At 44.1% G+C, this 72,089-nt stretch overlaps 2 protein-coding genes across 3 annotated transcripts in view; both read right to left on the bottom strand.

The window, feature by feature from the left end:
- Positions 1-5,254: 5,254 nt before the first annotated feature.
- RAB41 (RAB41, member RAS oncogene family) lies at positions 5,255-53,738 on the bottom strand. Of its 2 annotated transcripts, none has more exons than XM_068247634.1 (8): positions 53,566-53,738; positions 40,365-40,423; positions 30,146-30,199; positions 24,600-24,708; positions 17,669-17,780; positions 14,366-14,459; positions 14,184-14,250; positions 5,255-7,836 (listed from the first exon to the last, which is right to left on the bottom strand). In XM_068247634.1, the coding sequence occupies exons 1-8, from the start codon at positions 53,639-53,641 to the stop codon at positions 7,772-7,774; spliced, it is 636 nt and encodes a 211-aa protein (XP_068103735.1). In that variant the 5' UTR covers positions 53,642-53,738; the 3' UTR covers positions 5,255-7,771. The 2 variants fall into 2 exon arrangements, with proteins under 2 accessions (XP_068103735.1, XP_068103736.1); XM_068247635.1 differs by having other exon boundaries at positions 24,600-24,705; positions 53,566-53,737.
- A 16,332-nt stretch (positions 53,739-70,070) lies between these two features.
- Positions 70,071-72,089, bottom strand: part of ARR3 (arrestin 3) — a 91,058-nt gene continuing 89,039 nt past the window's right edge. The window contains exon 16 of the mRNA XM_068247643.1: positions 70,071-70,330. Within this exon, the coding sequence (XP_068103744.1) occupies positions 70,237-70,330 (94 nt within the window). The 3' untranslated portion in view covers positions 70,071-70,236. The remainder of the gene's footprint in view (positions 70,331-72,089) is intronic.

Here is a 72,089-nt window from a genome sequence, read left to right on the forward strand (position 1 = left end):
TGCATGGAAGGCATTACGTCTATCATATTCCGAGTACCCCAGGTCAACGCATCCGAATAAAAAAACGTTGTCGTGTCTGCAGCAGTGCTAGAAGAAGGACTGACACCGTTTCTTATTGTCCCAAATGTCCTGACCAGCCTGGCCTATGCGTAGGGGAGTGTTTTGAGAGGTACCACGAGCAGGTACACTATTAGAACCTAGGGAACTCCAGACACAGGAGTAGGCACACACTCAGTGGTCTTTCGCACATTGTCGCAGGGAGAGGAGAGGTAAGCTTGAAAACCAAGCGGGTAATCATAAAAGTCGGAAGAAGGATCGGTTTCCATGCTTGATATTGCTGATCTGTCCTGGGTTGGCGATATAAGACGGCATGTTTGAATTTCCCTTGAGTGTGGACACCCCCGGTTTATATGTGATTTGGGCCTATGATGATGCTTTAATGCCACACAGAGTCATCTCTATTGGCAGGCATATTGCTGTATCCTACAGGCATAATGCTGTATACTAAAGTTCTGAGGCCCAGTCACATAAGTTGGTGGCTCACCCTGAGTGCAGGGTAGCACGGGGTGTCTCTCTCCTGAGGTCATCACTGCCATTGATGTGGAGGAAGATCTGCCATTGATGAGGAGCAAGGTGTGTTTGCCGTTCATTTTTCCTTTCAGCCCAGAGTGCATTACCCGTATAACCAATATAAGGAGAATAGCAGAAACTCTTAATACTGGCCATACATGTAATGATTGCAGAGACCCTAAAATGCCAGGACTCCACAAATGACCCCATTTTGGAAAGAGGACACCCTAAAGTATTATGTGAGGTGCATGGTGAGTTCATAGAAGATTTTAGTTTTTGTCACAAGTTAGCAGAATTTTTTTTTTTTTTTTACAAAGTGTCATTTTCCGTTAACTTGTGACAAAAAATAAAATTTTCAATGACCTCACCATTCCCCGCATGGAATACCTTGTTGTGTATTCTTTCCAAAATGGGGTCATTTGTGGGGTTTGTTAACCTGCCTGGCGTTCTATTAAGATCGCCAGGGAGGCTGCGGGGTTTTTTTTTTAATAAAAAAAAAACTATTTCATGCAGCCAACTTAAAGTTGGCTGCATGAAAGCCCACTAGAGGGCGCTCCGGAGGCGTTCTTCCGATTGCCTTCGGCGGCCAGAAGTAACACGGAAGGCCGCAATGAGCGGCCTTCCGTGTTTCGCTTACCTCGTCGCCATGGCGACGAGCGGAGTGACGTCATGACGTCAGCCGCCTCCGATTCAGCCCTCAGCACTGGCCGGAACTTTTTGTTCCGGCTACGCTGGGCTCAGGCGGCTGGGGGGACCCTCTTTCGCCGCTGCATGCGGCGGATCGCCGCACTGCAGCGGCGATCAGGCAGCACACGCAGCTAGCAAAGTGCCGGCTGCGTGTGCTTTTTATTTGAGCCAAATCGGCCCAGCAGGGCCTGAGCGGCAGGCTCCGGCTGTACTGGACGAGCTGAGCTCGTCCAGACCGCTCAGCAGGTTAACTGTCCTGGCAAGTGGGTGGGGTGCTAAATTTTGAGCAGCAATGTAAAGCCTAAAGGTACTCATTGGACTCTGGGCCCCTTAGCGCAGTTAGGGTGCAAAAAAGTGCCACACGTGGTATCGCCGTACTCGGGAGAAGTAGTACAATGTGTTTTGGGGTGTATTTTTACACATACCCATGCTGGGTGGGAGAAATCTCTCTGTAAATGGACAATTGTGTGTAAAAAAAAAAATCAAAATTGTCATTTACAGAGGTATTTCTCCCACCCAGCATGGGTATGTGTAAAAATACACCCCAAAACACATTGTACTACTTCTCCCGAGTACGGCAATACCACGTGTGGCACTTTTTTGCCCCCTAACTGCGCTAAGGGGCCCAAAGTCCAATGAGTACCTTTAGGATTTCACAGGTCATTTTGAGAAATTTCGTTTCAAGACTACTCCTCATGGTTTAGGGCCCCTAAAATACCAGGGCAGTATAGGAACCCCACAAATGACCCCATTTTAGAAAGAAGACACCCTAAGGTATTCCGTTAGTAGTACGGTGAGTTCATAGAAGATTTTATTTTTTGTCATAAGTTAGCGGAAATTGATTTTTATAGGTTTTTTTCACAAAGTGTCATTTTCCGCTAACTTGTGACAAAAAATAAAATCTTCTATGAACTCACTGTACTTCTAACGGAATACCTTGGGGTGTCTTCTTTCTAAAATGGGGTCATTTGTGGGGTTCCTATACTGCCCTGGCATTTTAGGGGCCCTAAACCGTGAGGAGTAGTCTCGAAAATTTCTCAAACGAAATTTCTCAAAATGACCTGTGAAATCCTAATGGTGCTCATTGGACTTTGGGCCCCTTAGCGCAGTTAGGGTGCAAAAAAGTGCCACACGTGGTATTGCAGTACTCGGGAGAAGTAGTATAATGTGTTTTGGGATGTATTTTTACACATACCCATGCTGAGCGGGAGAAAGATCTCTGTAAATGGACAATTGTGTATAAAAAAAATTAAAAAATTGTCATTTACAGAGATATTTCTCCCACCCAGCATGGGTATGTGTAAAAATACACCCCAAAACACATTATACTACTTCTCCCGAGTACGGCAATACCACGTGTGGCACTTTTTTGCAGCCTAACTGCGCTAAGGGGTCCAAAGTCCAATGAGCACCTTTAGGCTTTACAGGGGTGCTTACAATTAGGCACCCCCCAAAATGCCAGGACAGTAAACACACCCCACAAATGACCCCATTTTGGAAAGCAGACACTTCAAGGTATTCAGAGAGGGGCATGGTGAGTCCGTGGCAGATTTCATTTTTTTTTGTCGCAAGTTAGAAGAAATGGAAACTTTTTTTTTTTTTTTTTCTCTCACAAAGTGTAATTTTCCGCTTACTTGTGACAAAAAATAATATCTTCTATGAACTCACTATGCCTCTCAGTGAATACTTTGGGATGTCTTCTTTCCAAAATGGGGTCAGTTGGGGGGTATTTATACTATCCTGGAATTCTAGCCCCTCATGAAACATGACAGGGGGTCAGAAAAGTCATAGATGCTTGAAAATGGGAAAATTCACTTTTTGCACCATAGTTTGTAAATGCTATAACTTTTACCCAAACCAATAAATATACACTGAATGGGTTTTTTTTTTAATCAAAAACATGTTTGTCCACATTTTTCGCATGTATACAGAAATTTTACTTTATTTGAAAAATGTCAGCACAGAAAGTTAAAAAAATCATTTTTTTGCCAAAATTCATGTCTTTTTTTTGATGAATATAATAAAAAGTAAAAATCGCAGCAGCCATCAAATAGCACCAAAAGAAAGCTTTATTAGTGAGAAGAAAAGGAGCCAAAATTCATTTAGGTGGTAGGTTGTATGAGCGAGCAATAAACCGTGAAAGCTGCAGTGGTCTGAATGGGAAAAAGTGGCCGGTCCTTAAAGAGACCCGTAACAAAAATTGCATCCTGTTTTTTATCATCCTACAAGTTCCAAAAGCTATTCTAATGTGTTCTGGCTTACTGCAGCACTTTGTACTATCACAGTCTCTGTAATAAATCAACTTATCTCTCTCTTGTCAGACTTGTCAGCCTGTGTCTGGAAGGCTGCCAAGTTCTTCAGTGTTGTGGCTCCCCCTTCCAGGCCCCTCTATGCACACTGCCTGTGTGTTATTTAGATTAGAGCAGCTTCTCTCTTCTCTCTTATCTTTTACAAGCTGGATAAATCGTCCACTGAGCTGGCTGGGCTTTCACATAGTGAGGAATTACAGACAACGGCAAAGCTGTTTGCAGGAAGAAAAGAGCAGCCTGAAACTTCTGTGCATTAAAGATGCAGGGGGAAAGAAACACACAAATGATCTCTTGAGATTCAAAAGGAAGGCTGTATACAGCCTGCTTGTGTATGGATGTATTTTCTATGTGTGGACATACTGTACATCAACCTACTTCCTGTTTTGGTGGCCATTTTGTTTGTTTATAAACAAACTTTTAAAAACTGTTTTTAACCACTTTTAATGCGGCGGGGAGCGGCAAAATTGTGACAGAGGGTAATAGGAGATGTCCCCTAACGCACTGGTATGTTTACTTTTGTGTGATTTTAACAATACAGATTCTCTTTAAGGGGGGTAAAGCCCTAGGTCCTCAAGTAGTTAAAGTGCTGAAATTCAGCATTTGAACTTTGCTCTAAAAGATTCCTTACAGCTTTAAAGCTACAATCCCAGAAAAAAAGGGTAGCAGAACAATATTGAAACAGTTAAACAGGACCTTGAACTGCCATGGAAAGGCTATTTAGCTTGAAATCCGCATCTATACTGGAGAAAACAGTATCTTTGTTTACATTCCAATGTTACATTTGTGTGAGAACCACTCTGTGCTTCAAGCATACAGAGTTCAGAACAGCTCACTAGAATATTTTAATATATAATAAAAAGCAGCTGGAATAAAATGCAATGGCAGCTTTCAGGACAGTTAAACTACACTTTGGAAACTTGTAATTTGTAGACAATATTACTTGTGCACTAAAGCAAATATGGTAACTGTATAAGTAATAGCAAGTAGGAAAACACATTTTTATTGAATGTCATGTCAGAGTTTCAGACCACTAACATTTCTACAGGACTGGTTCTCAGCATGTGATATATAGGTGTATGTACAATATATGTACTTCTTTAGAGAGGCTGGATATTAATATTTCTGGTTTGGTTTTATCAGATCATATTCACATTACATTGAGGCGGTTTCAGACTTTAAATTGGCAGCAACGACGTCCATCACACCGCCAAAAACAGGCCTTCAGGGAACACCGCATTAGTACCACAGCGTTTCCTGTTTGCCAATCGTCCAAGCAGGAAGTGCCGTGTGCTTGTGGTGACTTCCTGCTTCGGGTATGCGGAAGTGCACAGAAGCGTATTTAAAAATACGCTTCCGCGCATGTGCACCACCGCGTTGTGACCTTTTTATAAAAACCTGCATCGCCATAGAGTAACATGACTTCCAGGCCGACGCAGATCGATGCAGTTCTGTGCTAACGGCAGGTTGGGCACCTCCGACGCAGCGTACCGCAATGTAGGAAGTATGAACTTCCCCATAGGGTTTCATTAGGCTGTGGTAGCAGTGCAGCAATTCCATTGTGAAAGGGCCCTAACGTGTCTAAATTGATACAGTGCTGCAAGAAAGACAAATTCCACAGCTGGGACGACAGTTTCTTAGACTCCTACTACAAAAAATGTTATTGAGACAAAGAAAAAAAAAAGCACAAATAGATAGGTGAAGATTTTATTCAGTGACACAGCTGTGTTCATATAGTAGATACTCAGTAATATCACACCTACTCATAGTACAGCTATGAAGTAGTAATATGGGGCAGATACGCAATATAAGACATGTAAGGAAGTATTCAAGTGAAGAGGACAGTTTCACTATATAATTTATCCATTATCAATATTTTATTTCTAAGCATTTATTCATTTATTTTGTACAATCCAGAGATTTGCAAGAACGATACAACTGACAGACTAGAGGCTCTAGCCCAGGCAGCTGGACCAGCCCTGTACACAAAGCAACGGCAAGGTGACGTGACCAGGATGCAGCACAAGCAAGTAACAGAGAAGAGCCAGCATTGCACACAGTTCAAAGGTTTGCATTGTAATGGAACCTGAAGTAAAAGACGTACAAATATTGCCACCACATTTAAAAAAATGCTTTTTCTCTGGTAGTCATGTTGATCTTTTGGTTGCAATCTAGTCTGAAAGTGTGAAGTACCTGCATCAAGCTTGCTACTGATTGATTCAAAATACCTGATCAGCAATATAGAAGGTATTAGAGACAAGCTTCAAATGTAACTTTGCCTGCAAATTCCCACAGGTCTGAAACTGAGCTAGCAAAACCCAATGGCTGCTGGTTAATTAACCCACTGCCAGCTAAGCGATTTGATTAGCAGTCATTCAATTTGATTAGCTCATTTTCAAATCAAATTAAATTTGCATGTAAAACCAAATTTAAAGCACCTCTAAACAGAGTATCAGCATAATACCTAGGTAAGTAGCATTTCATAGAGAAAAATCAGTAATGGCATCTTCCGTACTGTTCTTACTTCAGGTTCCTTGTGTAGGAACTCAAGTTATAGCTCTGATACAGAAACATTGTTTAAGCTTGTATCTCGAAGAACTATCAAAAACGGAAAAAAGTAATGACGACAAAATAAAAGAGCAACAAGAAGAAACCGACTAGTGTGGACCTGTATTTTTGTCATAATGCACTCATTCACTATTCCCTACACCTGCCTACAGTACAGTTCCACTTTAAGTTGTTGGGTGCTCACACTATAGCATGTTCCTCAAAATATCTCTATCCCAACAATACTTTTAATTACAATGCATTGCTTCTCTCAAAGTCGATGCAAAATCAGCACACAAAAAATTAATAAGGCTGTATTAACTGATTGCAACTTTGCAGATCAACCCGACCAGATGCTTACTGAAATAAGCCAGTTGTGTGGCCCAGTAGGCCTGAATCTCACTCACACATCTGGGTAGAGGATGGATTGGCACATGGTCCTCTGCTCTCCTGCTTTTCAGCAACAGACTATTATTGCTACAACAAAAGACTAGGGAGCTTCAGGTTGCCACAGGCCTGACATAGCAGCAGTTCCACTGTATGTCAGCAGCAGCTGTCCTAGAGATTTCAGAAACATACAGTAGTTATCCCTGTACATGTGACTAGGTCTTTTCTGTTTTACAGGTCCACTTTCAGCTTGTTGGTAATAGTTTATGTACAAGCATAAAGTCTTAATTTCTGTATTTATATGTGCTAACCTAAACTCATTTTTGTATCTATCTTTTCCTCGCCATTTGTCTCATCAGGCTGAATTTTAACGACCGTACTATTTCTGCACATGCAGTTTCTAAACAGTGACACATTAAACTACTAAAAAAAAAAGGAAAACCCTAATTCAAACTTCATCTTTTCTCACCAGTAGCCATAAATGAGCCTTAACACTAGCCGTAATAAATGAGCCTTAACAAAACCATTACTGTGAATATATTCTTATGATTCAGTCAAGTCAAAAAGGACTTGCAAATAGTACAGTGTGCAATGAACTGGTTCTTCCTTGGTAAAGCAGACTTTTATACTGGAGTAACTTGAACAGCATTTATAGTGCAAACAATGACTAAAGGACAGCTGTATACAAAAAAAGAGAATAAAAGTTAGATATAAGATATAAAAATAATTCTGAAAAATGTCAACCAAGAAAAAAAATTAAATCAAATGCCATTTGTAACAAAAGAAAGAATTGGAAAAACATGAAATCAAACTTCTTTCACTGTGATATTTTACACAATGTAAAATCCCTTAAATAGAATGTGACCTCTAGTAGTGATATATCTATGTGGACAAGGTGCATTGTGCTTCCTGTCGCACGACTGCATCCTGGCTCACTTACCATAACAAACAAGAACATGTCAGCACAAGTTTCCATTAAAGTTTGTCACATTGAGAGAATTGAGAGGGCCCCATTTTGGAGCCCAAAGTGCAAGAAATAAAACTATACATACATAAAATTCTCATTCTCCAACCGTACACGACACCATGCAGTTTGAGTGAGATGAGGCGGGCTGTGGCTTGTTCCCAGGAGTCCCACTCCCTTTAGGATGACGGAGCACACACTGCATCCACACACTGGGAATCTAAGAGATAAACAGATACTTTGATTTCCTTTTTGATGCATTTGGACAGCAGCGGGATCTCCAGTACAGACTATGGTAAATCCGGAGACGTTAGCAGGAGCAGCCGCTCTCAGTAACTGGCTGCTCAGGGGGCTTCTCCAATTTGATGTCAATCACTGAAGATTTTAGGTTAATGGAAATGCACACCAAGAAGAAAAAGTGGCATTGGTTACCACCATCTGCATAGTAATCTCTGTCCTCTACCCTAATACACATTTTAAAAAGAGTACTTGAGTTCAAAATGGCAGAGCCTTTCAATTACAATAGAATGAATGGGAGTGGTTGCGGGGTTAAATAAATGCTAGCCCTGAAATCTCTCTCTCTCTCTCTGCCTCCCTCCTTGGCAGTGCGGTGGCGGCCATGTTTCTGAAGCTCTTCGGAAACCTCCGCCTTGCAAAGAAGCTGGTGGCGGGCAGCAGCCATGCAGATCGGGTGGCCAGAGCTTCAGCAGGATAGAGGTGGGGGGCAAAGAGTGATCATGCGCCTGGAGGGAAGACATCAAGTCAAGTGAGTGTTTAACTCTGCACCCTCCCCCCCAGTTAGATGCTCTGTCATTTTGACCTAAAGTACTCGGTCAAGTAGGTCAGATTTAAACAAACCAAAAAAAAAAAAAACCATAAGTTTTGCACTCACCCAAAATGTTTAACCCCCTTGCCGTTCCAATTCTGACGGCAAGGGGGCGGCGCAGCACTTTTTAAAAACATTTTTTTTTTTAAATCATGTAACGAGCCCTGTAGTGAGCCCAGGGCTCGCTACATGATAGCCGCTGACAAGTGGCATCCCTCTTACCTAGTTCGATCGCCGCCGGCGATCTTTGCTAGCAGGAAATCCCGTTCAGGACGGGATTTTCTGCAGGGCTTTCCCCGTCATGGATGTCAGAGGGAATCTCGATCCACCCCTAAGCGCTGCCTGGCACTGATTGGCCAGGCTGCGCAAGGAGTCTGGAGAGGGGGGGGGGGGGGGTAGCGGCGAATCGGCGGTGATTGGGATATGCACGCAGCTAGCAAAGTGCTAGCTGCGTGCAGTAAAAAAATAAATAAAAATAAAAAAAAAAAAAAAAAATTGTGAAAAATCGGCCCAGCGGGGCCGGAGAAATCCTTCTGCGCAGGTTACCCCGAGCTGAGCTCGGGATAACCGGCAAGAAGATTAATTGTACTAAACTACCCATTTCTATTGTGCTGTGCAAAAGGTGGATCAGCGCAACACCAGGCCGCCTCCGAATGGCCTCCATCAGAGATGCGCTGAGCCCCCCCCAGGAACTACAAACGCACCTTGAACCCAAACAGAAGCTCTGCATATACACCAAAAGCATGGCTGTTAAGTGGGAGCAGCTGACCATAAACGAATTACATTAGTACATAGCAAGGAAATGAGCAGCGCTACTTAAAAACAGACTAGTGCCTACCTGCAAAAGAGTGCAAGCCCCACTTGTGGGGTCGAATACACACCGAGCATACACATGACCTGTCTACCACTAGAGGAGGATGTTGGTTTCCATTAACAGCTTGCATGCAACCTATTAAGTACTCGTCCCTCCCACTGCGAAGAAGTCAATCCTCCATGGGAGGGGCCTAACACTAACTAAATCCTAACCTATGTATATGCATAGCCTGGGTGCGGCTAATCAAATAAAATCGAAAATTGAAAATTGCGCAAAAGGTGGATCAGCGCAACACCAGGCCGCCTCCGAATGGCCTCCATCAGAGATGCGCTGAGCCCCCCCCAGGAACTACAAACGCACCTTGAACCCAAACAGAAGCTCTGCATATACACCAAAAGCATGGCTGTTAAGTGGGAGCAGCTGACCAAAAACGAATTACATTAGTACATAGCAAGGAAATGAGCAGCGCTACTTAAAAACAGACTAGTGGTGGCCTGCTTCCTGCCTTACTTACAGCTGCGTAGCAATCCCTGCAATCTCAGATCCACAGGTTCTAATCTAGTCATACCCAGAGTCCACCTGAAAACTTTTGGTCCCAGAGCCTTCTGTCATGCTGCTCCTATGTTCTGGAACTCCTTACCTCAGCAGATCAGGACAGCTCCATCTCTGGACGTGTTTTAATCCAGGCAAAAAACGACCTTTTCAGTTTGGCATTTGCAGAATTATAATTTTGGTTGTGCTAATACTTCATCCTACTACCAACTAATGAATCTGAGAGGGCCTAATCACTTTGAGTCCTATAGGATAAAAGCGCTATAGAAATGTTATTGTATTGTATACTTCCTCTCCTCCTAGTTCAGACTATAGTTTTTGTTATTGCAGTCTGAGCTCTTCATACACTGACGCAATGACACCAGACGGAACGCCATCATGATGATGGTGATCGGTTCGCTAACAAGACTCAAGAAACTATGTAGTATAATGCCACTTTAATGGACATAATTGGAATAGACTGTTTATGCAAAATCTGCCTCAATGTCTGGGGTGGGAAAACTACAGTACCTGGTCAGTTTAGCATCTTCATCCAGCCCACCATTACAGGGCAGTATTCTGCTTCCCTCCCTCCCTCCTCTCCAGCTATATGCAGAGTTCTGAGCAGAGCTTAAAGAGACACTGAAGCGAAAAAAAAATTATGATATTATGCTTTGTATGTGTAGTACAGCGAAGGAATAAAACATTAAAATCAGATACATCAGTCTGTTTCCAGTACAGGAAGAGTTACGAAACTCCAGTTATCTATGCAAAAAAGCCATTAAGCTCTTCGACTTTCAAAGTCGTGGAGAGGGCTGTCTTCTGACTTATTATCTCAACTGTTAGTGAACAAATTTCTTTTTCTCTGCCAGAGGAGAGGACATTAGTTCACAGACTGCTCTGAAAGAATCATTTTGAATGCTGAGTGTTGTGTAATCTGCACATATTATAGAATGATGCAATGTTAGAAAAAAACACTATATACCTGAGAATAAAAATATGAGATTTTCTTTGCTGCTAATCTTCTAGCAATTATTCATAGTACACAATCAATTCATCATATTTTTTTTCGCTTTAGTGTCTCTTTAAATGTACTTACTCAGCCGCTCGCAGCTACAGCACATATCTCCCAGCAGCCGTGCAACCACCGTCCTATCTCCATGGTAATAGCGGTGTCATTTGTCATGCTGCCTGTATGTGCTAGCAGGTCACATGACGTCTCTGTGGTGATAGAGTGGAAGCTGATTGTGCAGCTGAAGTATGCTTGAGAGCCAGTATAGTAAGAGCATTTAAACTCCGCTTGCAACTTTGTAACAGTTTGGGAGGGAGATGCTTAATATTGGTGGCACACATGGCTACCTATAATGGAGGGGTAGCCCAATACCAGGGGCACATGTGGCAAACTACAATAGAGGGCTGCATAATACTGCGGGACATGTGCCTAATACCGGAGGCTCACCCGGCCACTTTTCTCCACGCACAGTAAGGAGCCTGGGGGTAAGTTTATCTGTTAGACTTTTTTCCACTTAAGTACAATTTAAAAGACCACTATCGCGAAAAAAGAAGGCAGTTAAAATCTGACAGAACCGACAGGTTTTAGACCAGTCCATCTCTTCATAGGGGATTATCGGGGTTTTCTTTGTATTCAACAACATTTCCTCAACAGCAGTTGCAAAGTCTAACTGACAAAATAGTGTGCAAATGAGTAGGGAGGCCGGCTGGTATCTTACTATTTTGACAGTTAAATTGCTGTTCAGGAAATGCTTTTGAAAACAAAAAAAACCCTGAGAATTCCCTTTAAAGAGAAACTCCGACCAAGAATTGAACTTTATCCCAATCAGTAGCTGATACCCACTTTTACATGAAAAATATAATGATTTTCACAAACAGACCATCAGGGGGCGCTGTATGACTGATTTTGTGCTGAAACCCCTCCCACAAGAGGCTCTGGTACCGTAAGGTACTCTGGGCAAACTGCCACAATGTAACAATGACACACACAGGAAATGGCTGTTTATAGCTGTCTGTTAAAGCCAGAACAGCTACATAATCTGCCCACAGTAACAATGTCACCATGTAATACATGTCAGAATGTGAATCTGGGAGAGGAAAGATTTTACAATGAGCAAACTCTGACTAAATCATGTATGCATAATTATTGTAAAAATTAAGCACCTTTTTATATTAAATTATTTTCACTGGAGTTCCTCTTTAAGGAGATGGGCTGGCCCAAAACATGTCGGCTCTGTCAGATTTTAACTGCCTACTTTATTCACAATAGTGGTCCTTTAAAGAGACTCCGTAACAAAAATTGCATCCTGTTTTTTATCATCCTACAAGTTCCAAAAGCTATTCTAATGTGTTCTGGCTTACTGCAGCACTTTGTACTATCACAGTCTCTGTAATAAATCAACTTATCTCTCTCTTGTCAGACTTGTCAGCCTGTGTCTGGAAGGCTGCCAAGTTCTTCAGTGTTGTGGTTCTGCTATGAACTCCCCCTTCCAGGCCCCTCTATGCACACTGCCTGTGTGTTATTTAGATTAGAGCAGCTTCTCTCTTCTCTCTTATCTTTTACAAGCTGGATAAATCGTCCTCTGAGCTGGCTGGGCTTTCACATAGTGAGGAATTACAGACAAGGGCAAAGCTGTTTGCAGGAAGAAAAGAGCAGCCTGAAACTTCAGTGCATGAGAGATGCAGGGGGAAAGAAACACACAAATGATCTCTTGAGATTCAAAAGGAAGGCTGTATACAGCCTGCTTGTGTATGGATGTATTTTCTATGTGTGGACATACTGTACATCAACCTACTTCCTGTTTTGGTGGCCATTTTGTTTGTTTATAAACAAACTTTTTAAAACTGTTTTTAACCACTTTTAATGCGGTGGGGAGCAGCGAAATTGTGACAGAGGGTAATAGGAGATGCCCCCTAACGCACTGGTATGTTTACTTTTGTGTAATTTTAACAATACAGATTCTCTTTAAATGGACCCATGCATGGTAGATTCAATATAAAAATCAAATGTAAAGAACATTTATTGAAACTATAGGTTTTTCTATAGATACTGCAAATGAAATATTTGTGTGTATAGATCAGAAATGCAAGTTCTTCCCAGAGATACCATTAAGTGTGGAAGCAGGAGTCAATGCAAAATCAATGTTTTCTATAGTAAAGTCCAGATTTAATGAAAAGTACAAATGTTTTTCTAGTTGAAATAAATGTTGAAATTAATGCAGTATACTTAATGGTTAAGATACACAAGTTATCGTTTCTCATTGAAAATGTACAGCCCCTTTACAATCTTTATGGAACCTAAATAAATTGTGCCATAATCTGAAAGTATACGGGCAACTAAAGGATACATGTATTTAGATCTTCAAAAATAAGACAACACTAAAAAGGCATAATTATGTAGGGGCATTCTGGGTTGATTTATAAATTAACTTACCATTTAAAGCAAACCTATGCTGTATTAAGAAAACGTTCCTTCTCGACTAATTTCAGGGCTAGGTTTACTCCCAATGTGCTGAATCAGCATATCCATTGCTGCACAGATGTTGCACCTTTTTCAATGGAATGGCAATGCATCTGTTGTGGGCTAAACATGCAAACAGTACATTGAGCGCTGTAACTAAAGCATTGCCATAACAGAATGACAACATCTGGGCAGCAATGGTTACGCTGATGCAGCAGATTTGGCACAAACCAGTATAAAAATGACCCCCACTTACTAACATCGAAGGAGTCATTTTGGTTTTGCTGTTAGGCCCTTTGCCAGCAGGGAACACAGATCTCGTGTCTCCTGTGCAGCTCCCCCTAGTGACAGCTTCTGCTGATGACACAATCAGCAGGTCAAGAAATCCCTGCTGCAGCCATTAAGAAAGACACGCTGCTGCGGGTGGGGGGAGCCTACACAGAGAAGCAGGAGACACACGGCGGGTTGGCGGTTCATATCGGTGGCTGTTCCTAAGCCAGGGACTCCCTGTATTCAGCATATAAGATGCAGGGACTTTTTCTTTCCATTTTTGGGAAGAAAAATTGCGTCTTGGGCCTCATTCACACTAGCACACTTCTGTCTGCTTTTCAACAACCTGTATAAATCTGTAACATTGATGTGCTGATAAAAAGCAGACAGAAGTGTACTAAGTGTGGATGAGGCCTTAGGCGGCGGAAAACAGGGCTGTGGAATCAGTACAAAATCATCAGACTCCAACTCCGCAGTTTATGAAACCACTGACTCAAGGTACCCAAAATTTCTCCGACTTAGACTCCTTTGTCGAATTCTTATCAGAACTGCGGAGTTCGTACAAAAGTCATCCAACTCAGTTTGAGACCACAGACTCCAGGTACCCAAAATTGCTCCACAGCCCTGGCGGCAATATCTTACCCGACATGCTCCTTGGAGTTTATATTGAGCCATGCTGTTTCTTGAACAAAGAATATTATAATGATATAATATAGGTTCCCCTGTAAGTATTAACACATGTAATAGCAGAATTTTAAATAAAACTGAAAAGCACTATATGATCATCTTTTTTATCAGGCAAAGGATACTGTCCTCTTTACTCTTCTCAGGTGTGCTGTCCATTCCAGGCAAAGCAGCAGCTACACGGCGGAAAAGCTGCAACCAAAAATACAGCTAGATCAAAGGTTAGTTCAGCACCATCTATGCATCCACAGTTGTATTTACTGAAGCATGACTATACTCATAAGTGGTTCTTAATGAAACAGCTTACCTGCTTGACATTGTATCCTGTCTTGGCACTAGTTTCAATGAACATAACACTGAGCTCCTTGGCTCTTTGTTCCCCCTCCTCAGTGGTGATTTGTCTATTTATAACAAGGTGAAACATAGGCAAGTTAAATATCTGTATAGTCATTCCCAGCTTCTTATGCACTCAGCTCTGAGTCTAAAGCAATGTGATAACGGAAGACACCTGGCATCACCTTTTGAAGTGAGAGGTTTCTGGAGGAATATGAAGGGAGAGGTTTCTGGAGGCTGCCATATTTATTTTATTCTAAACAATACCAGTTGCCCTGGCAGTCCTGCTGATCTCTTTAGCTGCAGTAGCATCTGAATCACACCAGAAATCACACCAGCACCTGATCTGCATGCTTGTACAGGGTCTGTGACTAAAAGTATTAGAGGTAGAGGATCAGCGGGATTGCAAGGCAACTGGTATGATTTAAAAATGATGTCAGCCCTCCATATCCTTTTCACTTCAGGTTCCCTTTAATGAGCTATATTAGGCTTTATGTGAAGTAAAAAGCAAAAGGATCTTACAGTTTCCAGTTTCCTAACAGATAAGGAAATGCAATGGGAAATGGTTAACTGCACTGCATTTGACAACTTTCGTGCCATATTAGCAGTTAGTCACTCTAAGCAGTCACCTTCTTTACAATGCAATTAAAACGCAGCGAGGAGGGTGACGTAGCCCAGACTATACTGTGCTGTTCACAGCTTGTGACAGCAAGAAACGTACCTGTGTGACAACACATCCTGCTTTAGCACTTGTCTCAATATACAAGATATTCAGTCCCCCGTGTTGCCTCTCGCCCTCTGTACAGAAATCTGTCTACAGCAATGGAACAAAACCAAAATGAACAGAAATAAAAGTATAGCAAACCAAAAGAAACATGGAGAAATAACTTGCAAAGAAAATAAAAAGCAACACAAAATAACCAAGTGGTTTGTGCAGGCAATAAACACGTTATACAAGCACACTGCATGTCAGTTATATTTGTTTCAAAATAATAAATGGGTAAATCGAGGCCAGTTGTATCAGCTTGCATAGACTAAAACTGGAGTTATATCCCTCAGCAACCAAATTCAAATGCACCCTCAAAACCTAAACTTATTTTGCAGCCATGAGAAGTTTAACGCCAGTTTTTAAAGGCCCACTAATCACAAAAATTGTAACATTTAAAAAACAAATGCAAAAACATACTAAGTAGTACATTTCTTCCAGAGTAAAATGAGCTTTAAATTACTACTGTCCTTTGTTGCTGTTACTTACAGTAGGTAGTAGAAATCAACAGAACTGAAAGGTTTTGGACTAACCCATCTCCTCTTGGGGGGGGGATTCTCAGGATTTTGTTTAGTATCAAAAGCACTTGGTGAATGGCAGTTGCTCTGTCCAACTGCCAAAAACATATGCAGCGAGCAGGGAGGCTGGTCAGCATCATTGTATACATAGTTTTCAAGGAATGTCTTTATAAAGAATAAAAGCCTTGCTGAGAATCCCCCATGAAGAAATGAACTAGTTCAAAACCTGTCAGTTCTGTCAGATTTCTAGTACCTAGTGTAAGTGACAGCAACATAGGAGAAAAGTAATTTATGGCTCATTTTACTCTGGAAAAACCATACTTTTTTTATTTGGCTAGGTTTACATGTATCTTAAATTTTACAATTTTTCGTGATCATGGTCCTTTAAAGGGAATATCCAGGCAGAAAAAAAAAATTACTTACCCAAGGCTTCCTCCAGCCCCCTGCTGCAGACATATCCCTCACAGCAGCTCCGTTCCCAGCCGCCAGCCCGGGGTCCACGCAAGTGCAGAGGCCGACCTCGCAAAGTCGTCCTCTACTGCGCCTGCATCGCTGTCAATCACTTGCACGTGGTGTCGAGTATACTGTGCAGGCAAAGTAGTTCTGCACCTGCGCAGTACACGCCACACCACGTGCGAGTGAATGACAGCGGCACTCGCACAGGCAAAGTAGAGGATGACCTTGCGAGGTTAGCATCTGCACCGGCAGGGATCCCGGGCCAGCAGCTGAGAGCGGAGCTGTGGCGTGGGACATGTCAGCTGCAAGGGGCTGGAGGAAGCCCTGGGTAAGTAAAGGTTTTTTTTTTTTTGCTGCCTGGAAATTCCCTTTAAAAGGGATACTGTAGGGGGGGGTAGGGGAGAAATGAGTTGAACTTGCCCGGGGCTTCTAATGGCCCCCCGCAGACATCATGTACCTGCGCAGCCACTCACCGATGCTCCGGCCCCGCCTCCAGTTCACTTCTGGAATTTCAGACTTTAAAGTCTGAAAACCACTGCGCCTGCATTGCTGTGTCCTCGATCCCGCTGATGTCACCAGGAGCATACTGCACAGGCACAGACCATACTGGGCTTGCACAGTATGCTCCTGGTGACATCAGCAGGATCGAGGACACAGCAATGTAGGCGCAGTGGTTTTCAGACTTTAAAGTCTGAAATTCCAGAAGCGAACCGGAGGCGGGGCCGGAGCATCGGCCACAGGATGTCTGCGGGGGACCATTAGAAGCCCCGGGTAAGTTCAACTCATTTTACCCCGACCCCCTTACAGTATCCCTTTAAGAAACACGTGCTGATAAACAAGACATCTGTAAATACTTTCTTGTATAAAACATACTTTTGATCCAATTATGATGTGAAAACATAAGAAAAACTTAAATATAAGCAAATGCAGGGTGCAAACAACTCAAGAGACATACATATATGGACAAATAAAAGACAGTTAAAGTAAATCTTAAATGGCAACTTGGGAGATGATGGGGACTGCAGCAATTTGTAAATAACCACTACCATGAGAAAGGCTAGCCACAGAAATGGCATTAAGGTGAAAGGCATTCCAGATGACTCCATTTTCTCCCTAGATGGGCTGACTGCACAGGTGGGATTTTCCCATAGACATGCCAATTCCTCATCAATGCATTGGATTGCTGCACAGTGTATGAGACAATCTATCTGTGAACAGCCAAAGTCATTGGCTCTCTTTTCATTCTCAAAAAGTATATGCGATAATTATGCAGGTGTTGAGTGACGTATCTAACACTAGTTTTCATTAAAATATTTTAACGTGTTCACTGAGATGACATATCTCAGAACTATTTCATTAAACTTTTCTTTGTTCAGGAGACAAAAGCACACCAATTGTTTAAGCTGTATAACTGCCTACAAATCTTCCATTTTGTCACATACCAGCGCAAATACAACACACTTCCCAACAAGTCAAAAAGCCCTGAAAGAGCACCAATAACTTGAGATGCTGTCATCTTTCACATCAATGTCATTACCTCTTATCTGCCAGATCAGTTTTATTTCCCACAAGCATGATGATGACATCACTTCCTCTCTCTGTCCGTACATCATCTATCCATTTGGAGGTTTGCTGGAAAGAATTCAAATCTGTGTATAAGAAAATACTAAGTTAGACTTACTGGTAACTCATTTCCATGGGCCTCATTCACACTATGCATTTTGCGTTGTGCAATAATGAAACACACTAGCGAACGTGGATGTTCTGCCTGTATATCTAAATGGATATTACTACATCTCAGCATTGTAATGGCCTGTGTTATCCACAGCAAGTTTCTGGATAACATACTGTTGTAAGGCTAATATTACTATTATAAAGACATGCTTGGTGCCTGCACAGTAGCAAGCAGCTGCTAAGGCTTGGTGTAAAAGCTGAGCCTAAGGTTCTCCATGGTACTGCGCAGGCATGAGATAGCCAGGGTGTCCTGGCGGCCAGCGGTGGTTTGGAAGCGGATGTAAGAAGCCTCTGAAGGGATACAGGGCCAGATTTATCAAGAGTGTCTGCGACAAATTAGTAGGTTTTTAGAAATCCATGCAGAACTGTCTCAGGCATCTTAAGAAATCGTTAGACAGTGCAGATTCCTTCTAAAACGGTTTTATAATAGGAGGAGCTAGGAAGGTCTCTCAGACAGTGCAGTGTGTGAGGGGAATTGCTGTTGCTGAGGTAACCAACCCACCTGCTGTATTGATAGCAGCAGGCTCTGAGGAGGAATTCAGCAGGTGGGAGGAGCACATCACAAATCGTGTATAGCCTGCACTCTGCAATCATGTCTAGCCAGCAGTTCTACATTTGTAAAACGGCTATCAAGCACTTCTTAATCTGTACCAGTTTAGGGATGGATTTGCACTTTTCTTAAAGGGACTCCGAGCAGTGCAGAAACTATGGAAAGATGCACATCATTTTAAAGCTCTCTTTCTCCTCTTTCCAATGATATATAAACCGCCACCCTACGCCTTTTAGTTTTCGCTATTTTCGCGATTGAAATTGCCGCGGCCGCGATTTCGATCAAGAAAATAGAGAAAACTAAAAGGCGTAGGGCAACAATGTAGGTGTCGTCAGAAAGAGGAGAAAGAGAGCTTTAAAATGATATCCATCAAGCCATAGTTATATTGTATTACACAGGGCGACTTTTTGTCAAAGTCAGCAGCTGCATTCAGCAGAATGGAGCTGCTGACACTGGGGAAAGTGTCGTCCTGTGTAATACAATATAACTATGGCTTGATGGATATCATTTTAAAGCTCTCTTTCTCCTCTTTCTGGCGACACCTAAATCGTTGCCCTACACCTTCTAGTTTTCTCTATTTTCGCGATCGAAATCGCGGTCGCGGCAATTTCAATCGCGAAAATAGCGAAAACTAAAAGACGTAGGGTGGTGGTTTATATATCATTGGAAAGAGGAGAAAGACAGCTTTAAAATGATATGCATCTTTCCATAGTTTCTGCACTGCTCGGAGTCCCTTTAACTGTAGTGCAGCTCTAGAAATTGCCACTATTACCTAGGATTTAAGAAGGTTCTTATGCAGAACTGTTCTCTCTGCTGGTTAGAACAGATTAAGAAGAAAAACTGCCGGTAATGCGTTGATAAATGTCCCCCACAGAGGATTCTCTCTACCAAACGCAGTATCTGATTTTTTTTTCTCCTTTTATACTTACAGGTTTGCTTTATATCACATCTGGATGTACAGTTAAGATGTAGGGAGAACTTTTTTTTTTTTAAACAAATGAATAAAACAAACAAAAATAGGTACCCAACATATTACAGGTAGAGCTGGTTGGACAAATACTTAGGCCTCGTTCACATCATTTAGCGCAGATGGCTGTGCAATCGTAACGCAACGCGTCCGATCACACACCTTCTGCGCTACAGATCACATTCATTACAATGAATGGGATCTGCGCTGCGATTCCCCAAAATGCATGCAGCACGCGATAGCGCAATCATGCTGCTGCGCAGCACATTTGATGGGAATGGTAGAAGGGCTGTCTATGCCCTTCTACCGTTCTTGCGTGTCGCACACTATATGCACTGCCAAAATGCGCACGGCAGCGCATATAGTCTGACCGAGCCCTTAAAAAGGAACCTGAAGTGAGAGGGATGCTGCCATATTTTTTTCGTACCCTTTTAAACAATACCAGCTGTCTGGTAGTCCTGCTGATCTCCTTGGCTGCCGCAGTGTCTAAATCACACGCCTAAAACAAGCATGCAGCTATTCGGGTCAGACGTGGGCCAGAGCACCTGATCTACATGCTTATTCAGGGTCTGTGGTTTAAAATATTATAGGCAATGGATTCCAGACAGCCAGGCAATTTGTATTGTTTAAAAAGGAAATAAATATTATCAGCCTCTATATTCTTCTCACTTCAGGTGTGCTTTAAACTTTTAAGGACAACCAAAACTAGATGGATATGGAGGATGCCATCTTTCATTTTAAGCAATACCAGTTGCCTGGCTGTCCTACTAATCCTCTGCCTCTAAAGGTGCATACACACATCAGACCATAGTCTTTGGAAAAAGATCACAGACCAATTTTACCCCCCTTCCATGTAGTATGAGAGCCATACCTACAAAGTCTATTCTATGGAGCTGAACTCTCCATCAGGTAGAAATCTTTGCAAGATGCTGTACACATAGATGCTGTACACATGCATCAGTATCCGCAAAAGGTCTGTTCCTGCAAAAGATCCATTCCTGCAAAATGCATTCAAAGTCTATGATATCTGCAGATCATCATACACACCTTGTTTAAACAGACATTCATCTGCAGATCAGACAATCATCTGCAGATCTGAAGATCCATCCTGGTGGATCTGATCTGCAGATGAATGTCTGTTAAACAAGGTGTGTATGAGATCTGCAGATAGACTATGAATGCATTTTGCAGGAATGGATCTTTTGCATAGTTACATAGTTATTTTGGTTGAAAAAAGACATATGTCCATAGAGTTCAACCAGTACAAAGTACAACACCAGCCTGCTCCCTCACATATCCCTGTTGATCCAGAGGAAGGCGAAAAAACCCCCACAAGGCATGATCCAATTAGCCCCAAAAGGGAAAAATTCCTTCCTGACTCCAGATGGCAATCAGATAAAATCCCTGGATCAACATCATTAGGCATAACCTAGTAATTGTAGCCATGGATGTCTTTAAACGCAAGGAAAGCATCTAAGCCCCCTTTAAATGCAGGTATAGAGTTTGCCATAACGACTTCCTGTGGCAATGCATTCCACATCTTAATCACTCTTACTGTAAAGAACCCTTTCCTAAATAAATGGCTAAAACGTTTTTCCTCCATGCGCAGATCATGTCCTCTAGTCCTTTGAGAAGGCCTAGGGACAAAAAGCTCATCCGCCAAGCTATTATATTGCCCTCTGCTGTATTTATACATGTTAATTAGATCTCCTCTAAGGCGTCTTTTCTCTAGACTAAATAAACCCAGTTTATCTAACCTTTCTTGGTAAGCGAGACCTTCCATCCCACGTATCAATTTTGTAGCTCGTCTCTGCACCTGCTCTAAAACTGCAATATCTTTTTTGTAATGTGGTGCCCAGAACTGAATTCCATATTCCAGATGTGGCCTTACTAGAGAGTTAAACAGGGGCAATATTATGCTAGCATCTCGAGTTTTTATTTCCCTTTTAATGCATCCCAAAATTTTGTTCGCTTTAGCTGCAGCGGCTTGGCATTGAGTACGATTATTTAACTTGTTGTCGATAAGTACTCCTAAGTCCTTCTCCAAGTTTGATGTTCCCAACTGTATCCCATTTATTTTGTATGGTGCTAGACCATTGGTACGACCAAAATGCATGACTTTACATTTGTCAACATTGAATTTCATCTGCCATGTATGTGCCCATATAGCCATCCTATCCAGATCCTGTTGCAATATGACACTATCTTCCTGAGAGTTGATGATTCTGCACAATTTTGTATCATCTGCAAAAATAGCAACATTGCTCACTACTGCATCTACTAGGTCATTAATAAATAAATTGAAGAGCACTGGACCCAGTACAGACCCCTGTGGGACCCCACTGCTAACAGTCTCCCATTTTGAGTACGATCCATTGACCACAACTCTTTGTTTTCTGTCCATTAGCCAGTTCCCTATCCATGCACACAAACTCTTCCCCAGTCCTTGCATCCTCAACTTTTGCACCAGACTTCTGTGGGGAACAGTGTCGAAGGCCTTTGCAAAGTCCAAGTATATCACATCTACAGCATTCCCAATATCCATATTAGCATTCACTACCTCATAAAAGCTGAGCATGTTAGTCAAACAGGACCTGTCTTTAGTAAACCCAGGTTGATGCTGAGAAATAAGATTATTTTCTACTATGAAGTCATGTATAGTATCCCTTAGTAACCCCTCAAATAGTTTGCATACAACTGATGTTAAGCTTACAGGTCTATAATTTCCTGGATCAGATTTTTTGCCCTTCTTAAATAATGGGAAAACGTGGGCTGTACGCCAATCCACTGGGACTCTGCTAGTTGCAAGAGAGTCACAAAAGATAAGATAAAGGGGCTTAGCTATAACTGAACTTAATTCTCTTAGGACCCAAGGATGCATGCCATCCGGGCCAGGTGCCTTGTCTATTTTTAATTTATTTAGTCTTGCCTTTACTTCTTCCTGCGTTAAGTATTTAATATTACAGTTAGAAGATTGAGACTCTTCTGCCTCTGTAATTTGCAACAGTGCTGTTTCCTTTGTGAAGACAGAAGCAAAGAAAGCATTTAATAACTCTGCCTTACCTTGGTCATCCACCATTGAGTTCCTACCCTCATCCTTTAGGATTCCTATACAGTCAACCTTTCTTTTTTTAGAGTTGATGTACTTGTAAAACTTTTTTGGGTTAGATTTGATATCCCTAGCGATTTGATTTTCAGCTTCGATCTTTGCCAGCCTAATTTCTTTTTTACAATTTTTATTGCACTCCTTATAATTGCTTAGTGCAGCCTCAGTCCCCTCCTGTTTTAGGACCTTATAGGCATTCTTTTTCCTCTTCATTTTATCCCTAACCTTTCTATTCATCCATAGACCTTTTGCAGATACTGATCTGTTGCATGTGTACAGCATCTGTGTGTGAAGCATCTTGCAAAGATTTTTATCTGATAAGTTCAGCTCAACAGAATAGACTGTGTAGGTATGGCTCTCATACTACATGGAAGGGGGTAAAATTGGTCTGTGATCTTTCATTTTCCAAAGACTATGGTCTGATGTGTGTACGCACCCTAATACTTTTAGCATAGACCCTGATCAAGCATATGCAGATCAGGTGTTTCTGACATTGTCAGATCTGAGCTGTATGCTTGTTCATGGTGTTATTCAGACACTACGGTAGCATAATAAGATCAGCAAGGCTGACAGGCAACTGGCATGGTTCAACAAGAAATAAATAGGGCAGCCTCCATATTCATCTAACTTCAGTTGTCCTTAAAATTAATAATTTAACAAAGACAAAAGATTTTAGACAAATAAGCATATTCAGTAATGAATCAAGAGATTACTTGTTCTATATATAGAGAAGAACGATAGATCTATTGCTCAAACTACACAAAACAATTCCAGAAAACGGGGAGTCAACCAGCAGCACTCCAATCACCAAAGGGTGCAAACTCACCTGTAAAGAATAAAGTTAGCTGGGACTCCACCTGGATTTGCGATTTAAGCTTGATTTATTGCATGGTATTAAAGCCACAAAATAGCGTAACGTTTCAGCACAAAGGCCTACGTCAAATGCTATTAGAATGTGACAGGCCTGCGTGCCGAAACATTATACTGTTTTGTGGCTAGGATAGCATGCAATAAATTAAGCTAATATTGCCAATCCAGGTGGAGATCGGGCTACCTCTGGACATTAGAATGAAAACTTGCAACAAAAGGCTTTAAGATTTAAGCCTGGTCATATGGATAGTGATGCTGCTTCATTTCTGTAACTATCACTTTAAAAGCATATCATATTCATATTGTCCAGGTGGAAAGGGTTGCTCATATTTTTCAAAAAATTATCAGCCCAAGAGAACTTAACATCTACCTTAAATAAAATAAGTATTTATATTGAACTTTTCTCCAGGCAGACTTTAAGCGCTTGCGAGGCAGCCACTAAAGGGCACTCAGAAGGCAGTAGCAGTTGTAGGGAGTCTTGCCCAAGAAATCCTACTGAATAGATGCAGGCTTACTAAATAGGAAGAGTGTGATTTGAACCCAGGACCCCTACCATATGTCAGAGCCCTTACATAAGGCTCTGTCCTTATAATGGGACACCCTCCACCACCTGGTGCATGGACTTGATAAAAAGAAGAGATGGTCTGGTAGTGCCTGCAATTTCTCACCTACTTTGGATCAAAAGTTTCTCACAGGTTAAGGTGTTTATCAGCTACGGAACCTTGGAAATATTATATTCTAAAGATTACACAATGAATAACCACTGAAATAGAGACACTATACTTTTTCTTTTACAAATGTAATTTCAGGAAAGGAGCAACAAACTACTGAAATATCCTTTGAGGTTCTCACATGGGAAAAAAAAGTCATTGGGAAACCGCTATCCAACAGGCCAAACTCGCTGCGGGTAAGCCAGAAAAACTTAATTTCTAGATAAAGTATCTAGAAATCATGATCAGGAGCAATTACTTTAGCCTAAGGAAAATGTAAAGTGTGAACATAGTTTCAAATCATGCATGCAAATATATTTTTGATAAACAAACCTACATGGATTACTACTTCTGCACAGCAAAGCAATTATTAACCCAACAAAGACTTTCTAAAATCTCTGTACAGGCTAAACACAGGCCCTAAATATTAAAATATTTATGGACGTTGCCAGATATCCATATGAAAAACACAGCTGTTTCTGACAAACTACAAACTGCTACATTTGATAAAGGAGTACATATTTAACATACTTGTGATGTCATACACCACCACTGCAATAGTGGAATCGCGTATGTAGCTAGGAATCAAACTGCGAAAACGCTCCTGTCCGGCGGTGTCCCAGAGCTGCAGCCGCACCTGCTGATACCAGACCAGAGAAAGCAGGAAGGAAAAAGACAGATTTTGTAAGGGAAAGACAAAAAATTAAATCGAAACAAAGACAAATACCTTGTTTTCTTGAAATTAAAGCGGAACTGTAGATAGAAAACACATACATTGTTTCACTTACCTGGGGCTTCCCCAAGCAGCTGTCCTGTCCCGCGCCACTTCTCGACGAGCCTCCCTTCTCCCGCTGCCAGCTACTTTCGGTTTTGCCGCCGGGCCACTGCGCGGCTCTGGCCACGCGTATCCTTTCTTCACGTTCCCCGCTATTGCAGAGGGGAAAGCGAAGAAAGGATAAGCTTGGCAGGGCTGCGCTGGCCTCGACTTACAAGTCGAGGTGCGGGATGGAGCGGTGGCGGGAGAACGGAGGCTCGTGGAGGACCGGCAGGGGGCAGGACAGCTGCTGGGGGCTTGGGGAAGCCCCAGGTAAGTGAAACAATGTGTTTATTTTCTATCTACAGGTCCGATATTCCCCGAACGTAAGCCCTAGCAGGAATTTTGAGCATGTTCGAAATATAAGCTCTACCCTGAAAATAAGCAATAGCGGCAGTAAGGGGAAAAGTATGGCAACTGGTTTTGTTACTGGAGCCCATGGTCTCGCAGACAGGACAATGGCTCCATCATTGGGCCAATCACTGCACTCGCTGCTACTTGGCAAGTACAATGATTGGCCCAACAACAGAGCCATGTTCCCGCCCATGAGACCATGGGCTCCAGCAAAAACACAAATTGCCGTACTTTTTCCCCATATGCTGAAGCTTGGTGGCACGTAGCTGGGAGAAAGAAGAGGATGCAGAGGGACATCAGAGGACTTTGGGGGACATGGGACACAGGAGGACAAGAGATAGAGGAGGACATGGGTACAGAGGGGGACATGAATAAGACACTAAAGGGACAAAGTGATTCTAGGTATGGGCCTAGCAGTTTTCTAGTTATGCCTAGTGATTTTTCTAGCGTTTTGGTGTAGCAATATTTGTAAAAAAAAAATAAAAAAAGTGTGTGTGCGTTTGCAAAATCGCTCTGTTATAGCGGTTTTTAGAGCGATTTTTCACTTTCCTATACTTACATTTGAGGCTGAATTGCCTCAGAAATGCTGCAGGACTATAGTTTGTTTTTGTGAAAAAAAAAAAAACACATCACATCACTCTGGTGTGATCCATCCCATACAAATACATAAGCCAAGCGCTTTTCAAAGAGATAGCATTCTAAAAAGCGGTCAGAAGCGCTCTAGGTGTGCACCAGCCCATACTCAGTAGCAGTGACGATCAACGGATGAAATCCGGATAAGGTTTTATTCTGATTTCATCCAGGTAATTAACCTCCCTGGTGTTCAATTTCCCCAGGATTTCTGTGCAAAAGGTGATCAAATTAAATTTTAATAACTTTTTTTCCTGTAACTCGCCAAAATGTGTCAAGTATACAGTGCAGAAGAGTATTGATTTGTATGCACGTCAATACTGTTCACAGCATGTTTTGTATTGACGTGTATATAGGATACTAAATTTATACATACCTGCGGCTTCCTCCAGCCCCATAAGCCTGGATTGCTCCCACGCCGCCGTCCACCAGTACCGGGTCCTGTAATTTCGGCCAGTCGACGCAAGCGCAGTGCGCTCCCTCCATACTGTGCAGGCACATGCGTACAGAGCCAGAGGGAGAACCTGCGCATGCGTACAACTGGTCACGTCCGGTGGAAGTGACGGGACCCGGTACCGGCGATAGAGGCAGCGGAGGATGGCGGCGTGGGAGCGATCCAGGCTTATGGGGCTGGAGGAAGCCCTAGGTATGTATAAAATCTTTTTTTCATTTTTCACCTACCCTTAGTCTCTGGTTCCCTTTAAATCACCTGTGTGGGTGGGTGAGGGGGTGTTGGGGTTAAACTTACCCAACAGACATCTTCTTTAATCTGTCCCATGGCGCCTCCCACGCTGCGCTCCTAGTGCGTCACGTGACTACAAACACTTCCTCCTTTAAACCTGGAAGGAGGAAGTGTTTGTAGTCACGTGGTGCCCTTGGAGCGCAGAGTGGGAGGCGCCGTGGGACGGATTACAGAAGACGTATGTTGGGTAAGTTTAACCCCCCCCCTTGCCCACCCACACAGGTGCTTTAATTACCTGGATGAAATCCGAAAAAAACCCATTCAGATTTCATCCGGTGATTATCACTGCTCAGTAGTGGGAAGCCAGAGGCCTTCTGGACCATCCCGTAGCATACCAGTCTAGTGTAGCGACCCACTTTATCCATTTTACTGGAGTGCAAGTTGAATAATTTCTTCTGGCCACATTCCCAGCCATGGAGGAGCGCATACGTACTGGGCATGATTGAGTAGAACCAAGCACCAGCAATGTAAAAATAAAAAAAAAATTGATTCATGGAGTGCGAGTTAGGCCTGAGTCAAACTGTGCACAGTTCCCTCCCTAAACTGCTTCCAACTATCAGTAGACCAGTGCTCACTAATCCTGTAACTGATATCACTCGACTTAGCATTGGAAAAGTTAACCAACAGGAGTAGCTTAGTAAAAAGGAAGGAGCAGGCAGAGTTATTCAAAGGTTCAATTTTTTCTTTTATAAAAATAAGTAGATAAACTACTTTTTTTAATTAGTTAAAATAGCGCTTGTTATTAATGCGGGCAAGTAAACTATAGTCAGCAGCAAAGAATACTAGTAATGGTAGTCCTCACAAGCCAAACTTCATGAGCTGCTGAAAGAATAACCTGAATTATTTCTGCACAAGAGCTGGTACTACAAATGCTGTAAAATTAAGCACAGACCAGGCCTGTCACAGGTGTTTTTAGGACCCTTTGCTCCTATGCAGAGCTCGGCCAGTTTACATTTTTAAACCGAAAAATGCCCAACCTGTTCTGTGGGTCATCAGACTATAGCTGAAATTCTGCAGTAAATTTCTGAGGCAATAGGCGTAGATAAAAGACTGGCCACTAGATGACTACGTTGTCCACAGTAATGAGCGAAAACGCTGATAAAATGTAAAATGACTTTCATGTGAAAATGCCATCAAAAATAATTTTGTATGGTTTCAATTTTTTTTTTGCAAATTTCCATGATAAAATCAATCAATTTTCACTGTACAATACCACTTTTTTTGCAGTTTTCGCTTTGGAAATAAAAAAAAATATTTTCTTTTCTCGAAATCGAAAATAGCATTTTCAATGCGAAAATGACATGGGTAAAATTTTGCAAGCAACACTAGTTGTCCAGCTATATATCATGAGAGTTAAGTTATTTAAAGAGACACTAAAGCGAAAAAAAAAAAATATGATATAATGAATTGGTTGTGTACTATGAATAATTACTAGAAGTTTAGCAGCCAAGAAAATATTCTCAATTTTATTTTCAGGTATATAGTGTTTTTTCTAACATTGCATCATTCTATAATATGTGCAGATTACACAACACTCAGCATTCAAAATGATTCTTTCAGAGCAGTCTGAACTAATGACCGCTCCTCTGGAAGAGAAAAAGTAAATAGTTCAATAACACTTGAGATAATAAAAGTCAGATAACAGCCCTCTCCACGACTTTGAAAGTGCAGAGCTTAATTGCTTTTTTGCATAGAGATAACAACTGGAGTTTCTTAACTCTTCCTGTACTGGAAACAGTTAGACTGATGTATCTGATCTTAATGTTTTATTTCTTAGCTGTACTACACATACAAATCATAATATCATATTTTTTTTTCGCTTCAGTGTCTAAGTCTTAGGCCCGGTTCACATTAGCGGGCGCCGTCCGGAATCGCCGTGCTGGAGCCGGACCGCATGCGGGACAGACGGAACGGACGCACGGCATAGCAATGAAAGCCTATGCGTGCGTTCACATGCGTCCGTTTCGTCCGGACCGGATCCGGACTCCGGCATAAGACCCAACATGCGCTATTTTTTGGTCCGGCTCCTCCGGCAGCCGTATCCGGGGCGGAGCCGGACTGCACCATCCGGCCAATACAAAGCAATGAGAACCGGAGAGCGCACAACACACTGGCTAAAAATCCGGATGTTCTACCCCACTTCCTATGCGGATTGTTGCAGCGATTTTGGATGGGGACACATGGGCAAGCATTTTGGAGTGGATCAGCAGTGACTTTAAACGAGCTGGAGATGTTGGCAGCATGTCGGAGGTGGAGGTGAGTGCTAAACAGCGGAGGGCCTGATTCCACAGGTCCCCCTTCTGCTGACCTCCCAGACCCCAACATTTTATTTGGTTTGTACTAACTTTTGCCAAACGGATCCGGATCGCATCCTGATGAACACCTGATGCAACCTGACCGGATCCGGACCGGATCCGGATCAGAACCGTACGGTCCGTTTGGCAGAGAACCGCAAGTGTGAACCGGGCCTAACATGTACAAGAAAAGATTTCTCTCTTTTGAAACACTAATTATGCTATTTATATGCTGGTGAATTGCAGTTTGTTTGCATAATTAAACCTCTATAAATGCTTTCAGTCATGGCTATACACAAGTGTATTCTGGGCAGCTTAAGAGGTTAGTTTCGTACACCCTAAGGCAGGGGTGCCCACTGGGTAGATCATTGCCGGACGCTCAAAGCAGATAAGCCATGGAGACTGATATTATGCTCTCGCGCTGTCACTGGCTGGCGCTGCACTGTCAGCATGTGGCACCAGCCAGTCAATGCAGCGCCAGCCAGTCACAGCATGAGAGCAGTGTCAGTCTCCGTAGCCCCTTCCGGCAGTTAATGAGGGCTGCAATAGTGTCCTTGGCTCCTCCCTTCCAGCATTTCCTGCAGCCATGTAGCAGTTACGCCAGCTAGATGAAGCAACCATACCCCCTCCTCCTCTTCAAGCTGCTACTTTTGGACTGGGAGCAATGGCTTCTTCTGTGTGTTCACAGTCTCCTGCATGGCACCGCACTGTGGGGTCTGTGCTCACACCAAGCTCTGGTAAGTATCCGTCCTGTCTGCACACTTCATTGTTCCCCTTTAGCACTGCTCAGGTTGTCTGCAGCTCCATTTCACTTGACAGTGTCCGGCACAGTTGTTCCACTCTCTCTTACTTGTTTCATTTGACTGCACTTTCATATGTATTTCTGCATGTGGCACATGATGTGCTTCCTTGTTGTGTGGTTGCTCATGCATTTGGCTTCACACTAGATCACACATTCTTTTTGAACTGCACTTTATCTGACATTCATGTATTCATACATGCACTTTATCTATGGAGGTGGCCACTGATGGACAATTTTGATTGAAAACAATTTATATTGTGACCAGATTAATCATGCACATTCATTGCTTGAAGTTGAGGTGGGATTGGCTGGAAGATCACCTTGACTGACATCTCAGAAGTAGCTTGTGAGTGGGAAAAGTGTGGGCACCCCTGCCCTGAGGCATAATTTATAACATAGGATTATTATTCCCAAATGCATGCAATAAAGGTATTTACTCACCGTGCGATCCTCCAGGTACATGGTCTTGGAAAGAAAGTCTATGCCAATTGTAGCCTGAAAGAAGCAAAAATAATAGGGTCTAAAAATAACACTTTAAAGGGAGTGTATAGTTATTTGACCTAAAAATAAAAATCTACTGATTTTTCTATTTGTAATAAGGAAAATATACATAAGTTTGATACATGGACCTTCAACACCAGGTTACGCTGGAAAAATTGTCAAATACAAGAAGAGTTTTGTTTTAATGCTGTATAATACAGACAAGATCTTGCCACAGAGAATTGGGCTTAAACGGGAACTGAAGTAAGAAGAATATGGAGGCTGCCATATTTATTTCATTTAAACAATACACATTGCCTGGCAGCCCTGCTGATCTATTGGGCTGCTGAAATGTCTGAATCACACCAGAAACAAGCATGCAGCTAATCTGGTCAGATCTGACAATATCAGAAACACCTGATCTGTTGCATGCTTGTTCAGGGTCTATGGCTAAAAGTATTAGAGGCAGAGGATCAGCAAGACAGCCAGGCAATGTTCATTGTTAAAAAGGGAATAAATATGTCAACCTCCATATCCCTCTTGCTTCAGTTGCCCTCTAAAGACTTTTTACACAAATCCCATCTCTTCTTGATAGAACCATTCAAGCTCAGTCAGTCAAACTGGATGGTGACCAATGGCAGCCTCCCTCAGATTTTGAAAAGGGTTTAAAATGAACCTGAAGCGAGAGGAACATGGAGGCTGCTATATTTACTTCATTTTAAGCAATGCCAGTTGCCTGCCAGGCCTGCTAATCTCTTTGGCTTCAGTGGTGTCTGAATCACACACCTTAAACAAGCATTCAGCTAATACTGTTGGACTTTAGTCAGAAAAATCTGATCTGCATGCTTCTTCATGGTTTATGGATATACTGCGCTGGATATTACCAGCGCTGCGTAATATGTTGGCGCTTTATAAATACAATAAATAATAATAATACTGTAAGTATTAGGAGCAGAGGATTAGCAGGACAAACAAGAAATTTGCATTGTTTAAAAGGAAATAAATATGGCAGCCTCCATATCCCTCTCACTTCAGGTATGCTTTCAGGTACGTTTTGGCAGGGCTCAATTGAGACTTAACTTGGCCTTTGCTGAAATGTGGATTTTTTCTTTATAACCTTACACTTGTGATATTGCCACACACACACACACAATGTCCTCACTTGATATAAATTCCTGTAAGTACTTCAAAGTTGCCATTGACCTCGTGTCAGACACTTTGACCAGTTTCCTTGTCGTTCTTCCATCCAGTTTAGAGGCTAGACCAGATCTAGGAAGGATCCTATGAGTGCCTAACACTTTCCACTTCTTAATTACCGTATATTCCGGCGTATAAGACGACCCGGCGTATAAGACGACCCCCAAACTTTTCCAGTTAAAATTAAGAGTTTGCCATATACTCGCCGTATAAGACTACCCCTCTTCACAACCTGCCTCCTCTGTCCTCCTGGCCCACCCCTGTATACACCCTTTGTATATTACTGGGTGCTGCAGTCATCCAGGGGAGGGAAAAAAAGTTCAGGCTGTGTTATTTTAGAACTGGGTGTCAGGTGTGGGGTGTCAGTATTTGTGCCAGGCAGAGCTTACCGTGTGCAGCAGCCTTAGCGGAAAGGTCCACTCGTGTCCTGGGTCCTTCTATGTCCTACACTGTCCCCCTGCATCATTCCTGTCCGTGTCCCGTGTTTGAAGATTCAAAGCTGCAATACAGTAACTAGCATCTTGCGAGCAGCCGCTCGCGTGGGTAACGGCAGCTTCCTGGTTCCGGGTCACCTGACTGGTGACGTGCGCTCCACAGTTCAGTGTCTTCCTACGCACCTGTCACCAGTCAGGTGACCCGGAACCAGGAAGCTGCCGTTACCCACGCGAGCGGCTGCTCGCAAGATGCTAGTTACTGTATTGCAGCTTTGAATCTTCAAACATGGGACACGGACAGGAATGATGCAGGGGGACAGTGTAGGACATAGAAGGACCCAGGACACGAGTGGACCTTTCCGCCAAGGCTGCTGCACCCGATAAGCTCTGCCTGGCACAAATACTGACACCCGCACCTGACACCCGGCGTATAAGACGACCCCCCACTTTGCAGAAGATTTTCAGGGTTCAAAAAGTCGTCTTATACGCCGGAATATACGGTACAGACTTTCTGTACACCTAGGGATTGATAAAGCCTTTGAAATTCTAGTTTGTATCCACCTGACTTCTGTCTGTCCACAATTTTACCAATACCTTACCAACCAATTTTTTTTAGTAACTGCCAAACACTGGGATGCTTCAGATATGGCAATTTTAACCACTTGAGGACAGCCCCAGCCGATGGGCGGCGGCAAAGACCGGGCCTAAACGACCGCAATACGCCCATCGGCGGGGGCGGCATCAGCGGTGGCTGTGCGGCGATCGCGTCATCAATGACGCGATCGCCGCCGGCAATAGGCTCCACCCACCCTGCTCGGAAACCCGCCGGCCAATTAGCAGCGCCGGCGGGTTTCAAATGCGGCGATCGGGCCAATCAGAGCAGTATAATACACTTTGTTATTGTAACAAAGTGTATTATACTGGCTGCCTCCTCCGCTGATGGTCACTCGTCGTGCGACCATCAGAGAGGACGGCAGCCATTAGCTAAGTGTAAAAAAAAAACCACACTTTTCCCCACACAGACCCCCCGATCGCCCACCCCAGCCCTCAGAACCCCCCCTGACCACCCCAGAACACCAGTATCTGCACCCCACCACCCACCTAAAAACCCATCAATCACTCCCTGTCACTATCTAGGGACGCTATCCCCTAGGTTAGGTCCATAACTGCCCCCTAGGGTCCCCTGATCACCCCCCCTACCCTCAGATCCCCCCAGACAACCCCCTGTATACAGCTATATAGCTGCCTTACCCACTGATCACCTGTCTATCACCCATTACCTGTCTATCACCCCTTGTCACCACCACCCATCAGCGCAGTTCATAAACTGTCCCTTGGGGCACCTGATCACCCACCCAGACCCTCAGATTGCCCTCAGACCCCCCCCTCCTGATAACCTCCCCAGTGTATTGTTTACATCTATTCTCCCTTGTAATCCCTCACTGATCTCCTATCATCGCCCCCTGTGTCTGCCACCCACCAGATCAGGACCCAGTCTGCCCTGTGCGGGCACCTAATCAACCCCCCACACCCTCAGATCACCCTCAGACCCCAACCCCCCTCCCCCCCCAATCACCTTCCCAGTGCATTGGCTTTGATTGTCCCGTGATTGGCTTTGATTGTCCCGTGATTGGCTTTGATTGTCCCGTGATTGGCTTTGATTGTCCCGTGAATTGAGTGCCCTGTGATTGGCCTGTGATTGTTTCTGATTGCCTCTGATTCCCCACTCGCCACCACCCCCCTGTCACTATCCTAGTGATCTAAAAACAGTGATCAGTGAAAACTGTCACTTTTTTAGCATCACTAGTGTTAGCAGTTAGGCCAGTTAGCTAGGCCCCTTTGTAAGTGTCAGTTAGTGCTCAGCCCACTGCACCACAGTCACTAATTAGCGTCATCACTGTCGCTAATCAACATTGGTACTATATAGTATCTGTAAGTGATCATTACTGATCGCAGCCAGATCTATTAGGGTCACTAGGATCCACAAAAAAACGCAGTGTTTGTCCGATCAGGCCTGATCGTTCGCCTACACTTGCGTTCAGCCCGCCCCACCGCAGTGACAGGTTTTTTTCTGATCACTGCAAAAAACACTGTACAATAGCTGTGGCACTGTAAACATCGGTTTTGATTTTTTTTTTTTTTTAATCAAAACTCAGTGACCACAGCTTTCTACCTCTCAAATACTCCCTTTTGCTAGGTAGGTGCTCTTTTTTTCTGGGTAGTCTCAGAGGAATACACCCTAAATTTAGCAGTCCACCATGGCAAGAAAGGTGTATTCCGATGATGAGGTTCTCAGGTACATGGCCCAGTCGAATGAGGACGATTGGGACGCCTCATTCGACGAATCTTCCGGGTCAGTGTTTGAACCTGAATTGAGCAGTGGCTCACTGACCAATAGTGATGACGAGGTTGAGGTCCCGGCTAGAGCCAGGCGTACCACACCCCATGTTGTTGGGCCGCAGGTGGTGCAGGATCGGCCTCAAGGGCAGCAGAGTGGTGTTCGTGCTGGTCTGAGATTTCATGGTGGGGCAGGCACCAGCAGCACAACATCTCCTGGACCTAGAACCAGTACTTCCGTAGACCCTGGTGAAATGGCGAGCACCAGCACGGAAGTTGAAACTGGTTCGGTGGCACGTGCAATAAGATCCCAGTCGCAGCCACCAAGAAGACGGGCCCGTACTACCCCTAGTTTATCAAAGGTGCTGGCAAACCCAAATTGGCAATCCCCTGATTCCGCCGCACCCGTACTTCCCCCTTTCACCGCCCAGTCTGGAGTCCAGGTGGAGACAGAGAATCTAGGATCGGCCCTAGACCTTTTTCTATCTGTTCTTCACCCAGGATCTCTTAGACTTAATTGCGGCAGAGACCAACCATAAGGCCACACAATATATAACCGCCAATCCGGAAAAGTTCCTTGCCCAGCCTTTTCGGTGGAAACCAGTCCAAGTTTACGAAATTAAAATTATTTTGGGCCTTCTCCTTCACACGGGACTAGTAAAGCAGAATGTGTTGCGGTCTTATTGGTCTACGGACCCAGCATATCATGTTCCCCTGTACTCTGCTGCCATGTCCAGGACACGATTTGAAAACATCCTGCGCTTCCTGCACTTCAATAACAACGAAACCTGTAATCGAAGTGACCACCCTGCTTTTGACCGGCTCCACAAAATTCGACCCCTCATAGACCACCTGTCATCCAGATTTGCAGATGCTTATACCCCTGACCAGGACATCTGCGTAGACGAGTCCCTCATACGCTTTACCGGGCGCCTTCGCATCAAACAGTACATCCCAAGCAAGCGCGCCCGGTATGGGGTGAAACTGTATAAGCTCTGTGAAAGGGCCACAGGCTATACATCTTATTTTAGGGTCTATGAGGGAAAAGACTCAAAATTGGAGCCGGTTGGATGCCCTGACTACCTGGGGAGCAGTGGAAAGGTTGTGTGGGACTTGGTGTCACCCTTGTTCCAGAAGGGGTACCATCTTTTGTGGACAATTACACAAGTGTGGCCCTCTTTCAGCACTTAGAAAAAAAATCCGATGCTGTGGCGCCGTGCGGCCTAGTCGCCGGGGCTTCCCCCAACGGCTCATTACCACCAGACTTGAACGGGGGCAGAGGACCGCCTTGTGTGCTGACGACCTGCTCGCGGTGAAATGGAAGGACAAGAGGGAGGTTTACTTCCTGTCCACCATTCACGCAGACACGACAGTTGAAATTCAACGGCGAACTGAGGTCATTGAAAAACCCCTTGTCGTCCACGAGTATAATACTAACATGGGAGGGGTGGACTTCAATGACCAGAGGTTAGCGCCCTATTTAGTTGCCCGAAAAACAAGACGCTGGTATAAAAAAAAGTGTCTTTTTACCTCATTCAATTGGCAATTTACAACAGCTTTGTTCTCTACAGTAAGGCTGGGAGAACTGGATCGTTTATTCAATTTAATTAACAGATCGTGATGGAACTCCTGTATCCAGGAGGTGCCGTGGCCCAACCCCAAGATGCAACTAGCCGGCTGCATGGAAGGCATTACGCCTATCCAATTCCGAGTACCCCAGGTCACCGAATCCGAGGAAAACGTTGTTGTGTCTGCAGCAGGGCTGGAATAAGGCGTGACACCACTGTTTATTGTCCCACCTGTCCTGACCAGCCTGGCCTATGCCTAGGGGAGTGTTTTGAGAGGTACCACGAGCAGGTACACTATTAGAGAGTAGGGAACTCCACACACAGCGGTAGGCACACAAGGGTCTCTCAGTGCTATTTCACACTGCTGCGATGCGTTAGGGCAAAATGCCTAGCAAAAGTCACACTTTGCGGTCCCCCCCTATGCCGGAAGTGCTTGACTTAATGCGAGTGCATGCCTATGTTACTGCGTGGCTTCTGTGGCAATATCGATCGGCCCGGAAGTCATGTTAGTCTATGGCGAAGCAGTTCATTACTAGGCCGAATGCTACTCTTGTGGTATTGCCTGAAGGTCTGTTTTGGATGATACGGTGCGGCGGGCTCGACCCACCGGATATGTCAATATGCAGTGTGAAACCAAACATCGGGTTTCCAGAGACCCTAATACACAGGGCTGCCAGAAACCTCTCCTTTCACCTGGGACAAATTGCGTAATGTACTTCGCCACAACTCTGTGCGATTTGCACTTCGCACATTGTTCCATGGGGGAGGAGAGGTTTGTCCTCGGGAGGTAAGTTAAAAGAAAAAAACAGGTAAGCAAAGAAGTTAATGTTTGGTTTGCAATGTTAAGGTTTTTATTAAAAAAAGTTCAAAGTTTATTAATGTTAATGAAGTAATTGCTTTGCTGCTTGCTTGTTTTTTGTATTTTTTTTTCTCTTTTTCCATCCAATAACCTTCCAGGTGGACCGAGCGAACAACTAACCAGCTGCAGCACTGATGGTGCATCCTGACAGAACATTGAGTGTCTGTCAGTTTACACACAAGTCGGTGCATGTAGCGCTGCAGGACGAGATTTCTCCTCCGCAGTCAAAAAGATACGGTTGCCGAGGCATATGAGCCGAGGAGTGGTGTTGGGGTTTCATATGCTTTGGCAAGTACTTTGTATCAAAAAAAGAACTCTGGCAATGATTTGTTCATCCACATCGATCGGTGTGAATTGATAAATCAGGTTTGCCAGGGCATACGAGCTGGTGGGTTTAGATTTTTGGGGAGGCAGCTCCTATGTCCTGGCAAACGCCGTCCCCTCTTATTTTTTTTCAAATTTTTTTGGCAGATATTTTTTCATCCAAATCGATTGATTGTTTGACGTTCATTTTTCCTTTCAGCCCAGAGTGCATTACCCTTATGCCCAATATAAGGAGTATAGCAGAAACTCCTAATACTGACCATACATGTAACGATTGCAGAGACCCTAAAATGCCAGGACAGACCCCACGAATGATGCCATTTTGGAAAGAGGACACCCCAAAGTATTCCGTTAGGTGCATGGTGAGTTCATAGAATATTTTATTTTTTGTCACAAGTTAGCAGAAATTGTGGTTTGTTTGGTTTTTTTCACAAAATGTCATTTTCCGCTAACTTGTGACAAAAAAATAACATTTTCTATGAACTCACCACGGCCCTCATGGAATACCTTAGCGTGTATGCTTTCCAAAATTGGGTCATTTGTGGGGTTTGTTTAACTGTCCTGGCAAGTGGGGGGGGTGCTAAATTGTAAGCACCCCTGTAAAGCCTGGAGGTGCTCATTGGACTTTGGGCCTCTTAGCACAGTTAGGGTGCACAAAAGTTCCACGCATGTGGTATCGCCATACTCAAGAGAAGTAGTTTAATGTGTTTTGGGGTGTATTTGTACACATACCCATGCTGGGTGGGAGAAATCTCTCTGTAAATGGACAATTGTGTGTAAAAAAAAAAATCTAAAGATTGTCATTTACAGAGATATTTCTCCCACCCAGCATGGGTATGTGTACAAATACACCCCAAAACACATTAAACTACTTTTCCTGAGTACGGCGATACCACATGTGTGGCACTTTTTTGCCCCCTAACTGCGCTAAGGGGCCCAAAGTCCAATGAGTACCTTTAGGATTTCACAGGTCATTTTGAGAAATTTCGTTTCAAGACTACTCCTCACGGTTTAGGGCCCCTAAAATAACAGGACAGTATAGAAACCCCACAAATGACCTCATTTTACAAAGAAGACACACCAAGGTATTTCGTTAGTAGTACGGTGAGTTCATAGAAGATTTTATTTTGTCACAAGTTAGCGGAAATTGATTTTTATTGGTTTTTTCACAAAGTGTCATTTTCCGCTAACTTGTGACAAAATAAAATCTTCTATGAACTCACCGTACTACTAACGAAATACCATGGGGTGTCTTCTTTCTAAAATGGGGTCATTTGTGGGGTTCCTATACTGTCCTGGCATTTTAGGGGCCCTAAACCGTGAGGAGTAGTCTTGAAAACAAATGTCTCAAAATGACCCCTGAAATCCTAAAGGTACTCATTGGACTTTGGGCCCCTTAGCGCAGTTAGGGGGCAAAAAAGTGCCACACATGTGGTATCGCCGTACTCAGGAGAAGTAGTATAATGAGTTTTGGGGTGTATTTGTACACATACCCATGCTGGGTGGGAGAAATCTCTCTGTAAATGGACAATTGTGTGTAAAAAAAATAATCAAAAGAGTGTCATTTACAGAGATATTTCTCTCACCCAGCATGGGTATGTGTAAAAATACACCCCAAAACACATTATACTACTTCTCCTGAGTACGGCAATACCACATGTGTGACCCCTTTTTGCAGCCTAGGTGCGCTAAGGGGCCCAACGTCCAATGAGCACCTTTAGGCTTTACAGGGGTGCTTACAATTTAGCACCCCCCAAAATGCCAGGACAGTAAATACACCCCACAAATGACCCCATTTTGGAAAGTAGACACTTCAAGGTATTCAGAGAGGGCTATGGTGAGTCCGTGGCAGATTTCATTTTTTTTTGGTCACAAGTTAGCAGAAATGGACTTATTTTTTTTTTTTCACAAAGTGTTATTTTCCGCTAACTTGTGACAAAAAATTAAAATCTATGAACTCACCATGCCTCTCAGTGAATACTTTGGGATATCTTCTTTCCAAAATGGGGTCATTTGGGGGGTATTTATACCATCCTGGAATTTTAGCACCTCATGAAGCCTGACAGGTGCTCAGAAAAGTCAGAGATGCTTTAAAATGGGAAAATTCACTTTTGGCACCATAGTTTGTAAACGCTATAACTTTTACCCAATCCAATAAATATACACTGAATGTTTTTTTTTTTAATCAAAGACATGTAGCAGAATAACTTTCGCGCTCAAATGTATAGGAAATTTTACTTTATTTGAAAAATGTCAGCACAAAAAGTTAAGTCATTTTTTTTTTTACAAAATTCGTCTTTTTTGATGAATATAATAAAAACTAAAAACTCGCAGCAGCAATCAAATAGCACCAAATGAAAGCTGTATTACTGACAAGAAAAGGAGGTAAAATTCATTTAGGTGGTAGGTTGTATGAGCGAGCAATAAACCGTGAAAGCTGCAGTGGTCTGAATAGAGAAAAAGGCTCTGGTCCTTAAAGAGAGTCTGAAGCGAGAATAGATCTCGCTTCAGACCTCATAGCTAGCAGGGGCATGCGTGCCCCTGCTAAAACGCCGTGATAGCGCGGCTTAACGGGGGTCCCTGTCCCCCCAAACCCCCTCCGTGCAGCGGGGGAGCGCTTCCTGGTTGGGGCAGGGCTAACCGCCGCAGCCCTGCCCCATGCGCGTCTGTCAGACGCGTATCTCCGCCTCTCCCCTGCCCCTTTCAGTCTTCCTTCACTGAGAGGGGCGGGGGAGAGGCGGCGATGCGCGTCTGATAGACTCGCTGGGAGGCAGGGCTGCAGCCGTTAGCCCTGCCTCCAGGAAGAGGGGAAAAGCGACCAAGTCTGCGACCAAGGTTTGCGGGGGGTGGGTTGGGGGTGAAGGGACCCCCGTTAAGCCGCGGGATAGCGGCGTTTTAGCAGGGGCACACGTGCCCCTGCTATATATAAGACCTGAAGCGAGATTTAGTCTCGCTTCAGTGTCTCTTTAAGGGGCGAAAAGACTGTGGTCCTCAAGTGGTTAATGTTGAACTAATCAAAAGCTTTTTTTCTGGACTGCTGCTATTGTCCTTCATTTTGTTAAGATTGCATTGAATAAAGACAGCTGGAATATTTATAGTGCCTGTGTGTCTCTCTCCATTTCAAGTTGCAAAGCAAAAAAATTGAGTATTTTGAAAAGGATGATTATTTTCTTCATTGGCTGTAAAAAGCTAAGCAAGAGATGATGCATGGCTAAAGCTGCTCTAGAAACCTATCATCTTGATGTTTACAGGTTAGAAACCTCACATTTTATTAAGACACGTGTGGAAAATAGCAGAAACCATGTGGCACAGAAACTCTGAGCAAACGAATACAGATGATTACAGTACTAAGAACATCATGAGTACAGGACTTAGAACATCATGCACAGTCTAATCCTCAAGCTCTAGTAATCTATTTAAACAATAAAGTGTTGGGGCAAAGGTCAAGCCTGAGAACTTACCTGATATGTGTTGTCAAAACTATCATACATGAATCGGGTGATCAGGGAAGTCTTGCCAACTGTGCGAGAAAAATGAAATTTAAAAAGCAAATATTTAATTCCATATTAAAATTAGAAACCTTTCATTCCCAAACAATGTAAACAATGCCAGATCAATTTCACTTTAACCCCTTCAGTACCAGCAGTCTCTGGCCCCTTAAAGTGACACTGAAGTGGGAGAAAAAAAACACGATGTAATGATTTTTCAATTTATCATTTTTTAAATCTGTGTTTGATCGATTTTTGTGCAGTTCTATGAAAACTGATTGAAAAAAAAACAAAAAACAACCCAGATCTGACATGTTGGAAATTTATCTGGCAGGTAAAACTGCCAGAAAATTGTATGGTGTGTACCTAGCATCACACAAGCAGAGCTAATGACCCTTTCAACTTCCCAGAAGTAAAAATGGCCATACACTCGTTAGATTAGCAGCAGATAGATCATCTGATGTGTTTAGGAACATTTTTTACTAGGAACCTATTTCCAATAGATTTCAGTATGAAATCTATTGAAAATCGATCTGATGGCATTTTTTTGCCATCAGATTTCCTTTAGGTACAATGCAAAATGATAAGCAATCTTAACAGATCTTCCTAAATTTTCCAACATGTCAGATCGATTGAAATTGGTCAATTGATTTGTGATCGATCGGCCGATAATCGTCTGAGTGTATGGGCCCCTTAAATCTGTATCTGTTTCCTTGATGTATAAATGCTCCAGAAAGCAGGGACGAAATTGGTCATGTAGCTCAGATAAGCTCTTTTGCATAGATAACTGAAGTTTCTTAACTTTTCCTGTACTGGAAACAATATCTGTGCTGCTAAAGTTCTACTTCTTAAGGCTGCCATACACTGGTCGATTGCCAGATTAACCAACAGATAGATCTGGGAGGGATAGTTCAAATCAAATTCAACCATAGAAAATGCATTCGGGAATGCTGAGAAGAGGGTTACATGCCTAAAATACTCCCAGACTGCACTCACCATTTACAGTGACTGCCAAAAATGGTGCAGCAGCTACATATGCATGTAGGGAGCAATTCAGTTGGATTCATTTCATAGGCTAAAGAGGCTAGAAGGCAGCAAAATGCTCTAGTTATGCATCCCAAAAAAACTGCCACCTCCATGTAATATAACTGTAAATAGATACTGAATACTATGGAGAAGACTGTATAGGTAAACACTCATACTACATGGAAGTAAAAATCGGTAAGTGATTGCCCAATCATAATTGAAGTGTGTACCAAACTTTAGTGTCTCTGCACTGTTGGAGGTACTTGAGGACTGCGTTGAGAAACCCACGCTATTTCTAAACGATGCGCTGAGCGGATCTGTCAGAAACAGCCTCATCAGTCCACCGACAGCGCGTACACACGCACTACTGTTGCCTGAACGTCCGCCCAGCGGGACGCTCTGAAGGACCTGTCGTTGGTGGCTGTAGTGCATTGGCCAGGCCTCCAGGAATTTTGAATGGTAAATAATAGCCATAGCTGGTATCATGGTATCGCCTATCTAATGCTGGGAATACACAATGCGTTTCTGCAGCAGATAGATGGGTTCAATAGATAATTTCAGACAGGTCCGATCTCACATTCGATCGCTGTTCGATTTCTTTTAGTGAATGGAAAAAAATAAAAACTCGTGGATAGATAAGAGAATCGAGTGGCAAAAACGATTAAATGGAGAATCGAGCGGCAGAAACGCATTGTGTATTCCCAGCATAAAGGCAAGTACACACTGAACAATCTTCAGCAGTTAGGTAAATGTATATATGTACATGTTTGTATACCAATTTGCACCAGTAGATATTGATCGTGCTGCTGCTGCTGCTAACTTTGTACTGCACAATGCTATGCAAGGGTAAACATCTATAGCATTACGCTCCTACCTCCCCGCCACCCAGAATCACTTGTACAAAGAACCTGATCAATGTCTGATTAAAATGATCAATTATTGATTAAAAAAACACCCTTTTTATGAACAAATGAACATTAGCTTTGAGATATTGAGTCTATTGTTTAATATGTTAAAAATATATTTTTAAGGCAGGAGGTCACACTTGTCTTTCAGTTTTCTGCACTTTTCAGAAAACTGACAAGACTAGTGTGACCCCTGCCTTACAGCAGCTAATGTAAGTTATAGAGAAAGCTGAAAATTGTGCAAGATATTTTTTTTCTGCGCACGAAATCTGCATTCAAGTGTGACCTAGCCCATTGATTAACATGCGTTCTCAGTTGAAATCAGTTTTTCTGTGCAGAAAATGCACACAAAAGCTGACAAGTGTGACCCCGGCCTGAAGTTATAAATCTTGTGTGTATGCCAGATGTATATTTCTGTGCCTGAATATCTGCTTAGAGACCTCCAGTAAAGACATTTAGTAAGCTGTTAACTCTCCAGTGTACCGGCTTTCTATTTTAGGGGGGGGGGGGAACTTAAGGCAGGAGGTGTGGAGGGATCTTCTTCTGCTATAAAGTCACTCTTTGTACAGCTTTCTATGCATACTAGAATACAGCTCTGCCTTTCGTCTTTAAGGGCAATAAAGCACAAGAATCTGTGTAGCCAAGACAGTCTCTGGCATGCCATATGTAAAGGTACTAGGATTTTACTCGTTCAAATTGTACTGTCCAAAAGTGCAAGTGCACAATGCCAGCTAATCCACCCATCACCACAAGAACATACACAAGTACAAATAACAAATAATCCATCCTCTACTAAAGCAGAAATAAGCGCACAGTGCGCACTGGTGATCCTGCAGTCACACATATGATGTAAACATATTTGTAGTGATCTTCAGATTGAGACTGAGCTTGGTTGACCGCTTACCTCAGTCACCCTCTGACCCTCTAGTCTCACTGATAAAAGATTGAGCACTAATCAGCTTATTAAAATCTCTTACACATCACAGAAGAAAAAAAAAATGACCAGCCGCTATGCAAATGTTATGTCTCAATACTGGTTGAGGTAAAGCACTTTTCCTTAGTTACAATGAATAGACAGTGACTGTTCATATTTTCTTACGATGCATTCTGTGGCAAACATGCAACGTACCCGACACTAAGCAAAGGCCACCATTCCTCACGCCCCGGTAGTACTATAGTGCTGCATCTACCTGACAAATATTTTGTAACCGATTGATTTCCATTATTTAGGAACATCCCTGGATATGACTGATGGCAGAGAGGCATAGCTGCCATTTATAGTAAATGTATATGTGGTGCATGTATGAGATTCTCCAGCCAGTAAGGCAGGGCTCACACTTTCTAAAATTCACATCGAATTGCACATGGGGGAAAATGCTTTTGCTGCACCTATGATAAAAATCAATGGAGAATCTAAACTACTGAGAAGAAACACCCAAATATGCATAAAGTTAAAACCAGTTTAAAAGTACTGGTAAGGTTGGTGTACCTCCCTCTGAAGATACACACCAGGCGTATTTGGAGGAAAACATCAATTTTATTTTCACACAAAAAAAAACAAAACACATGCGAGGCTTGAGCTAGACAGACCCCAACCGTTGGCACTTTACCGTCAATGACCTGAAGAAGCGAGACGGCCCCCTTCTGTTTTTGTGCAAATAAAACTGACATTTTCCACCATATATGCCTGGTGTGTATCTTGAGAGGAAGATAATCCAACATTACCTATTCTTTTAAACTGTTTTTATTTTATGCATTTTTGGGTGGCTCCACCCTGTAGTTTATCTTTTATACACTTCTGTTAGGCGGTTGATATTTTATAGTTTTTTTTGTTTTATCACAAAAGCAATTATCCCTGATGGTAACCCACCTTTGTGAGTATAAGAACCTTTGACATTACATTATATATTGAGCTTACAAGACAATATTGCACTATTGGGCTCTTGGTGTCCTCTGTTTTGTTTTTACAATTATCCAGAGTGTACTTGAGTCTCTAGGATCCAGTGACCCGTGCCAGAGCGGAGGCTGTATTCTTCTGAAGGATTGAATTGGTAGTGGCATCCCTTGCAACCTTACTTGTGATTGTATTACTTTTCCTTACAACAAATTGATTGGTGTACAATCATACTACACTATTGGCTCCTGGTCATCTGGTTCTCAGGTCTCAAGTCAATGGAGAATCGCACTTCTACTAAAATTTGTGAAGAATGTGTAGAACAAAGTTGCAACATAAATTCGCACATCAAATGTGCATTCTCATTGACTTTCATTAGCTGTTATAAAAAAAGGAAAAAAAAAGCGAGAATTTGCATATGAACCTGAATTTTATGGGCTGAGACACACTGCAATGTCTTTTGAAAAACACATTCCCATTAACTTGAAAGAACCACTGCACAGTTTGCCTTAATAGATTTTACCAAGATTCTCAAACCAATCAATGTGAATGCGTTTTTCAAAACCCAACTGCATCACAAGCGTATTGCAAAACACTTGTGTCACAGGAGCCCTGGTGGCTGGAACGCGAAATGCCTTCCAAACGGTTCCAGCGCACAGATCGTGCAAACTGTGGTCGCAGTCAATGCGAAGAAACCGTTGGGAATTGGCCGCAGACAAACCAGAAGGGAGCCTGTGAGGTACGGTAATTACAACTTACACACTATTTCAGGGTATATCTGCCACCACCACTGGTATGGGCCAGTGGTCCCTACCGACTGACTGACTGCAAATAAAACGGTTAAAACACGCTGTATTCTGTCTAGATATCAACAATAGTAGCGTCTCTTCAGAAGTCTGGATTCAGTTTGTGTGGCTGAATAACAGGGTAGCAGAAGAGTAAACGACTTTGATAAAGTCTTTATTTACGTGCAATATAAATAATTAGTATATACAGAAAATTGCTAAAATCAACAATTATAAAAACATTAATAGCCAGTATGAAATAAAAAGGGAGAAAATACTTAGGGTTTTTGGAAATATGTCCGTTCTGGGAAAATCATAAAGTTCGGTTTCAGTAAAGTTCTTTGTTTCAGTCAGAGCGAGATGGCCGAACAAGATGGCCGCTAACCATGTGTCCTCTGGCTAGCAGCAGACAGCTCTCATACAGATGGAATTTGGAGGATTAAGGTCCGCCTGCCGGCCATGTGCTTTTGATGAAGCTGGTTTGGGGTATGGCAATGCCGACCCCCTCTGAGTTACCAACCAATGACCGTTCATTCCCTCAGAGATTTTAGGGCTAAACTTATGAAATGCCGTAACTCATGAACGATACATGCCATATTTAGGTGGATAGACGATTCATACTTGTCGGAAAATACCAATTATTAATATGACATCAGACATGGCTAGGGCAGCGGGTCAGGTTCCTGAGAAGATTCATACCGCAATAACCGGACGGGCTATTGCGATGAATTTCATATCAGCACGTTGGCCAGATTTTACCGAATAAGACTATATGAATTTCATAGCTGTGCGATATACGGTTTTCGTATACTGACAGGAAATCATACCACACATGCGTTCAGATCTGCCCTTCATCGGTGCCATGAAGTCTGTGGGAAGCAGGTTTGGAATAGGCTTCCTGCTGGGAGTAGCTTCCTTGCTCTCCCTGTATGAAAAGGGCTCACCAAATGGTGGGCAATTGACATCTGCCTGAGGTAATTAAAAATAAACATTCTTCTGGACACAGGCCTGGCCCAAGCTAATTAACACATCAAAAGACATCCTGCATCTAAGTACTGCTAGCTCTCTGCTGAGGAAAGAGGGAGCCCAGATTGACGGCAGAGGCTCCTACACAACCAATCTAGATTCTAGCAAGTCAATGGCAATCGGTGCAATAAACTGATTGCGATCTCGTTTCTCACGGCTGTTCCGTGACAACTTGGCAGTGTGTCTAAGGCCTAACTTGAAAAATGCTAATGTTACGTATAAGCCTTGAGAGGAAATGGCAATGTTACAGCTCATCCCAACAGAATTTGCACACCTGGCAGTGCCGCCACCACCCTGGCAATTGAAATAAAATGGTTACTTCATTGGTGCAAGGTTATAGTTAAGGAGCCTGCTGCCTGCTAGTCAACTTTTCTAGCAGGTTAGTACTGTCTTTAGTGCAAAACTGAGCCCCAGAGGTTCCCCAAGTTTGATACTATTCAGCTATGACCTAACTCCAGGCTTGCCTTGTACAAGTGAGTGCTGTTACATGTTTGCATCAGTGCTGAGCCCTGCAAGAATAAAGGGCCAGTGCACACCAAAAAGCGCCATCGTAATCACAAAAGCTCAGTGCTTTTTGAAGTGATTTTTCAGAGTGACTCTAGGCATGTGCCTAGCGATTTTTTGGAGCGTTTTGGTGTAGCTTTTTTTTTTTTTATTACAGTACAGCTGGAACTGAATGGCTTCTGTAACAAAAATGCTTGGAAAATCGCTCTGCTCTAGCACTTTTCAGAGCGATTTTCTATTACTTAACATTGAGGCTGAATCGCCTCAGAAATGCTGCAAGACCCCCATTTGCGTTTGGGAGAAAATCACATCGCTCTGGTGTGATCCATCCCATTCAAATACATTAGCCAAGTGCCTTTAAAAGCGCTCTTGGTGTGCACCAGCTCTAAGTGGAAATTCCATGCAAAATACCTAGCTAATTGTGGGCAGCTGCTGAAACAGCTGTGGCATAGCTACACATCCAAATGCCCCAGTGCAAAATGTTGGCTACTCTACAGAGTTCCAAAGGACAACCAATGTGATGGATACAAATATGGAGAGGAATACCTAAATGCAGGGAAGGAGGAATCAATTTGAGTAACACTACTCAAAGCTTAACCAGAGGTGACCATAGCTACTACAGTACTACTAAGAAGCTACGGTAAGTCTGACTCAGAGACCTTGGATCCAGGAGCAACCGCTGCACCAGCAACTGTTACGCCACTGCAAAACAGATGGTAAGGTAGCTGCTGTAAGCTTTGTACTAATTGATGCAATACAAAGCTAAAAAGACTATATAATTTGTACAGCACTGTCAGATGCCAGGGCTATATAAATAATAAATAAGGTGATTGTGCCTGGGCTGTAACATTCCAATTAAATGATAATGCCTAAAATGTCTGAAGCTCAAGTTCTGTGCTTGCATAGAAAACATCTTCATAACATATGATTTCAGTTTAATGAATACTTGATTCTCCTGAGCCCCGCAATAACTAATTGTTCAGACATGAGAAGACTATAAGGGCTCGTTTCCACTAGTGCGGCGTGCGTCTCGTAGACGCACGCCGGCACTGAGCGGGTGGGCGGGATCGCAGGCGATTCCCATCAGCCGTGCCATGCACGGCTATGGGAATCGCAGCCTCCGCCGCGAATTCTGTGGGGGTTTCCGGCCGAATCGCTACTGCAAGCGATTCGGCCGGCGGCGCCGTTATCCCCTATGGCAGAGTTTCCCCGCGCGATTTGCCTGCGGGGAAACTCTGCGGATTCGCGGCCGTTTCCGCGAGAGTGGAAACGGGCCCTAAGGGTTCTTCTGTTAGTGGTAATTAAAAACTAGGAAATTATAGTGAAAAAGCAGCTCGGCTACTCGTTTATTAAACTCATACGGTCATTAAGGAAAGTGCACCATTATGAGACTGAAAAGAAATTTCCAATTCCCTGAGACTAAACTACATACCTAAAAAGGTATGCCAACACTGCTTCACTACAGTGAAGATAAGTAAGTAGTTAAAATCTGACAGAACCAACAGGTTTTGGACTAGTCCATCTCCTCATGGGGGATTCTCAGGATTTTCTTTGTTTTCAAAAGAATTTACTAAATGGCAGTTGCTAAGTTTAATTGACAAAATAGTAAGATATCAGCCAGCCTCCCTACTCGCTTGCACGCTATTTTGGCATTTGATTGAGCAACTTCAGGAAATGCTTTTGAAAACAAAGAAAACCTTGAGAATTACCCATGAGGAGATGGACTAGTCCATGGAACACTGCTTTAGGATACATGAATCAAATCATAGAAAACCAGATTCACTTACCTGGGGCTTCCTTCAGCCCCTAGAAGTCTATATGTCCCTCACTGCAGTTTCGCTCTCTGCCAGTGTCCTGGGGGCTCAAGGATCGTTTGGTTTGATTATTAACCACTTGATGACCCAGCCTTTACCCCCCTTAAGGACCAGCGCTGATTTCGCTGATCTGTGCTGGGTGGGCTCTACAGCCCCCAGCACAGATCAAACACCAGGCAGAGCGACCAGATCGCCCCCCTTTTTTCCCCACTAGGGGGATGATGTGCTGGGGGGGGGGTCTGATCGCTCCTGCCTGCGTGTGGCTGGCGGGGGGGGCCCTCAAAGCCCCTCCATCTCCTCCCTCCCTTCCCCGGAGATCCGAGGCTGCACAGGAACTGATCTGTCCTGTGCAGCCTCTAACAGGCTCCTGCCTGTCATGTGACAGCTATCCCCGGCCGCTGATTGGCCAGGGATTGCTGATCTAGTACAACGCTGCTACTGTTAGCAGCGTTGTACAAATGTACACAAAGCGGATTATTTCCGCTTGTGTTTACATTTAGCCTGCGAGCTGCAATCAGCGGCCCGCAGGCTATTCACGGAGCCCCCCGCTGTGAATTGACAGGCAGCAGCCGCTTCCTGATTAATTAGCCTGCAGCCGGCGACACAGATCTGCGTCGCTGGTCCTGCAGCTGCCACTTTGCCGACACGCGTTATGAGTGCGCGGTCGGCAAGTGGTTGAAGCTTACCAGAGCATATATATAACCTAGTGAGTGAGCTGTATATTATAGCAGCCAGTGTGCTATAGGGTGCATCCCTCTTAACACTGTAGACCAGGTGCTGGTAACTTTATTATTGTTAGAGTCGTTATACTTCGAAAGAAAAGGTTTACGTTGCATTGAAAAGTATGAGAAAAAAAAAGTTAAGAGATTTGAACCATTTTTGAATAAATATGACTTTTGGTCCTCGACCTATTCTAAGTTTCACAACCCTGCTGTAGAGGGAAGCCTCTGGATAGCCCAGGGGCTCCCCGGACCTTCTTACACCCCACCTTTCCCGTGAAGTGACTTCTGGCTGCGCTCCCGGCCATGTACAAGCGCGTTCCAACTTGGCACGTGAGTTATGCTGGGCATACACGGCTCGAGAATGCGCCGGTATCGAGCCAGCGGCTCGATGCCGGCGCGTCACCGTGCGGATCAATTCCAGCTCGTCCCCGCGGGCGCTGCTAATCAGCGGTTCATTTGCTCCCATTGTTCTCCCCACCGGTATCGAGAGCAGAATCGATCTGGCGGGGTATCGGACAGGTTGAATATTATCAATCGAGCCATCAGCGGCTCGATTGATAATAAACGAGCCTTGCATGCCCAGCATCAGGTCAGTCCATGCTCCGTACAATGAAGCACATGTGCACAGAGGTAAAAAGAAGAAAAAAAAAAAAAAAGCTGTGCACAAGTCGCTACAATCTACTGGGTGTGCACAGACCTTACTCGTGCATGCCCAGTAAGTATATGCTTGTGCACGGCTGGAAGACATGACTCCAGTCACATGAGTTTAGAGGGCCCCTTCACTGGAAGAGTCGGGATGCAAGATGATATGGGAAGCCACTGGACTAACAAAAGGTTTCAGAAAAAAGTAAGAAACATTTTATAGCACTTTAGGCCAATGACCTACCAGGAATCGCAAGTGTTTTGTGCTTCAGTTTTGTAAGTAATTTCATAAGCAATTCCCATGCACCACTTTGTTACATTAGACCACAAACACAAATGCTGCGTGTCTTGCAATTGCATTTAGCTCTAATCTCAATTGCGGCAATCCAAAACTGCAGCCAAAAGTGTTCTAATAGGGCCCAGCCCTCAGGAGTACGTTCAATTTAACTGAATGTTGCCCTTTGATGTACCCAGAGTTGGCTCGCCCAAGGCAACATGCGCATCTTGCCAGGCAGGACAAATTTTCCTCTGTTCAGTTCGGATTCCCTTCTGCCCACTTAATCCCCATGTCTGCGTTAGGTAGCTGAGTTTTTGTTGGCATTCCCAACATTTTTCCACTTCGGCGCCTCTGTTAAAAATAGCAAAAAAAAACCCAACAAAACAAATAAACAAAAGCAAAGGCAGAACAATAAAATGCAGACATTCCAGTGCCAGCAATGTTTAGGTTTCTTTGGTTCTGTCTAGGTTCCGATGGATGTTCAGGGGGCCACAGTCTGCACTCTCCATATATACAACTACTACTTTTGCATAACGTTTTGTATTCCAGAGTACCCAGTGCTGTGAAACTTTACTTTGATGGAAAAAGATAACCATCTTCATCAGAAATAGGATTCAACAATTAGCATTAAAAAAGAACACAAGTGTTTTCCCAATCACATTCAATTTGCATATGCAAATTCAGATGCGAAACACAGTATACTAGTGGAAATTGGCCCTAAAACAATTTGAGCAAACATATGAAAATTTTTCTTTCCTTGTACATATGCAAATAGAATCCAGGGCTGTGGAATCTGTACAAAAATCATCTGACTCACTCCTCAGTTTATGAAACCACCGACTCCAACTCCAGGTATCCAAAATAGCACTGACTCCGACTCCAGGTACTAAAAATTGCTCCGACTCCACAGCACTGATAGAATCTACTGCACAGATTTAACATCAAATGCTAAATACATGACACACTTCACCCCAGATTTAAAAATGAACATGTTACCTGCTCTGTCACACAGGGACCGACAAATGAATATAGGATTTTTTTATATGCCACTTCTACTGACAAAGCACAGATTAATATTCAAAATGTAATTTCACAAGTGAAAATACTGAGTATGTCATTTATAAATACTATATACAATAAAGTACTAGTGCCACAGCATCTCACTTTGCAAGAATGAATTAAACTTATGATGGAAAATGCTATTCAAGTCTCTGGGGCCACTCAACAGCTTGTGCACTGCAGCAAATGCAAGGCCTGCCCACTATGAGCTGAGCGATGTACCTGCTATGGTGGTGCGTAGAGGTGTTCTGTCTATAGAGCATGTCATATTTAGTGCATGCCAGGGCTGTGGAGGCAGTACAAAAATCTTCCAACTCCTCAGTTTATGAAACCACCGACTCCGGGTACCCAAAATTGCTCCGACTCCTTAGGCTTATACTTAACAGGGCTGTGGATTTTGTACAAAATCCTCCGACTCCTGAGTTTATGAAATCACCGACTCCAGGTACCCAAAATTGCTCCGACTCCTCGACTCCGACTCCACAGCCCCGATGTATGCACTGACTTGTCCATATAAATTATACAGGTTGGCAATGTCCATTGAGATACTGCAATGGACAAACCTGGATATGTTACAAATGGAGTGATTGAATTAGCCAATTGGAAAGCATGGATCCATTCTCCATGTTGGTTACTCCACTGCCACCGGATCTGGAAACCGATCTGGCAGATAATCTACTGTGCAGTGACAAAGGTCATGGGTTTCAACAAGGAGCAGGATATACGGTACACTCACTGATCAGCCATGCCAACAGCAAATAACCCAATTCAGCCAACTGGGAGCCAGCAGCTAGAGGAGGAATGTCTCTGCCTATCACAGAAGTGTTATTTATCACTAAAGAGATTAGTCTTTTATATAGAAGAAAAAATGTAGAAACAGCACTGAAAAGTAAGGTCAGTGTTCACCCCTGAAATTTTTTCCAGCCGGGCGGTATGAAAAAGTAGCCGGGTGGGGCGAAATAAGAGAATGCTTGGCCGGTGCTTCTGTGCACAACTCTGCTTACAGCATAGGAGGAAGTGAATCGATGACAGCTGGGTGCTCACCAAAACTAGCAGGGTGGAGCACCCGACTAAGAGAGGCTGGTGAAAACACTTAGGCCTCCTTTCCACCAACTGTTGATAGACACTGAAATGCCTCTCAAACTCTCACAACTGCTCACTGCTGCCTGGTACCTGCTTGTTGCTGCCTGGTAAAAAAAAATAAAAAATAATAATAATAAAAAAAATCTGATTTATGTATGACTGTATGTTTCATGCAAGAGCAAGGGAACTTGTGAGTGTTCTATACCCAAAGAATACACAGCATAAGTGTGAAACTCAGCTGCTAGTCTACATTAGGGTACCCAGCAAGAAACCTCATAGGGAAATTCAGCTTATGCGATTGGGTGGACAACACCCTATCAAACTGGTTACCAATAGGATGTAGTAAACTTCACCAATACTATTTGACCCCAAAGTAAATTAGTTCCCAGTTTTTCAATCACAGTGCCATCTTACAGCACAAAGCATTGTAAATAACCAAATAGTGTAGACAGTTTACAACTGGAAACCTAGCAATTCAGGAGGGTGCCGTACACTCAACCAGGTTAGCTGAATTTTCCTAAAATGTTTCCTGCTGGGTCCCCTAAAGTAAACTAGTGTCAACATAATTTTTTGTAGGTTATATGTCTACATCTCAGGGTGGAAAATTAAATCTAATAAGCCCAGCTCTAACTGACAATTAGAGAAACCCAAAATGTAGGTGCCTAGCTGTATTTCAGTAGTCTTGAGACATGGTTGACCATAAATAGTGACCAAAACCATAGTTTTCATTACCCAAGCACTTTCTATTATACAGCATTCTTAGATTTAATTTAGAAAGGTAATTTCTACAAGCTTTAAAATACAAGAAAATGAATCCATGTATACATAACATGCTGCACTTTTCACTATGACAATACTCAGAAAGCAGATTATTTCAAGGCGGAAGGAATAGAACATATGAAAATGAATACAATGCTGCAAATGATATAACAGTTATTTTAGGGTATGACATCACACAAAGCTGATGCATTCAAATCATTTCAAGATGTACACAACAGCATTAAATATTGCTGCAGAATAATCTTTTAAAACATATATAAACAGAAGCCATTAATACATGGTTCAATATCTACGTCATATCAGAAAACGTCAGGCACCTGCATTACATTCCACTCACTACATCCAAAGATGCTATAGATAAGAAGCAGAGCAGGAAATGTAGCCATTGCTTTCCTAGACTCTTCGGGCAGGGAAGGCCCGGTGTTTCACCGGCGCTCCCCATCAACTTACAGACTACAAGTACCAGCATGCCCTATCAGCTGATATGGAGACTTGTGCCCCTCTAGCGCTGCATGGCCGCCCGCCTACTGTGGCTTCAGGGTGGAACAGGCTTCTCCTCTGTGCATGTATGTATATGGCTAGGTGCAGTATGGGGCACTGTGCACATCAGCATCTTGTCACAAACAATAAGGACCGCCGCCTCACCCTCCCACTCACCGCTCTGCTCTCCCAGAAAGACCAGCTTGAATTTGCGCAGAGGATTCCCGAACTCTCCGCCGCCGGCCGAGCTCATGATGATGGCACCGAATCACCAATCTGGAACAGAACCCACCAGAACCGAACCGCGAGCACGCAGAGCAGATCGAGCGCGCTCCCTTCACGCGTACGTGCGAGGGAGGAGCCGTGCGCGCACTCGCCGTTCCGCCATGTTGGTATACCCCATGAAGGTTCTTTAGACAGGGACTGAGGAAGGATGTGTGGGTGGAGCATACAGACTGGCCTTATCTTTTACATATTTTTTATATAGTTTGATTTGATTGATCATTTATATATTTATGTTAGATTTAAAAATATAAATAAAAAAGGCAGTATTTACTATTAAGTCATCCAGGCAGTTACATACTCAGGGTTCTTTCACATCTAGAACGCCTGCAGGAGCCGTTCTCCTGCACGCGTTATATGGCCTGCGGCAGGTTGCTAGGATGTTGTGGTGCGACGCAATCAGCGGCGCTAGTTATTCATTTAGGCCTATTTCACATTAGACAACGCGTGCAGGAGCCGGTTGCTGCAAGCGTTGAGTAGACTGCGGCGTGTCGTTGGGAATCTGCGGTGCGACGCTGAGTAGCGGCGGTAGTAATTAACTCAATGGGAAAAAGCTGATTCCTGACAATAAAATGCTCCCGGGTGCGTCATACCGCAACGCATCGAAACGCAGCGTCGGGTGTGAAAGGTAAAATGAAAGTCTATGGACTTTCCTTTTACCTTAGTTAACGCAAAGTATAGACTTTGCGTTAAAATGCTGAAAAAGGGCTCTGGTGTAAAAGAGCCCTTAACCCGGCTGGAAAACGCAGGCTCCGGACAATGAAAAGCTCCCAGGTGCGTTGAGCCGCAATATACTAAAACGCAGCGTCAGATGTGAAAGGTAAAATGAAAGTCGATGGACTTTCATTTTACCTTGGTTAATGCAAAGTTTTGACTTTGCGTAAAAACGCAGGAAAAGAGCTCTGATGTGAAAGAGCCCTCAGGAAAAGTATATACAATGTTTCAATCCCTTCAGCATCAATGTCTCAGATTACATCCTGGAAACTCTTTCAATGGAGGTGCTGTGGCTGTGCGGAATGAACACATTTACTTACATAATAAATTACAGTACATAATTAAAGTAACAAGAAAATAATAGTTTAGTAAAATTAGTAACCCTTAACCCCTAGTCTCAACCCTAACAATTCACCTTCCCCCTCCTTAACTCCTAACCTTAACCCTAACCCTTAACTTCCCCCCTAACCTCCCCTTCCCTAACTCTTAAGAAACTCTGACCAAAAAATTGAACTTTATCTTAATCAGTAGCTGATACCCCCTTTTACATGAGAAATCTATTCCTTTTCACAAACAGACCATCAGGGGGCGCTGTATGACTGATATTGTGGTGAAACCCCTCCCACAAGAAACCCCTCCCACAAGAAAAGTTCGAACTTTTGGCAGTTTCCTGTCTGTGAACCTTGTTGCATTGTGGAAAATAGCCGTTTACAGCTGTTTCCAACTGCCAAAAACCATGCAGCAGCTACATCACCTGCCTACAGTAAAATGTTCACTGGAGTTCCTCTTTAAAGGGGCACTATGGCGAAATTTTTTTAAAATATGTGCAAACATACAAATAAGAAGTACGTTTTTCCCAGAGTAAAATGAGCGATACATTACTTTTCTCCTATGTTGCTGTCACTTACAGCAGGTAGTAGAAATCTGACAGAAGTGACAGGTTTTGGACTAGTCCATCTCTCCATAGGGGATTCACAGGGATTTATTTATTTTTAAAGCACTTAGTGAATGGCAGTTGCTCTGTCCAACTGCCAAAAAACTGTGTAGCGAGCAGGGAAGCTGGCCAGCATCATTGGTTAAATCCTTTTTAGGGAATATCTTTATAAAGAATAAAAGCCTTGCAGAGAATCCCCCACCAAGAGATTGACTAGTCCAAAACCTGTCACTTCTGTCAGATTTCTACTACCTACTGTAAGTGACAGCAACATAGGAGAAAAGTAATTTATGGCTCATTTTACTCTGTAAAAAATGTACTTCTTATGTGTCTATGTTTGCACATATTTTACATTTTAAAATTTTTCGCCATAGTGCCCCTTTAACCTTAAAGGGACACTTGAGCCAGGAATAAAAAATCAAATTTACGTTCCTGGGGCTTCTACCAGCCCCCTGCAGCCGTCCCGTGCCCTCGCAGTCACCCATGGAGCCTCTGGTCCCCCGCCACCAGTTAGTTTAGTTTTCGCTGATAGGTCCGACAAGCCTGGCTACGCGTATTTTTCTTCGCGTTCCCGTCCGCAACAGCATCCTGCGCCTTTGCAGGACGCTATTGAGGACGAGAACATGAACAAGGATACGCATGGGCAGGCCTGCGCAGGCGCTGAAAGCTTGCCGACTCCCTGTCAGGGCCTGTCAGTGAAAACAAAACTAGCTGGCGGCAGAGGACCGGAGGCTCCGTGAGTGACTCTGAGGGCACGGGACGGCTGCAGGGGGCTGGTAGAAGCCCCAGGCAAGTAAAACTGATTTTTATTCCTGGCTTAAGTGTCCCTTTAACTCTTAGCCTCCCTCCACCTTAACCTCCCCCATTAACCCCTAACCTTAACTCCTAACCCTTAACCCCTAACCTCTCCTTCCTTAACCCCTAACCTTAACCCTTTACCTCCCCGCTCAACTCCTAACCTTAAGCTCCTCCTCCTTTACTCCTAACCTTAACCTTAACACCTAACATCCCCCTTCTTAACCCTAAACCCCTAACCTTAACCTCCGTTCCCTGTCCTTAATGCCTAACCTTAACCATAACCCTTAAGCCCCCCTCCTTAACTCCTAACCCTTACCCCCCCTTAACTCCCAACCTTATCCTCTCTGCCCCCCTCCTTAATGCCTAACCCTAATCCTTAATCCCACCTCCTAACCTTAGCCCTAACCCCCCCCCCCCCAGCCCCCATCCTGTTTAGGAGTTATGGAGGGGGGGAGGGTTAAGGTTAGGAGTTAAGGAGGGGGAGGTTAGGGGTTAAGGAGGGAGGTTAAGGTTGGGATTAAGGAGGGGGATTTGCTTAAGGGTTAAGGTTAGAGGTTAAGGAGAGGGAGGGTTAAGGTTAGGAGTTGAGGAGGGGGGAGAGGTTAAGGTTAGGGGTTATGGAGGGGGTGGTTAAGGGTTAGGGCCAGGGGCGTAACAATAGGGGCTGCAGCCCCTGCACCCGGTGGCCCACTCAGGGCCGTTTTGGGGGGCTGGAGGGGTCGCAGCATGAGGGGAAAGTCATGGCCACACATCGGCGGGGAGGGGTGGCGGTCTCCCCCTCTCCCTCACCTCGGGCTCTCCCCTCTGCACTCACCTCCAGCATCAATAAGTGATTGTGCAAGCGGCAGGCAGGAATACATAACTTCCTGCGTTCCACCGCGGATGTTCCTCCCTCTAGTATCTGACGCTACTTCCTGTAACAGAAAGTAGTGTCAGACACTAGAGCAAGGAACATCTGCGGTGGAATGTAGGAGGGTATGAGTTCCTGCCCGCTGCGTGCACAGTCCCCCCTCCCCGCCGATGTGTAGCCATGGCTTTTCCCTCATGCTGCAACCCCTCCAACCCCCCAAAATGGCCCTGAGCGGGCCCGGGGGGGTGGGGGTCTGTCAGAATTTCTGCAGGGGGGCCCGGTGGTTCGCAGTTACGTCTGGTTAGGGCAAAGGTTAGGAGTTAAGGAGAAGGTTAAGGGTTAGGGATTAAGCGGGGAGGTTAAGGGTTAGGTTAAGATGGAGCAGCAGTGAGTGACTGCGAGGGCACAGGATGGCTGCCTGGGGCTGATAGAAGCCCCAGGTAAGTGAAACTGATTTTTTTATTTTGCTTGAACCTTCCCTTTATAGATTGAACTTCTTTCCAGTCAGTAGCTAGTACAGAACTCCCTTAGCCGCAGGGAATCTTTTTTTTTTCAAATAGATCATTTGGGGGGGGGGGGGGGGGGGGAGTTGTTGTTCTGTGTGGCTGATATTGTGGTGAAACCCTTCCCACAGTGCGATGTCATGACCATGGTCCTGACAGTTTGCTGTCTGTGAACCTTGTTGCATTGTGTGAAATAACGGCTTTTTCCAACTGCCAAGCAAGCTTTCCCTCTGTACATAGAACGCTCAGTAAAAAAACATTCTGTGCTAAGTCCTAGCAGAACTAAGATATCAGTACCACTGATATTTCAGAATGTAAATCAGGAAGTGGAAAGATTTTACAATGGGCAAACACTAATTAAATGATTGTGTGGAACCGTTGTGAAAATAAGTTAAATGGACCCTGAGCACAGCGCTTGGGTATGCATTTAAGCATACCCACTAATACTTGGTTATACCCTTTCACCGCCCGTGTTGTAAAGCTTTCCCTGCCCCCCCCCCCCCCCCCCCCCCAGCCACCAGTCCAGCCAGTGTAAATTGCATTGGGGCCGGCGATTCTCAGCAAAGTCACGCTGTTACCCAGAAGCTCCTCTGTGCACTGAGCAAAATGACCTACTGCTTATGCATGAATAGGCTAAGAGGAGGATAACGGAATCCAGAGCATGCATAGACTGCATGACTCGATTACCGCTTCAGGAGTCACAGCTCGACTTTGCAGAGAGTCGCCAACCCCAATTTAATTTACACCAGCCAGACCTGGGGGCAGAACCATAACTTGCATGTCCATGCATTACTTCCTGTTCGTGTACTAATAGTATGCTCAGGAAGCTAATGAGTGAGGACATCTTGTGGCCAAATAGTAAAATTACACCTACATACATTTATTTTAATAAAAAGACCTACACTATCCCATAGTTACCCAAATAAACTTTTGCATAAAAAATAAAAATAAAAAAAACAATAAAAAAAAACATACATAAATACCCTAAATACCTTAGGGATTTAACTTTTTTTTTTACTTAATATGTCAGCTTTATTGGAAAAGGAGGTAAAAAAAATACATATGCATTAACTGCACGCAGGCAGAAGAGACTAACCAGTGGCATGGAAAAAGATAAAACCGGGTACAATAATAACCATAAATGAATGGATAATGCACACAGTAATGGTAAAAACAGTGAGCACAGGTGAAAAAAGAACATCCTCTATAATAAAACCCCTTTGTCTCTGCGTTCCATCCTTGCACTTCCGGTGTGTCTGTGTGTGTCCCGTGTTTTGTGCTACTGCGCATGTGCAGGGAGGGACGCAGAGACTGAGGAGAGGTGAGGGAAGATGAGGCCGGAAGGGGCGCATGTGCGGCGGGCGGCGTACGTGTGCTTGGCGGGTGCGCGTGCGCATGCGCGGTGACTGTGCGTCGGTCACGGGGAGGATGAGAGGGAAGGAAGGGGAGGGGAGGAGAGGAAGGCGGGTTTTCAACACAGACCTAGAGCCCATTTTGAAATGGGCTTAGGTCTACTAGTATACCAATAAGCGACATGTTAGGGAGAATAACAAATAGTTGCAACAAACCCTATAACAAAAAGAACTAAAGGCCCAATGGGGCCTTCGTAATTCAGACAACGATAACAACTCGACTGACAGCCAACCAATTGTACCTCAAAGCAGAAATAAATCCAGTTAAATGACACCAGAAATGTGGAATATATGGAGGATTTTGTATAACCAAACCAACTATGAGCGTGTGTAGCGAGATTTTAACCACGTATCCCAGATTGAATAATATTTATGTTCGGTGCCCCGGCAACAATAAATTGCTTCATGGAAAGGGTGGATCCTATTGGGATTGAATTTTTTTTAATATCTATGTCAAGAGGGTATATTACTGTTGTTTTGTTTTTTAAATTATGGACTTTTAAATAGTGATAGACTCAAAACTGAACCTTTATTTCCAAATAAAATATTGGTGTCATACATTGTGATAGGTACATAATTAAAACAGTGTAATAACCGGGAGAAATGGGCACAAACAAATATGTGGGTTTTAATTATGGTAGCATGTATTATTTTAAAACTATAATCGACGAAAACTGAGAAATACATTTTTCCCCATTTTTTCTTATTATTCCCTTTAAAATACAGTTAAAATAAAACAATTCCTAGCAAAGGTACCACCCAAAGAAAGCCTAATTGGTGGTGAAAAAAACAATGTATAGATCATTTCTGTGTGATAAGTACTGATAACATTATTCGCGAATGAATGGATGCAGCGCTGAAATATGAAAATTGCTCTGTTGTTTAAGGGGAAAAACCCTTGGAGGTGAATAGGTTAAATGCATACCCATGCAATCTGCTCAGGGTCCCTTTAACCTCCCTGGCGGTTATTTACAGACTTTAGGGTCTTTTCAGCACGTTTCAGACCCTAAAATCAGGAAAAAAAATCATGCTGCCAAAAAGCCAGCAGCAGCCCCAGCACTCACTCACCTCCCTGGGCTCCAGCGCTGCAATTTTCCCTCAGTCCTCCAAGTGGTGCTGTAACTCTGTCGTGAGATCACTAACAGCGGTCTCACAAAAATGATTCAGAGCTTTGGAGGACAGGAAGGAGAATGGCTACCGATGTCTGGATCCCCCGGGAGGTGAGTAAAAAAGCTTTCTGTGTGCTATACTCTACTTTTAGGTCCCGGCGGCTAGCTTAAGCGTAGCTCGGGCTTACCGCAAGGGAGTTTAATGAATGAAATTGCTATTTTTTGGGGGTCAGACTATAGCATAACCTTCAATTATAAGCAATTACAGCCATGAAACACTTTCCTGTCAGTAAATGGCTTCTGAGAGCAGGAAAGCAATAAAAATGGTCAATATTTCATAGATTTGAGCTCTGGCATACGTCAATGAAGGTGTCATTGAGAAGAGACAATGAAACAGTAAAAACTTAAAAACTCGTTTTAAATATAAAATAAAACTGTGGGATATCTAAAAAAAAAAAAAAAAGTGATTTTTAGGAGAAGGATAGATACAATTGTTTTTCTCATCAGTTTAATTTCACCTTGGATGTCCTTTAAAATTTTTTACATCTGTCACATCTTTCTTTTACTATTTCTTTCTTCTGTCTTCTCCTCTTGATTGAAGAATCTCCTCCCAGGACTACTCACCTTCGCTCGCCGCTGCTTCAGCCACAGGCTCCTCCGGTGTTAACCCAACGTAAGCTCAATATTTATCAAGTTCCCTTGGCACCGTCACTCCATGCTTACACTTGATTTGAACCTTCTGACCTGCCGGGACTGCTGCTGCTACTCACCCCCACTCCACTCTAGAGATGGCCCGAACCTCCGATTTTCGGTTCGCGAACTGCAATAGACTTCAATGGGAAGGCTAACTTTGAAAACTAGAAACACTTATGCTGACCACAAAAGTGATGGAAAAGATGTTTCAAGGGGTCTAACACCTAGAGGGGGGCATGGATGAGTGAGATAGATGCCAAAAGTCCCAGGGAAAAATCTGGATTTGACGCAAAACAGCGTTTTAAGGGCAGAAATCACATTAAGTGCTAAATTGCAGGCCTAAAGTGCTTTAAAACATCTTGCATGTGTATACATCAATCAGGGAGTGTATTTAGAGTCCTGCTTCACAATGATACACCAAACTCACTGTGTAACGCACCGCAAACAGCTGTTTGTGTTGTGACAGCCGTACTGGACTGGTGCGCACCATGGTGAGAATGCAGGCGGTTTTCAAGCCCATATGGTCAGGCTGAGGTAGCTCAATGACAGAACAACAGTCACTGTCCAGCTAATCAAATTTAGTCTGTCCACAATGAAGCAACGACCTTATTATCCCCCCCCCCCCTCCCCCGAGACACTCATATAGCTGTTGGTCATTGCTTCATTGTGATACTGTGGCGGAGCTACAAACGGTGTTCTCTTCCAACACAAGCAAGCGGTGGGAGGCTGAAGCGGACCTGCAGATATAGGGATCAAGGACACCATTCGGCCATATTGGGAGGCCGAGCGGGGGAGAGCCCACGGGGAAAACTCTATGCGCAAACCATCTCTGGAGCTTGTAAGTGCAAAACTAGAATAAAAGCTTTGAGTTTTAAGCAGTATTGCGCTATGAGGCTTATGTCTTTTATTTGAGGAAAACCTTTATGAAGTGGAATTGCCTGAGACATTGTTTACTAGTGGTGGCTGCAGCAGATTGGAGCAGATCGTATGGGCGAGGGGAGCCTGTGAATGCCCCACATGCGCATTAGACCATTGTAGATAGTGGTCCAACTTAGTCGGTGAGTCGCCCTCCATGAGGTGTTGGTGGTGGGTTTGACACATGAAAATATACGCAGCGCTGGTCAAGTTTGTGAATTAATCTTCATTGTGATACGCAAGCCCCTTCACCATGCCAAGGTAATGATCACGAAGGGGAATTGGCACATATACATGCTTTTTGTTTTGTTGTTGCAGCTGCAGTGCAGACAGAAAAATTAGGCAGGCATGTACACGCACCATAAAAAGTAGTATAACGGCCGCTGCAGCGACCTTGAAAATTCAGGAATCCACCTGGAGTGCTGGACCCTGTTGGTGGTGGCGGAGAAGGCAGTCAAGCAGCCTGCGGGCAGAGATGCTGTGTGTGGGGACTGACTTAGTCTTGGGGCAGGCAGTAGCCCTCCGGGATCCATGCCTCATTCATTTTGAAAAGGTGAGGTACTGAACACTTTTGTGACTTAGGCGACTTCTCTTCTCAGTGGCAATGCCTCCAGCTGCGCTGAAGGTCCTTTCTGACAGGATGCTTCAGGCAGGGCAAGAAAGAAGTTGGATGGCAAATTGGGACAGCTCTGGCCACAGGTCAAGCCTGCGCACCCAGTAGTCCAAGGGTTCATCGCTGCTCACAGTGTCTACATCCACACGTAAGGCCAGGTAGTCGGCTACCTGCCAGTCCAGGCGTTGGTGGAGGGTGGATCCGGAAGGACTAAGGCGAGGCGTTTGACTAAAGAATGTCTGCATGTCCGACATCACCATGAGATCGCTGGAGCGTCCTGTCCTTGCCTGCGTGGACATGGGAGAAGGATTACTGGCAGTGGTACCTTTATTGCGTTGTGCTGTGATATCACCCTTAAACGCATTGTAAAGCATAGTTGCCAGCTTGTTCTGCAAGTGCTGCATCCTTTCTGCCTTCAGGTGAGTTGGTGACATGTCCGCCACTTCATGCCTATACCGAGGGTCTAGTAGCGTGGCCACCCAGTAATTGTTATTCCCCTTGAGTTTTTTTTATATGGGGGTCCTTCAACAGGCTGGACAGCATGAAAGACGCCATCTGCACAAAGTTGGATCCAGACGTACTATCCATCTCCTCTTGCTCTTCCTCAGTGACTTCAGGTAAGTCCTCCTCCTCTCCCCAGCCACGAACAATACCACGGGAATGTTGAGTAGCACAAGCCCCCTGCAACGCCTGCTGCGGTTGTTCTTCTGCCGCCGCCTCCTCCTCCTCCAAAGAAACACCTTCCTCATCATCTGAGTCTGACTCCTCTTCCCCATACGGCTCTTCCTCCTCCCCCCTCTGTGCTGCCGCAGGTGTTGAGGAAACATCTGGTTCTGATGAGAATTGATCCCACAACGCTTCCTCCCATAACTGTTCCTGTTCACGCTCCTCCACAGCTTGATCCACCACTCTACGCACGGCACGCTCCAGGAAGTAAGCATACGGGATCAAGTTGCTGATGGTGCCTTCACTTCGACTCACCAGGTTGGTCACCTCCCCAAACGGCCGCATGAGCCTGCATGCCTTTCGCATCAGTGTCCAGTTGTTGGGTCAAAACATCCCCATCTCCACAGATTGTGTCCTTCTACTGTAATTGTACAGGTACTGGGTGACGGCTTTCTCCTGTTCTAGCAGGCAAGAGAACATAAGGAGGGTTGAATTCCAATGAGTCAGGCTATCGCAAATCAGGCGTCTCACTGGCAACTTGTTTCTTCGCTGAATATCGGCAAAGCGTGCCATGGCCGTGTAAGACTGCCTGAAATGCCCACACAACTTCCTGGCCTGCTTCAGGACGTCCTCTAAGCCTGGATACAAATCTTTGAATGACTAGATTCAGCACATGTGCCATGCAGGGTACATGTGTCAGCTTTCCCAAATTCAAAGCGAAAATTAGATTGCTGCCGTTGTCACACACCACGTTGCCGATCTCCAGCTTGTGCGGGGTTAGCCACTTATCCACCTGTTTGTTAAGAGCAGCCAGGAGAGCTGCTCCAGTGTGACTCTCCGCTTTGAGGAAAGACATGTCTAAGATGGCGTGACACCGTCGTACCTGGCATGCAGCATAGGCCCTGGGGAGCTGGGGCTGTGTAGCTGGGGAGGAGATCGCAGCACCAGTAGAGTTGAACTGCCACTCAGCCAAGGAGGAGGAGGATGACGACAGTGAAGAGGATGTAGCAGGAGGGAGGAGGTGGCAGGAGGCCTGCCTGCAAGCCGTGGAGGTGTCACAAGTTGGTCCGCTGCACTGCCACGTACTCCCTGCTTTCCATCGGTCGCCAGGTTGACCCAATGGGCTGTGTAAGTAATGTACCTGCCCTGACCGTGCTTGGCAGACCAGGCATCCGTGGTCAGGTGGACCCTTGACCCAATGCTGTGTGCCAGAGATGACACCACTTCCCTCTCAGCTTCACGGTACAGTTTAGGTATCGCCTTTTTAGAGAAATAATTGTGGCCTGGTATCTTCCACTGCGGTGTCCCAATGGCCACAAATTTACGGAAGGCCTCAGAGTCCACCAGCTGCTATGGTAACAGCTGGCAAGCTAACAGTTCCACCAAGCCAGATGTCAGACGCCGGGCAAGGGGGTGACTGGCAGAAAATGGCTTCTTCCTCTCAAAGATTTCCTTCACAGACACCTGGCTGCTGTGGGCAGAGGAGCAGGAACCGCTCAAGGTCAGAGGCAGAGTGAAGGAGGGTGGCTGTGAAGGTGCAAGGGAGAAAGCGGCTGAAGATGATGCACCTGAAGGAGGAAGAGGAGAAGGAGGGTGGCTTTTCTTTTGTGTGCTGCTTTTCCTCTGGTGCTCTTCCCATTGCAATTTGTGCCTTTTCTCCATGTGCCTTCGTAAGGCAGTTGTCCCTACGTGGGTGTTGGCCTTTCCGCGGCTCAATTTTTGGAGGCAGAGAGAACAGATGGCATTGCTCTGATCTATGGCAGACACATTAAAAAATTTCCAAACCGCTGAGCCCCTCTGGGGTGATGGCACTATGGTGGCCTCAGCAGCTGACGTTGAAGGGCATGTTGGCTGGCTGTCCATAGGTGGCGATACATGACGCCGGACACTGCCACCAGCTGTTTCTGACTACGAGCTCCCCCTGCTTCTTTCAGCAACTCGTCTCCTCCTACTCCTCTCTGACTCCCCCTCTGAACTGTCTCCCTGTTCATCTCCTTTATTGAGAACATACGTGGCATCCTTATCATCATCATCATCATCATCATCATCATCCTGCCCAGCTTCGCTTGCCTCAGACACCTCCAAAACTGCACCAACAGCAGGTACTTCATCACCCTCCTCCTCACACGTTACGTCCATAGTGTCGCCTAACTCAGACATATGAGGTGGTGTAACTTGCTTAGCACCTTCATCTGGTTGTAACAATAATGGCTGTGCATCAGTGATTTCCCCACCAAATAACTCCTGCGAAGTGTCAAATGCAGCGGATGTGGTGCTTGTAGTAGCGCTGGTGGCTGTGGAAGATGAGGTGTTCTGTGTTAAATAGTCAACCACGTCCTGACAATCTTGGGAGTTGATGGGACGTGCCTTTTTCTAAACACTGTATTTTGGTCCAGGGCCGCATGAAATCACATCAGCGCGACCTCGCACAGACCTGCCGGGTGGCCTTCCTCTGGGCCTGCCTCTACCTCTGCCTCTACCTGTTTTGTCCGTTTTGTCCATATTGGGGGGGATGAAGTAAAAGGTATGCACTGACTTGACTAACACAAAGGTGCAGTTAACAGGTATGCACGGAGTGGTATATCACACTATGTGCACTCACGTAGGTAGGTGGGTGCACTGTGAACAACAGGTAGGTATATGCTGTGATGGGTATTACAATGTGCACCTGTCACACACAGACAGGTACCGGACAGGCACAGTGACACTGCGTGCGCTCACGTAGGTAGGTGGGTGCACTGTGAACAACAGGTAGGTATATGCTGTGATGGGTATTACAATGTGCACCTGTCACACACAGACAGGTACCGGACAGGCACAGTGACACTGCGTGCGCTCACGTAGGTAGGTTGGTGCACTGGCAGGTATATGCAGTGATGGGTATTATAATGTGCACCTGTATTATAATGTGCACAGTGACACTGCGTGCGCTCACTATGGGACAAACCGAACTTCCGGAAAAGTTTGCAGATCTCCGCGATCGCGAACCCCGGAAGTTCGCTGGGAACCGTTCGCCTGCGAACCGTTCGGGCCATCTCTACTCCACTCCCCTCCAAGCATCTCTCATTTAAAAATGTAATTTTGTCTGACTGGGCCATGGTGGTGGAGGTGAGACAGCAGTGGCAGCAGGCAGTCCCCAGGAGGAGGCAGGGGAAAGAGTAACGGTCTCCCCGTGTGTTCCTCAGTTCACCCATATGCAGAGGTGCGCAATGGAAGATGAGGGTACAACTCCGCCGTCAGCATTGCCAAGAAGTTAAGCAGGTCTTCCACTTCCCACAGTGCATCACCTCCTCTCTACCACCCTCTAGTGGTGCCTCTCATTACTGCATGGCCGGAGGGGTCAGGGAGGACATGTTGTGACTGTGCAATATGGAGAAGACTTGCTGAAGTTCTCATGGCACTGACAGCTGAGTTGTATCCTCACTTTCACTCCGCACTGCTCTGCACATGGGGTAAGGGGAGAGGCCACCTAATCCTGGGGTGGCACATCTTTACTGGGGAGGGGGAGGGGAGACTTACCTAATCATATGGGGCACATTTGGCTATCTATACTACAGGGGAGACTACATAAGATTGGCGAGCATAGCTGACCATTTAGTCTTCGGGAGACCAGAAGGAGGGGGTACAACAGGAAGGAGTTGGTTAGAAGTGCCCCTGGGTCACTTTTGCCCTAGGGCCCCATTGGAGCTATAAACAGCACCTGCTGGGTGGTGGATAAAAATATACAGATTTTCTTTTTTTACGTAATTTGCTTTTTGACTTTACTTTTTAAGGTATACCTGAACTGACAGGTGACATGGGGCCTGATGCATGAAGCAGCGGTAAAATTGCCATGCACAGACAGCATACAGCAATTTTATTAGTGCTAACAGCAGGGGGCAAGTGCGTTACTATTAGCACAACACATATTACTGGCATTATGTGCGCAATGTTATGGTAAGGTACATTACCATAACAACATGCACGTAATCCTGCTAACGTGTTGATCTAATAGGGTAATATGCGCTGCCCCCCTGCCGTAGGTACCAGTAACATTGCCACTTGCTGCCTGTGCATGGTACTTTTATGCTGGGAATTCACCATACAATTTTCTGTAATGCTGGGGATAGGTACGTTTCTGGCTAATCGGCCGCCGGATCGACCCGTGTATTTTAGGCATTAGATTTACCTGCCAGATAGATAAAGTTCAACATGTTGGAAATTTATCTATCTTACCATCTATCTGCCGAGCAATTAGGCATTGTTCTACTCAACAGGAGATAAACAGAAGACAATGCACCAGAGATAATGACCATTCTCCACAGAAAATAATCTAATTATGCATTCTAACAGAAAATCTAACAGAAGAATCTAACAGAAAATTGTATGGTGTATTCCCAGCATTACCCCTGCTTTGTGCATCAGGCCCCTGATGAGATAAACATGAGTACACAGTGCTCTTGTCCTACTAAAAACTTGTCTGTTTTTATTTTGTATTGCAATGGTTGAACAAGTATTGCTTTTATCTATGCAAATAAGGCAGTAGAAAAGCTGTTATGTACGAGGACACCTAAAGTAAAAGAGATCTGGAGACTGCCATATTTAAACAATACCAGTTGCCTGGCATCCTGCTCTGATTGATAGGGCGAAGAGACCCCAACACTATCATAATACGGTAGCCAGCCCAATCACGTTCGACATGCTCCAGTCACCGTTCGGGGAATAGTCACTTCCGACGGCTTAAAGACTGTGAGCAATGTGACGTTTAAAGAAGGGTTACTGGGTCCATATATGATGCAATCTCGATTGTATCCAATCGAGAACTAAAGTTATTGATTTCGCACAGGGAATCGGGTACTAGCTAATCCTAGAAGGAAGAAAATGTTATTTACAACCTAGCTAGCAAATCAACAATTTATAAGCAAATAATAAAACAATGCGGTGGAATGACTGACTCTTCAAATGGCAGATTCGTTATAGCAGCAATCAGCTGACCAGGACAGACACAAGACTGAATGATAGAATCGTTAGTATTATTCTAAAATTACACACACACGGCTTAATTTAGCCCACAGATAGATATACCTGTCCGGCAGAACAGATTGGTTGTCTTAGTATACAGTTCAAATACCGTTATTGGTAGTCCATGCGGCAATCGCAAGTCTTTGGAGGAAGTCCAAAATAACAGTTTTGGCCCGTGTACTTGCGGGCTGGTCGATTGATGTTACTTCGACGTCAGATTAAAGGTGAAGGACCCTCGACAAACTGGGCCCCCATTAAGTTATACCCCTCACTTCAGCAAGGAGGAGTTAGGGGCATGGATCACACACCTCTTTGGAACATGAGATGTGCCCGCCCCTTCTCATGCACACAGGAATATACCTGATTCATGATAGGTGTGCTAATCTTCAAAACCATACAGGTTATGTTAATTCTAATAACATTTTTAGGTTTGTCAGAATTTATCGAGAATAATGATACCAAACTTGAGGGGTCAGACCCCTGGGGTATTAGAGGGTTATTTTAAAACAGTCTTACTTCAGTTCTGGGGGTCCGATTGGTATGGAAACCTCTCAGAACCAGTGTCACGTGGAGTCTAATAAACTCCGTGAATTTAAGGGAGTTGCTATCTTGGGAACACCAGAAATATTAAAAAAACTGTGCTTATTATTAAATATAGCTTGTAAGGTTTGTTGAACTTTTGGGCGTCTCCAGCTGGAGTGATAAGGATCACTCCTGTCTTCTTTCAACTCAGGCCACAAGGCAGCTATGTGTTGGACACCTGCTGGGTCGGGGCCGATCAGTCTGGAGAAGAGCAGTGTAGGTGTGAGATTTCTCTCTCTGCCTGGTTGGGTGTGCTGGATGCCAGGAAACCTGCTCGTCACACTTAGGTGAGAGAAGCTATGTAATTAGAGCCAGGGTTTGCTACCAGAGCCAGGAAGGAGAGAGAAAAAAAAACAGTGGATTTAAACCAAAAATGTAATTTTGGTTGTTTTTGCAAAGAAACTTGTGTTTATCGCTCACATGACGCGTAAGCGGTTTTCTCGGGAACCGCAGAACGTCACACCTACCACTTGAGAAAAGACGGAGTTACTGTCCGCGGCAACTGTTGGTGGCTATACCTGCTGTGATGTAGCTAGACACCATAGGTTTAACTATTTCCCTGCCATTGCAGCCTGAGCTATAATTACGATACTAGAGCTGTATTTACACTGTTCCTGATTGGATTATATGGCTATGTATTCACTGTCAAAACATAAATAAATGGATTGTTAAAAACTCTGGTGCTGGTCGACTACACTGCGTCTACAGATTGAGGACTCGTTCACATCTAGGGCATTTTCGGACTGTTTTCAAGCACAGGCAATTTTCAAAATCGCCCACAAAACGCTTGTGCAATGATTCTCTATGAGAAGGTTCATATAAGTGCATTTTGTCAGCTTTGCGCTCCACAATGCAGTGCCTGTATCATTTTGGGGGTGATTTTGCTCTAATGGAAGGTATAGGAAGAGCGCTAAATGCTCACAAAATTGCTTTTGCGTACGCATTTGTGTTTTTAAGAATAAATACATTGTATGCTCTGCACAAAATCGTAGCGCGCAGTGGAACCGCAGGAGGCCACTTCATTTTTAGATGCGAACAAAGCCCGAGTCTGTTGGTGTCAGACCGACAGGACCATTGCACGGAGGAGCTTTCAAAGGTGTGCTGTCTCTTTACATACTAATAAGTTTCTTGGCCAAGGCAACCGCTTGGGCCATCACTGCTGAGATGTAACATGCAGGCAGTGGTCCTGTTGCTTCGCCGAAGAGATCTGGAGTGCCGGAACATCTCTGCCAAGTGCAGGCTCAGCGCATTGTTCTCCTCCACAACTTCCCTCACCTACCACCTGCTTGAAGCTGTTACATCATGCACAACCTCATCATCCTTCCTTGCCGCCCCACCCTTCATCCCTGTTCCATAGCAACAGAACACTAGCCTATAGGCCAACAACATATCTATTTAAGTACTCTGCCTCAAACTATCGCCAAGGGATAGAGTTCCGATCATTGCAGGTAATAATTTGTGTGCACACACCTTTAGAAAGGCTTGTCTTTGAGAATATTTGATGAAATGCAAACCTATATAAAGTCCATAAATGAAATGTAAATGGGCTTGGGGAGTAATGAGGGAATGAACCGTGTATGTTTGTTTTCATTTAAAGTAAGAATTCACAATTGTTATGTACTTTCACACGTCTGTGTTTATTCAACATAGAAATGTACTAAAAAAATCAATTTTATTGTAGGACAGATGGCAATTCTAATATATCTTGATTTAGATAGTAGTAGGAGCTCAAAAACTGTAGATAATGATAATCAGTGATGAGAAGAAATAACCATGTCAGCTTTTGTCTTCTTCCTCCTTGTCTTCATCATCATCTTGCTCTCCTTGCAGTTTTTGCCGAGCAAATTCTTCAATCACCACATCCTCCACACTGAAGATAAAGTGACAGGAAAGGGCTTTTTAGTTGAGCTCTGAAATATTGATCTAGCAAATATGAAACACATTTGTAACATATGATGCACTAAACATCCGTAACGCTGCAACAACCAGCGTGTAAATTGCCACTCATTTCCGCATGTTACTGAAACCTGCCGATTTGAGCTTTCTATACCAAAGGAAAAAAAAAACAAAGACTTCTAGAAAGTTTCACACAATAAACACTTTGTGCGAGTGGATAAGGGGTCCTAGGAGACTCCCATATGTATTAGCTGGAGCAGGGTTGCTTATCTGATCACTCCAATCTTGGTGCAATCAGCTTGCACCATGAAGTCTCAGTTCTATCACCTGACACCCACTGGGTTTGCCCAGAGAGCTTCCGTACTCACCAGTAGTGGGCATGGTACAGAGAGAGGCTATGCAGCTCCCCTTTACATGGCACTGCTTATTACAGATATAGCAAGCTAGTATACAGTATTTTTGTCTAACTGGAATTCAGTAAGCCCCCTTATTTTCTGTAGTGGCAGTCATAGAGTGTGAAAAGGTGTGCACTAGTGGGGGAGACGATTGGTATTTACAGTATTTACTGTTGCTCTGGCAGCACCTTTTCTAGCATCTACTCTATGTGCTAACAGACTGTATATACAGTGGGTTGCAAAAGTATTCGGCCCCCTTGAAGTTTTCCACATTTTGTCACATTACTGCCACAAACATGCATCAATTTTATTGGAATTCCACATGAAAGACTAATACAAAGTGGTGTACACGTGAGAAGTGGATCGAAAATCATGCATCATTCCAAACATTTTTTACAAATAAATAACTGCAAAGTGGGGTGTGCGTAATTATTCGGCCCCCTGAGTCAATACTTTGTAGAACCACCTTTTGCTGCAATTACAGCTGCCAGTCTTTTAGGGTATGTCACTACCAGCTTTGCACATCTAGAGACTGAATTCCTTGCCCATTCTTCTTTGCAAAACAGCTCCAGCTCAGTCAGATTAGATGGACAGCATTTGTGAACAGCAGTTTTCAGATCTTGCCACAGATTATCGATTGGATTTATTTCTGGACTTTGACTGGGCCATTCTAACACATAGATATGTTTTGTTTTAAACCATTCCATTGTTGCCCTGGCTTTATGTTTAGGGTCGTTGTCCTGCTGGAAGGTGAACCTCCGCCCCAGTCTCAAGTCTTTTGCAGTCTCCAAGAGGTTTTCTTCCAAGTTTGCCCCGTATTTGGCTCCATCCATCGTCCCATCAACTCTGACCAGCTTCCCTGTCCCTGCTGAAGAGATGCACCCCCCGAGCATGATGCTGCCACCACCATATTTGACAGTGGGGTGTGTGGTGTGTTCAGAGTGATGTGCAGTGTTCGTTTTCTGCCACACATAGCATTTTGCATTTTGTCCAAAAAGTTCCATTTTGGTCTCATCTGACCAGAGCACCTTCTTCCACATGGTTGCTGTGTCCCCCACATGGCTTGTGGCAAACTGCAAACGGGACTTCTTAAGCTTTCTGTTAACAATGCCTTTCTTCTTGTCACTCTTCCATAAAAGCCAACTTTGTACAGTGCATGACTAATAGTTGTCCAATGGACAGAGTCTCCCACCTGAGCTGTAGATCTCTGCAGCTCGTCCAGAGTCACCATGGGCCTCTTGACTGCATTTCTGATCAGCGCTCTCCTTGTTCGGCCTGTGAGTTTAGGTGGACGGCCTTGTCTTGGTAGGTTTACAGTTGTGCCATACTCCTATTTCT

This window comes from Hyperolius riggenbachi, chromosome 8 (genome assembly GCF_040937935.1).
Source record: "Hyperolius riggenbachi isolate aHypRig1 chromosome 8, aHypRig1.pri, whole genome shotgun sequence".
In the NCBI taxonomy this organism is placed as follows: Eukaryota; Metazoa; Chordata; class Amphibia; order Anura; family Hyperoliidae; genus Hyperolius; species Hyperolius riggenbachi.

Bases quoted from the DNA above. Each gene is read 5' to 3' on its own strand.
- RAB41 (XM_068247634.1), bottom strand. From the start codon at position 53,641: ATGAGCTCGGCCGGCGGCGGAGAGTTCGGGAATCCTCTGCGCAAATTC. The intron at 40,424-53,565 runs GTGAGTGGGAGG...TTTCTCGCACAG, and splicing joins CTTTCTGGGAGAGCAGAGCG to TTGGCAAGACTTCCCTGATC. The intron at 24,709-30,145 runs GTGAGTAAATAC...GTCTGGTATCAG, and splicing joins TGTACCTGGAGGATCGCACG to CAGGTGCGGCTGCAGCTCTG.